Below are 72,089 nucleotides of genomic sequence, written 5' to 3'. Positions count from 1 at the left end.
AGTATACATCTAAAATGGATATTGACAATGCACAAATGTGGAGAGTGATAATTCTAAAAAGTGTCTGTAATTTTTAGGGATTGTAAACTCTTTTTAGTTTATATATATCAGATTTTACAATCGTCGGGAAAAGGGGGAGGTAGGGGATTTTTAACCGTGTGTTGACTTCCAATCCATAAGTCATTCCTTCCAAAAATATAGTCTGTCACGAATGATAAATCACTTTACAATCATCTATGATTGTTATGTCAACTTTTTTTATATGGGAAAAATAATTGCTAGTTTCACATAAGGTAAATATCCCACCACACGTTCACTTGAGAATTTAATGTTATTCTCTTTAAAAGGTTTGGATCCATAGGTCATTTACATCTTTAACATGTTTCAAGCATGCATTTCCATTTTTTAAAACATGTGTAGAAAAATCTCTTTCTTATAAAATTCTAAGCTATTAGGGTTAAACTAGTGAAATTTCACAAATTTTGATCACAAAACTTTTGTGTTCATTTGTGGCGTGTGAATAAATTTTCTTTACTTACATATGTTATTGTTTTAAATTTTTTCCATACATAAACCCTAAAATTTTCTTTTTGTTGTGATCTATTTGCCTTTTATCTCTTTTTTTGTTTAAGATATGAAGAGAAAGTGAAAACTCTAGTTTATATTTAAGAAAAAAAGTACATATGTAAAATGGAAATGCACATTGCACAAATGTAGAGAGTGATAATTCCAAAAAGTGTCTGTAATTTTTAGGAATAGTAAACTCTTTTTAGTTTTTATATATCAGTTTTTGCAATCGTTGGGAAGAGGAGGAAGGGAGGATTTTTAATCGAGTGATGACTCCCAATCCATAAGTCATTCCTTAAAAAAAATATAGCTCGTTACGGATGATAAATGGCTTTACAATCATCTATGATCGTTAGGTCAGGTTTTTGTAAATGGGCAAAAAAATGGCTTGTTTGACTCGGGTAAATATCCCGCTACAAGTTCACTTGATAATTTAATGTTAGTCTCTTTAAAAGGTTTAGATCCATAGGTGATTTGCATCTTTTACATGTTTCAAGCATGCATATCCATTTTTTAAAACATGAATAGAAAATTTTCTTTCTTATAAAATTCCGAGCTATTAGGTCTGAACAAGAGGAATTTCCCAAACTTGGATAAAAAAAGTTTTGATTTCATTTGTGGTGTGTGAATAAATTTTCTTTACTTACATTTGTTATTGCTTAAAATTTTTGCATACATAAAATCTTAAATTTTCATTTAGTTGTGATCTATTTGCCTTTTATGTCTTTCTTTGTTTACGAGATGAAGGGAAATTGAAAACTCAAGTTTAGAATTAAGAAAAAAAATTACACATCTTAAATGGAAATGCACAATGCACAAATGTATAGAGTGATAATTCCAAAAAGTGTCCGTACTTTCTAGGGATGGTAAACTCTTTTTTAGTTTTTTATATATATCAGGTTTTGCAATCGTCAGGAAAAGGGGGAGGTGGAGGATTTTTAACCGAGTGTTGACTCCCAATTCATTAGCCATTCCTTTAAAAAATATAGCCTGTTATGCATGATAAATCACTTTACAATCATCAATGATTGTTTTTTCAGCTATTAGTAAATGGCAAAATAATGTCTTGTTTGACACGGGTAAATATCCCACCGCATGTTCACTTAAGAATTTAATTTTATTCTCTTTAAAAGGTTTGGATCCATTGGTCATTTGCATCTTTAACATGTTTCAAGCATACATTTCCATTTTCTAAAACATGTTTAGAAAAATCTCTTTCTTATAAAATTCCAAGCTATGAGGGTTGAACTATTGGAATTTCCCAAACTTGGATAAAATTTTTTTTTTTGTTCAATTGTGGTGTGTAAATAAATTTTCTTTACTTACAATTTTTATTTCTTAAAATTTTTTCCCTACCTAAACTCTAAAATTTTCTTCTTGTTGTGATCTATTTGCCTTTTATCTTTTTTTTTTATTTGATGAAGGGAAAGTGAAAATTTAAGTTTTGATTTTAGATAAAAAAGTACACATCTAAAATGGAAATGCACAATGCACAAATGTAGAGAGTGATAATTCCAAAAAGTGTTTGTAATTTTTAGTTATTGTAAACTCTTTTCAGTTTTTATATATCATGTTTTGCAATCATCGGAAAACGGGGGAGGCGAGGGATTTTTAACCGAGTGTTGACTCCCAATCCATAAGTCATTCCTTACAAAAATATAGCCCGTTACGCATGATAAATCACTTTCAGTCATCTATGATCGTTAGGTCAGCTTTTTTTAAATGGGCAAAATAATGGCTTGTTTGACTCGAATAAATATCCACCGCACATTCACTTGAGAATTTAATGTTTTTCTCTTTAAATGGTTTGGATCCATTGGTCACTTGCATCTTTAACATGTTTCAAGAAAGCATTTCCATTTTTTAAAACATGTAGAGAAAAATCTCTTTCAAATAAAATTCCAAGCTAATGGGGTTGAACTCGTGGAATTTCCTTAACTTGGATAAAAAAAATTTTATGTTCATTTGTGGTGTGTTAATAAATTTTCTTTACTTACAGTTTTTATTGCTTCAAATTTTTTCCATTCATAAACTCTAAAATTTTCATTTTGTTGTGATCTATTTGCCTTTGATGTATTTTTTTGTTTACGAGGTGAAGGGAAAGAAAAAAATCAAGTGTTCATTTAAGAAAAAAAAGTACACAATTAAAGGGAAATGGACAATGCACAAATGTAGAGAGTGATAATTGCAAAAAGTTTTTGTACTTTTTAGGGATTGTAAACTCTTTTTTAGTTTTTATATATATCAGGTTTTGAAATCGTAGGGAAAAGGGGGAGGCAGGAGATTTTTAATCTTGTATTGAATCCCAATCCAAAAGTCATTCCTTACAAAAATATAGCCCATTACGCATGATAAATCACTTTCAGTCATCTATGATCGTTAGGTCAGCTTTTTGGAAATGGGCAAAATAATGGCTTGTTTGACTCGGATAAATATCCTCCGCACGTTCACTTGAGAATTTAATGTTTTTCTCTTTAAAAGGTTTGGATCCATAGGTCATTTGCATCTTTAACATGTTTCAAGCATGCAAATCCATTTTTTAAAACATTTGTAGACAAATCTCTTTCTTATAAAATTCCAAGCTATTAGGGTTGAACTAGTTGAATTTCCCAAACTTGGATAACAAACCTTTTGTTTTCATTTGTGGTGTGTGAATAAATTTTCTTTACTTACATTTTTTATTACTTTAAATTTTTTCCATACGTAAAGTTTAAAATTTTCATTTAGTAGTGATCTATTTGTCTTTTATCTCTTTTTTTGTTTACAAGATGAAGGGAAAGTGAAAACACAAGTTTTGATTTAAGAAAAAAATGTACACATCTAAAATGGAAATGCACAATGCACAAATGTAGAGAGTGATAATTCCAAAAAGTGTCTGTACTTTTTAGGGATTGTAAACTCTTTTAAGTTTTTACATATCAGGTTTTGCAATCGTCTGGAAAAGAGGGAGGCGGGGGATTTTTAACCAAGTGTTGACTCCCAATCCATAAGACATTCCTTTAGCCCGTTACGCATGATAAATCACTTGACAATCATCTATGATCGTTATGTCAGGTTTTTGTAAATGGGCAAAATAATGGCTTGTTTGACTCGGGTAAATATCCACCGCACGTTCACTTGAGAATTTAATGTTATTCTCTTTAAAAGGTTTGGATCCATTGGTCAATTGCATCTTTAACATGTTTCAAGCATGCATTTCCATTTTTTAAAAGATGTGTAAAAAAATCTCTGTCTTATAAAATTCCAAGCTATTAGGGTTGAACTAGTGGAATTTCGCAAACTTGGATAAAAAAATTTTATGTTCATTTTTGGTGTGTGAATAAATTTTATTTACTTACAATTGTTGTTGCTTTAAATTTTTTGCATACCTAAACTCTAAAATTTTCTTTTTGTTGTGATCTATTTGCCTTTTATCTCTTTTTTTGTTTATTTGATGAAGGGAAAGTGAAAATTTAAATTTTGATTTAAGAAAAAAAGTACACATCTTAAATGGAAATGCACAATGCACAAATGTAGAGAGTAATAATTCCAAAAAGTTTATGTACTCTTTAGGGATTGTAAACTCCTTTTTAGTTTTCATATATATAAGGTTTTGCAATCGTCGGGAAAAGGGGGAGGTGGGGGATTTTTAACTGAGAGTTAAATCCCAATCCATAAGTCATTCCTTACAAAAATATAGCCTATTACGCATGATAAATCACTTTAAAATCATCTATGATCGTTTGGTTAGCTTTTTCTAAATGGGCAAATTAATGGCTTATTTGACTCAAGTAAATATCCCACCGCACGTTCACTTGAGAATTTAATGTTATTCTCTTTAAAATGTTTGGATCCATAGGTCATTTGCATCTTTAACATGTTTCAAGCATGTATTTCCATTTTTTAAAACATGTGTAGAAAAATCTCTTTCTTATAAAACCCAAGCTATTAGGGTTGAACTAGTGGAATTTCCCAAACTTGGATAACAAAGCTTTTGTGTTCATTTGTGGTGTGTGAATAAATTTTCTTTACTTACATTTGTTATTACTTTAAATTTTTTCCATACATAAACTCTAAAATTTTCATTTACTAGTGATCTATTTGCCTTTTATCTCGTTTTTTGTTTTACATGATGAAGGGAAAGTGAAAACACAAGTTTTGATTTAAGAAAAAAAAGTACATATCTAAAATGGAAATGCACAATGCACGAATGTAAAGAGTGATAATTCTAAAAAAAGTGTCTGTAATTTTTAGGGATAGTAAACTCTTTTTAGTTTTTATATATCAGGCTTTGCAATTGTTAGGCAAAGGGGGAGGCGGGCATTTTTAACCGAGTGTTGACTCCCAATCCATAAGTCATTCCTTACAAAATAGAGCCCGTTATGCATGATAAATCACTTTATAATCATCTATGATCGTTAAGTCAACTTTTTGTAAATGGGCAAAATAATGGCTTGTTTGACTCGGGTAAATATCCCACCACACGTTCACTTGGGAATTTAATGTTATTCTCTTTAAAAGGTTAGGATCCATATGTATTTTGCATCTTTAACATGTTTCAAGTATGCATATCCAGTTTTTAAAAAATGAGTAGAAAAATCTCTATCTTATAAAATTCCAAGCTATTAGGGTTGAACAAGTGGAATTTCCCAAACTTGGAGAACAAAAATTTTGTGTGGAGTGTGAATAAATTTTATTTTCTTACATTTGTTATTTCTTGAAATTTTTTCCATACATAAACTCTAAAATTTTCAATTAGTTGTGATCTATTTTCCTTTTATCTCTTTTTTTGTTTTCGAGATGAAGGGAAAGTGAAAACTCAAGTTTATATTTAAGAAAAAAAGTATTTATGTAGAATGGAAATACACATTGCACAAATGTTGAGAGTGATAATTCCAAAAACTGTTTGTACTTTTTAGGGATTGTAAAGTCTTTTTAGTTTTTATATATCTGGTTCGGCAATCGTCGGGAAAAGGTGGAGGCGGGGGATTTTTAACCCAGTGTTGACTCCCAATCCATAAGTCATTCCTTACAAAAAAAATAGCCCGTTATGCATGATAAATCACTTTACAATCATCTAGGATCGTTAGGACAACTTTTTGTAAATAGGCACAATAATGGCTTGTTTGACTCGGGTAAATATCCTGCCAAACGTTTAGTCGAGAATTTAATGTTATTCTCTTTAAAAGGATTGGATCCTTAGTTATTTGCATCTTTAACATGTTTCAAGCATGCATTTCCATTTTTTAAAACATGTGTAGAAAAATCTATTTCTAATAAAATTCCAAGCTATTAGGGTTGAACTAGTGGAATTTCCCAAACTTGGATAACAAAACTTTTGTGTTCATTTGTGGTGTGTGAATAAATTTTCTTTACTTACATTTTTTTTTTGCTTTAAATTTTTTCCAAACATAAACTCTAAAATTTTCTTTTTGTCGTAATCTATTTGCATTTTATCTCTTTTTTGTTTATGAGAGGAAGGGAAAGGGAAAACACAAGTTTTGATTTAAGAAAAAAAGTACACATCTTAAATGGAAATGAACAATGCACAAAAGTAGGGAGTGATAATTCCAAAAAGTGTCTGTAATTTTTAGGGATTGTTAACTCTTTTTAATTTTTATATATCAGGTTTTGAAATCGTCGGAAAAAGGGGGTTGCAGGGGTTTTTGACCAAGTGTTGACTCCCAATCCATAAGTCCTTCCTTACAAAAATATAGCCCGTTACGCATGATAAATCACTTTACAATCATCTATGATCGTTAGGTCAGCTTTTTATAAATGGGCAAAATAATGGCTTGTTTGTCTCGGGTAAATAACCCACCGCACGTTACTTGAGAATTTAGTGTTATTCTCTTTGAAAGGTTTGAATCCATAGGTTAATTTGCATCTTTAACATGTTTTAAGCATGCATATCCATTTTTTAAAACATGCGTAGAAAAATCTTTTTCCTATAAAATTTATAGCTATTAGGGCTGACCTAGTGGAATTAACCAAACTAGGATAAAAAAACTTTTGTGTTAATTTTTCGTGTATCAATAAATTTTTTTACTTACATTTGTTATTGCTTTAAATTGTTTCCAAACATAAACTACAAAAGTTTCATTTTGTTCTGATATCTTTGCCTTTTATCTCTTTCTTTGTTTTCGAGATGAAGGGAAAGTGAAAACTCAAGTTTTGATTTAAGAAAAAAAAGTACACATGTAAAATGGAAATGCATAATGCACAAATGGAGAGAGTGATAATTCTAAAAAGTGCCTGTAATTTTGAGGGATTGAAAACTCTTTTTACTTTTTATATATTAGGTTCTGCAATCGTCGAGAAAAGGTGGAGGCGGGGGATTTTTAACCCAATGTTGACTCCCAGTCCAAAAGTCATTCCTTATAAAAAAAATAGCCCGTTATGCATGATAAATCACTTTACAATCATCTATGATCGTTAGGACAACTTTTTGTAAATGGGCAAAATAATGGGTTGTTTGACTCGGGTAAATTTCCCGCCAAATGTTCAGTTGAGAATTTAATGTTATTCTCATTAAAAGGATTGGATCTTTAGGTCATTTGCATCTTTAATATGTTTCAAGCATGCATTTCCATTTTTTAAAACATGTGTAGAAAAATCTCTTTCTAATAAAATTCCAAGCTATTAGGGTTGAACTAGTGGAATTTCCCAAACTTGGATAACAAAACTTTTGTGTTCATTTGTGGTGTGTGAATAAATTTTCTTTACTTACATTTTTTTTTGCTTTAAATTTTTTCCAAACATAAACTCTAAAATTTTCTTTTTGTCGTAATCTATTTGCCTTTTATCTCTTTTTTGTTTATGAGAGGAAGGGAAAGGGAAAACACAAGTTTTGATTTAAGAAAAAAAGTACACATCTTAAATGGAAATGCACAATGCACAAATGTAGAGAGTGATAATTCCAAAAAGTTTTTGTAATTTTTAGGGATTGTTAACTCTTTTTAATTTTTATATATCACGTTTTGAAATCATTGGAAAAAGGGGGTTGCAGGGGTTTTTAACCAAGTGTTGACTCCCAATCCATAAGTCCTTCCTTACAAAAATATAGCCCGTTACGCATGATAAATCACTTTACAATCATCTATGATCGTTAGGTCAGCTTTTTATAAATGGGCAAAATAATGGCTTGTTTGACTCGGGTAAATAACCCACCGCACGTTCACTTGAGAATTTAGTGTTATTCTCTTTGAAAGATTTGGATCCATAGGTTAATTTGCATCTTTAACATGTTTCAATCATGCATATCCATTTGTTAAAACATGTGTAGAAAAATCTTTTTCCTATAAAATTTATAGCTATTAGGGCTGACCTAGTGGAATTTCTCCAAACTAGGATAAAAAAAACTTTTGTGTTAATTTTCGTGTATCAATAAATTTTTTTACTTACATTTGTTATTGCTTTAAATTGTTTCCAAACATAAACTACAAAAGTTTCCTTTTTTTTGATATCTTTGCCTTTTATCTCTTTCTTTGTTTTCTAGATGAAGGGAAAGTGAAAACTCAAGTTTTGATTTAAGAAAAAAAAGTACACATGTAAAATGGAAATGCACAATGCACAAATGTAGAGAGTGATAATTCTAAAAAGTACCTGTAATTTTGAGGGATTGAAAACTCTTTTTAGTTTTTATATATTAGGTTCTGCAATCGTCGAGAAAAGGTGGAGGCGGAGGATTTTTAACCCAGTGTTGACTCCCAGTCCAAAAGTCATTCCTTATAAAAAAAAAAATAGCCCGTTATGCATGATAAATCACTTTACAATCATCTATGATCATTAGGACAACTTTTTGTAAATGGGCAAAATAATGGCTTGTTCGACTCGGGTAAATTTCCTGCCAAACGTTTAGTTGAGAATTTAATGTTATTCTCTTTAAAAGGATTGGATCTTTAGGTCTTTTGCATCTTTAACATGTTTCAAGCATGCATTTCCATTTTTTAAAACATGTGTAGAAAAATCTCTTTTTAATAAAATTCCAAGCTATTAGGGTTGAACTAGTGGAATTTCCAAAACTTGGATAACAAAACTTTTGTGTTCATTTGTTGTGTGTGAATAAATTTTCTTTACTTACTTTTGTTATTGCTTTAAATTTTTTCCAAACTTAAACTCTAAAATTTTCATTTTGTTGTGATCTATTTGCCTTTTATCTCTTTTTTTGTTTATGAGAGGAAGGAAAAGGGAAAACACAAGTTTTGATTTAAGAAAAAAAAGTACATATCTTAAATGCAAATGCACAATGCACAAATGTAGGAAGTGATAATTCCAAAAAGTGTTTGTAATTTTTAGGGATTGTAAACTCTTTTTAGTTTTTATATATGAGGTTTACCAATCGTTGGGAAAAGGGGGATGCAGGGGATCTTAACCAAGTGTTGACTCCCAATCCATAAGTCATTCCTTACAAAAATTTAGCCCGTTACACATGATAAATCACTTTACAATCATCTATGATCATTAGGTCAGCTTTTTGTAAATGGGCAAAATAATAGCTTGTTTTACTCGGGTAAATAACCCACCGCACGTTCACTTTAGAATTTAGTGTTATTCTCTTTAAAAGGTTTGGATCCGTAGGTCAATTTGCATCTTTAACATGTTTCAAGAATGCATATATATTTGTTAAAACATGTGTAGAAAAATCTCTTTCCTATAAATTCCTAGCTATTAGTTTTGACCAAGTGGAATTTACCAAACTAGGATAACAAAACTTTTGTGTTCATTTGTGGTGTGTGAATAAATTTTCTTTACTTATATTTGTTATTGCGTTAAATTGTTTCCAAACATAAACTACAAAAGTTTCATTTTGTTCTGATCTATTTGCCTTTTATCTCTTTCTTTGTTTTCGCGATGAAGGGAAAGTGAAAACTCAAGTTTTGATTTAAGAAAAAATAGTACACATCTAAAATGGAAATGCACAATGCACGAATGTAGACAGTGATAATTATAAAAAGTGCCTGTAATTTTTAGGGATTGTAAACTCTTTTTAGTTTTTATATATCAGGTTTTGCAATCGTCAGGAAAAGGGAGAGGCGGGGGATTTTTAACCGAGTGTTGAATCGCAATCCAGAAGTCATTCCTTAAAAAAATATAACCCGTTATGCATGATAAATCACTTATAATCATCTATGATCGTTAGGTCAACTTTTTATAAATGGGCAAAATAATGGCTTGTTTGACTCAGGTAAATATCCCACCGCACGTTCACTTGCGAATTTAATGTTATTCTCTTTAAAAGGTTAGGATCCATTGGTCTTTTGCATCTTTAACAAGTTTCAAGCATGCATATCCATTTTTTAAAACATGTGTAGAAAAATCTCTATCTTATAAAATTCCAAGCTATTAGGGTAGAACTAGTGGAATTTCCCAAACTTGTAGAACAAAACATTTGTGTGGAGTGTGAATAAATTTTATTTTCTTACATTTTTTATTTCTTTAAATTTTTTCCATACAGAAACTCTAAATTTTTCAATTAGTTGTGATCTATTTTCCTTTTATTTCTTTTTTTGTTTACGAGATGAAGGGAAAGTGAAAACTCAAGTTTATATTTAAGAAAAAAAAGTACACATGTAAAATGGAAATGCACATTGCACAAATGAAGAGAGTGATAATTCCTAAAAGTCTCTGTACTTTTTAGGGATTGTAAACTCTTTTTAGTTTTTATATATCAGGTTCTACAATCGTCTGGAAAAGGTGGAGGCAGGGGAATTTCACCCAGTGTTGACTCCCAATCCATAAGTCATTGCTTACAAAAACATTGCCCATTATGCATCATAAATCACTTTACAATCATCTATGATCGTTAAGACAACTGTTTGTAAATGGGTAAAATAATGGCTTGTTTGAATCGGGTAAATATCCCACCAAATGTTCGGATGAGAATTTAATGTTATTCTCTTTAAAAGGATTGGATCCTTAGGTCATTTGCATCTTTAACATGTTTCAAGCATGCATTTCCATTTTTTAAAACAAGTGTAGAAAAATATCTTTCTAATAAAATTCCAAGCTATTAGGGTTGAACTAGTGGAATTTCCCAAACTTGGGTAACAAAACTTTTGTGGTAATTGGTGGTGGGTTAATAAATTTGTTTACTTACATTTTTTTGTTTATGAGAGGAAGGGAAAGGGAAAACACAAGTTTTGATTTAAGAAAAAAAGTACACATCTTAAATGGAAAAGCACAATGCACAAATGTCGAGAGTGATAATTCACAAATGTGTCTGTAATTTTTAGGGATTGTAAACTCTTTTTTGTGTTTATATATCAAGTTTTGCAATCTTTGGGAAAAGGGGGATGCGGGGGTTTTTAACCAAGTGTTGAATCCCAATCCATAAGTCATTCCTTACAAAAAAGTAGCCCGTTACGCATGATAAATCACTTTACAATCATTTATGATCGTTAGGTCAGCTTTTTGTAAATGGGCAAAATAATGGCTTGTTTGACTTTGGTGAATAACCCACCGCACATTCACTTGAGAATTTAGTGTTATTCTCTTTAAAAGGTTTGGATCCGTAGGTCAATTTGCATCTTTAATATGTTTCAAGCACGCATATCCACTTGTTAAAACATGTGTAGAAAAATGTCTTTCCTATAAAATCCCAAGCTATTAGGGTTGACCTAGTGGAATTTACATAACTAGGAATACAAAACTTTTGTGTTCATTTGTGCTGTGTGAATAAATTTTCTTTACTTACATTTTTTATTGCTTTAAATTGTTTCCAAACATAAACTACAAAAGTTTCATTTTTTTCTGATCTATTTGCCTTTTATCTCTTTCTTTGTTTTCGAGATGAAGGGAAAGTGAAAACTCAAGTTTAAATTTAAGAAAAAGAAGTACACATCTAAAATAGAAATTCACAATGCACAAATGTAGAGAGTGATAATTCTAAAAAGTGCCTATAATTTTTAGGGATTGTAAACTCTTTTTAGTTTTTAAATATCAGGTTTATCAATCGTTAAGAAAATGGGGCGGCGGGGGATTTTAACTGAGTGTTGACTCGCAATCCATAAGTCATTCCTTATAAAAATATATCCCGTTATGCAAGATAAATCACTTTATAATCATCTATGATCGTTAGGTCAGCTTTTTGTTAATGGGCAAAATAATGGCTTGTTTGACTCGGGTAAATATTCCACCACATGTTCACATGCGAATTTAATGTTATTCTCTTTAAAAGTTTAGGATCCATAGGTCTTTTGAATCTTTAACATGTTTCAAGCATGCATATCCATTTTTTAAAACACGTGTAGAAAAATCTCTATCTTATAAAATTCCAAGCTATTGGGGTTGAACTAGTGAAATTTCCCAAACTTGGAGAACAAAACTTTTGTGTGGAGTGTGAATAAATTTTATTTTCTTACATTTGTTATTTATTTAAATTTTTTCCATACATAAAAACTAAAATTTTTAATTAATTGTGATCTATTTTCCTTTTATCTCTTTTTTTTGTTTACGAGATGAAGGGAAAGTGAAAACTCAAGTTTATATTTAGGAAAAAAATGTACACATGTAAAATGGAAATGCACATTGAAAAAATGTAGAGAGTGATAATTCCAAAAACTATCTGTAATTTTTAGGGATTGTAAACTCTTTTTAGTTTTTATATAACAGGTTCTGCAATCGTCGGGAAAAGGTGGAGGCGGGGGATTTTTAACCCAGTGTTGACTCCCAATCCATAAGTCATTTCTTACAAAACAAATATCCTGTTATGCATGATAAATCACTTTACAATCATCTATGATCGTTAGGGCAACTTTTTGTAAATGGGCAAAATAATGCCTTGGTTGACTCGGGTAAATATCCCGCCAAATGTTCAGTTGAGAATTTAATGTTATTCTCATTAAAAGGATTGGATCCTTAGGTCATTTGCGTCTTTAATATGTTTCAAGCATGCATTTCCATTTTTTAAAACATGTGTAGAAAAATCTCTTTCTAATAAAATTCCAAGCTATTAGGGTTGAACTAGTGGAATTTCCCAAACTTGGATAACAAAACTTTTGTGTTCATTTGTGGTGTGTGAATAAAATTTCTTTACTTACATTTTTTTTTTGCTTTAAATTTTTTCCAAACATAAACTCTAAAATTTTCTTTTTGTCGTAATCTATTTGCCTTTTATCTCTTTTTTGTTTATGAGAGGAAGGGAAAGGGAAAACACAAGTTTTGATTTAAGAAAAAAAGTACACATCTTAAATGGAAATGCACAATGCACAAATGTAGAGAGTGATAATTCCAAAAAGTTTTTGTAATTTTTAGGGATTGTTAACTCTTTTTAATTTTTATATATCAAATTTTGAAATCATTGGAAAAAAGGGGGTTGCAGGGGTTTTTGACCAAGTGTTGACTCCCAATCCATAAGTCCTTCCTTACAAAAATATAGCCCGTTACGCATGATAAATCACTTTACAATCATCTATGATCGTTAGGTCAGCTTTTTATAAATGGGCAAAATAATGGCTTGTTTTACTCGGGTAAATAACCCACCGCACGTTCACTTGAGAATTTAGTATTATTCTCTTTGAAAGGTTTGGATCCATAGGTTAATTTGCATCTTTAACATGTTTCAATCATGCATATCCATTTGTTAAAACATGTGTAGAAAAATCTTTTTCCTATAAAATTTATAGCTATTAGGGCTGACCTAGTGGAATTTACCAAACTAGGATAAAAAAACTTTTGTGTTAATTTTCGTGTATCAATAAAATTTTTTACTTAAATTTGTTATTGCTTTAAATTGTTTCCAAACATAAACTACAAAAGTTTCATTTTGTTCTGATATCTTTGCCTTTTATCTCTTTCTTTGTTTTCGAGATGAAGGGAAAGTGAAAACTCAAGTTTTGATTTAAGAAAAAAAAGTACACATCTAAAATGGAAATGCACAATGCACAAATGTAGAAAGTGATAATTCTAAAAAGTACCTGTAATTTTGAGGGATTGAAAACTCTTTTAAGTTTTTATATATTAGGTTCTGCAATCGTCGAGAAAAGGTTGAGGCGGAGAATTTTTAACCCAGTGTTGACTCCAAGTCCAAAATTCATTCCTTATAAAAAAAAATAGCCCGTTATGCATGATAAATCACTTTACAATCATCTATGATCATTAAGACAACTTTTTGTAAATGGGCAAAATAATGGCTTGTTTGACTCGGGTAAATTTCCTGCCAAACGTTTAGTTGAGAATTTAATGTTATTCTCTTTAAAAGGATTGGATCTTTAGGTCATTTGCATCTTTAACATGTTTCAAGCATGCATTTCCATTTTTTAAAACATGTGTTGAAAAATCTCTTTTTAATAAAATTCCAAGCTATTAGGGTTGAACTAGTGGAATTTCCAAAACTTGGATAACAAAACTTTTGTGTTCATTTGTTGTGTGTGAATAAATTTTCTTTACTTACTTTTGTTATTGCTTTAAATTTTTTCCAAACTTAAACTCTAAAATTTTCATTTTGTTGTGATCGATTTGCCTTTTATCTCTTTTTTTGTTTATGAGAGGAAGGGAAAGGGAAAACACAAGTTTTGATATAAGAAAAAAAGTACATATCTTAAATGCAAATGCACAATGCACAAATGTAGGAAGTGATAATTCCAAAAAGTGTTTGTAATTTTTAGGGATTGTAAACTCTTTTTTAGTTTTTATATATCGTTGGGAAAAGGGGGATGTAGGGGATCTTAACCAAGTGTTGACTCCCATTCCATAAGTCATTCCTAACAAAAATTTAGCCCGTTACACATGACAAATCACTTTAAAATCATCTATGATCATTAATTCAGCTTTTTGTAAATGGGCAAAATAATAGCTTGTTTTACTCGGGTAAATAACCCACCGCACGTTCACTTTAGAATTTAGTGTTATTCTCTTTAAAAGGTTTGGAACCGTAGGTCAATTTGCATCTTTAACATGTTTCAAGCATGCATATATATTTGTTAAAACATGTGTAGAAAAATCCCTTTCCTATAAATTCCTAGCTATTAGTTTTGACCAAGTGGAATTTACCAAACTAGGATAACAAAACTTTTGTGTTCATTTGTGGTGTGTGAATAAATTTTCTTTACTTATATTTGTTATTGCTTTAAATTGTTTCCAAACATAAACTACAAAAGTTTCATTTTGTTCTGATCTATTTGCCTTTTATCTCTTTCTTTGTTTTCGCGATGAAGGGAAAGTGAAAACTCAAGTTTTGATTTAAGAAAAAATAGTACACATCTAAAATGGAAAAGCACAATGCACGAATGTAGAGAGTGATAATTATAAAAAGTGCCTGTAATTTTTAGGGATTGTAAACTCTTTTTAGTTTTTATATATCAGGTTTTGCAATCGTCAGGAAAAGGGAGAGGCGGGGGATTTTTAACCGAGTGTTGAATCGCAATCCAGAAGTCATTCCTTAAAAAAATATAACCCGTTATGCATGATAAATCACTTATAATCATCTATGATCGTTAGGTCAGCTTTTTGTAAATGGGCAAAATAATGGCATGTTTGACTCAGGTAAATATCCCACCGCACGTTCACTTGCGAATTTAATGTTATTCTCTTTAAAAGGTTAGGATCCATTGGTCTTTTGCATCTTTAACAAGTTTCAAGCATGCGTATCCATTTTTTAAAACATGTGTAGAAAAATCTCTATCTTATAAAATTCCAAGCTATTAGGGTAGAACTAGTGGAATTTCCCAAACGTGGAGAACAAAACATTTGTGTGGAGTGTGAATAAATTTTATTTTCTTAAATTTGTTATTTCTTTAAATTTTTTCCATACAGAAACTCTAAAATTTTCAATTAGTTGTGATCTATTTTCCTTTTATTTCTTTTTTTGTTTACGAGATGAAGGGAAAGTGAAAACTCAAGTTTATATTTAAGAAAAAAAAGTACAGATGTAAAATGGAAATGCACATTGCACAAATGTAGAGAGTGATAATTCCTAAAAGTGTCTGTACTTTTTAGGGATTGTAAACTCTTTTTAGTTTTTATATATCAGGTTCTACAATCGTTTGGAAAAGGTGGAGGCAGGGGAATTTCACCCAGTGTTGACTCCCAATCAATCTTTAACATGTTTCAAGCATGCATATCCATTTTTTTAAAAATGTGTAGAAAAATCTCTTTCTTATAAAATTCCAAGCTATTAGGGTTGAACAAGTGGAGTTTCCCAAACTTGGATAACAAAACTTTTGTGTTCATTTATGGTAGGTGAATAAATTTTATTTACTTAAATTTGTTGTTGCTTTAAATTTTTTCCATACATAAACTCTAAAATTTTCATTTTGTTGTGATCTATTTTTTATCTCTTTTTTTGTATACGAGATGAAGGGAAAGTGAAAACTCAAGTTTTGATATAAAAAAAAAGTACACATCTAAAATAGAAATGTACAACGCACAAATGTAGAGAGTGATAATTCCAAAAAGTGTCCATAATTTTTAGTAATTGTAACTCCTTTTAGTTTTTTTGTATGAGGTTTTGCAATCATCGGGAAAAAGGGGAGGCGGGGGATTTTTAACCTAGTGTTGACTCCCAATCCATAAGTCATTTCTTAGAAAAATATAGCCCGTTACGCATGATCAATCACTTTACAATCATCTATGATCGTTTGGTCAGCTTTTTGTAAATGGGAAAAATATAACACGTTCACTTGAGAATTTAGTGTTATTCTCTATAAAAGGTTTGGATCCATAGGTAATTTGCATCTTTAACATGTTTCAAGCATGCATTTCCATTTTTTAAAACATGTGTAGAAAAATATTTATCTTACAAAATTCCGAGTTATTAGGGTTGAACTAGTGGAATTTCCCAAACTTGGATAACAAAACTTTTGTGTTCATTTGTGGTGTGTGAATAAATTTTCTTTACTTACAATTGTTATTGGTTTTAATTTTTTCCATAATAAAACTCTAAAATTTTCATTTTGTTATGATCCATTTGCCTTTTATATCTTTTTTCTATTACGAGATGATGGGAAAGTGAAAACTCATATTTTGATTTAAGAAAAAAAATTACAAATCTTAAGTGGAAATTCACAATGCCCAAAAGTAGAGAGTGATAATTCCAAAAAGTGTTTGTAATTTTTAGGTATTGTAAACTCATTTTAGGTCTTATATATCAGGTTTTGCAATCATCAGGAAAAGGGGGAGGCGGGGGATTTTCAACGTAGTGTTGACTCCCAATCCATAAGTCATTCCTTACAAAAATTTAGCCAGTTATGCATGATAAATCATTTTACAATCATCTATGATCGTTAGGTCAGCTTTTTATAACCAGGAAAAATAATAACTTGTTTGACTTAGGTAAATATCCCACCGCATGTTCACTTGAGAATTTATTGTTATTCTCTTTAAAATGTTTGGATCCATAGGTCATTTGCATCTTTAACATGTTTCAAGCATGCTTTTCCATTTTTTAAAACATGTGTAGAAAAATCTCTTTCTTATATAATTCCAAGCTATTAGGGATGAACTAGTAGAATTTCCAAAACTTGGATAACAAAACTTTTGTGTTCATTTGTGGTGTGTGAATAAATTTTCTTTTCTTGCATTTGTTATTGCTTTAAATTTTTTCCATACATAAACTCTAAAATTTTCATTTTGTTGAGATCTATTTACCTTTTATCTCTTTTTTTTATACGAGATGAAAGGAAAGTGAAAACTCAAGTTTTGATATAAAAAAAAGTACTCATCTAAAATAGAAATGCATAACGCACAAATGTAGAGAGTGATAATTAAAAAAAATTTATGTAATTTTTAGGGATTGTAAACTCTTTTTAGTTTTTATATATCTGGTTTTGCAATCGTTGGGAAAAGGGGCAGGTGGGGGAATTTTAACCGAGTGTTGACTCCCAATCCATAACTCATCCTTACAAAAATATAGCCCATTACGCATGATAAATCACTTTACAATCATCTATGATCATTTGGTCAGCTTCTTGCAAATGGGCAAAATAATGGCTTGTTTGACTCGAGTAATTATCCCACCACACGTTCACTAGAGAATTTAATTATATTCTTTTTAGAAGGTTTGGATCAATAGGTCATTTGCATCAGTAACATGTTTCTAGCATGCATATCCATTTTTTAAAACATGTGTACAAAAATCGCTTTCTTATAAAATTCCAAGCTAATAAGGTTGAACTAGAGGAATTTCCAAAACATGGATAACAAAAGTTTTGGGTTCATTTGTGGTGTGAGAATAAATTTTCGTAACTTACATTTTTTATAGCTTTAAATTTTTTCCATACATAAACTCTAAAATTTTCATTTCGTTTTGATCTAATTGCTTTTTATCTCTGTTATTGTTTACGAGATGATAGGAAAGTGAAAACTCAAGTTTTGATTTAAGAAAAAAAAGTACACCTCTAAAATGGAAATGCACAATGCACAAATATAGAGAGTGATAATTCCAAAAAGTGTCTGTAATTTTTTGGGATTGTAAACTCTTTTTAGTTTTTATATATCAGGTTCTGCAATCGACGGGAAAAGGGGGAGGCTGGGGATTTTTAACCGAGTGTTGACTCCCAATCCATAAGTCATTCCTTACAAAAATATAGCCCGTTACGCATGATAAATCACTTTATAATCATCTATGATTGTTAGGTCTGCTTTTTGTAAGTGGGCAAAATAAAGGCTTGTTTGACTCAGGTTAATATCCCACCACACGTTCAATTGAGAATTTAATGTTATTTTATTTAAAAGGTTTGGATCCAATAGTCATTTGCATCTAGAACTTGCTTCATGCATGCAGATCCATTTTTTAAAAACTTCTGCAAAAAAATCTCTTTCTTATAAAATTTTAAACTATTAGGTTTGAACTAGTTGAATTTCCCAAACTCGGATAACAAAAATTTTGTGTTCATTTGTGGTGTGTGAATAAATTTTCTTTACTTACATTTGTGATTGCTTTAAATTTTTTCCATACATAAACTCTTAAAATTTTCATTTTGTTGTGATCTATTTGCCTTTTATCTTTTTTTTTGTTTACGAGATGATGGGAAAGTGAAAACTCAAGTTGATTTAAGAAAAAAATGTACACATCTAAAATGGAAATTCCCAATGCACAAATATTGAGAGTGATAATTCCAAAAAGTTTCTATAATTTTTAGGGATTGTAAACTCTTTTTAGTTTTTATATATCAGGTTTTGCAATCGTCTGGAAAAGGGGGAGGCGGGGGATTTTTAACCAAGTGTTGACTCCCAATCCATAAGTCATTCCTTACAAAAATATAGCCTGTTAGGCTTGATTAATCAGTTTACAATCATCATTGTTCGTTAGGTCAGCTTTTTGTAAATGGGAAAAATAATGGCTTGTTTTACTCGGATAAAAATCCCACCGCACGTTCACTTGAGAATTGAAAGTTATTCTTTTTAAAAGGTTTAGATCCATAGGTCATTTGCAACTTGAACATGTTTCAAGCATTCATGTCCACTTTTTAAAACATTTGTAGAAAAATCACTTTCTTATAAAATTCAAAGCTATTAGGGTTGAATTAGTGGAATTTCCCAAACTAGGGTAACAAAACTTTTGTTCATTTGTGGTGTATGAAAAAATTTCCTTTACTAACATTTGTTAATACTTTAAATTTTTTCCATACTTAAACTTTAAAATTTTCATTTTGTTGTGATCAATTTGTCTTTTATCTCTTTTTTATTTAACGAGATAAAGGGAAAGTGAAAACACAAGTTTTGATTTAAGCAAAAAAAGTTCACATCTAAATTGGAAAAGCACAATGCACAAATGTAGAGTGATAATTCCAAAAAGTGTCTATAATTTTTAGGGATTGTAAACTCTTTTAGTTTTTATATATTAAGTTTCAAAATCGTTAGGAAACGGGGGAGGCGGGGGATTTTTAACCGTATGTTGACTTCCAATCCATAAGTCATTCCTTACAAAAATATAGCCCGTTATGTATGATAAATCACTTTACCATCATCTATGATCGTTAGGTCAGCTTTTTGTAAATGGGCAAAATAATGGCTTGTTTGACGCGGGTAAATATCCCACCTCACGTTCACGTGAGAATTTAATGTTATTCTCTTTAAAAGGTTTGGATCCATAGGTCATTTTCATCTTTAACATGTTTCAAGAATGCATATCCATTTTTTAAAACATGTGTAGAAAAATCTCTTTCTTATTAAATTCCAAGCTATTAGGGTTGAACTAGTGGAATTTCCCAAACTTGTATAACAAAATTTTTTGTTCATTTGTGTGTGTGAATAAAATTTCTTTACTTAAATTTGTTATTTCTTTTAATTTTTTCCATACCTGAACTCTAAAATTTTTATTTAGTTGTGATCTATTTGCCTTTTATCTCTTTTTTTGTGTACGACATGAAGGCAAAGTTAAAACCCAAGTTTTGATTTAAGAAAAAAAATTACACATCTAAAATGGAAATGCACAATGCAAAAATGAAGAGAGTGATAATTCCAAAAAGTGTCTGCCATTTTTAGGGATCGTAAACTCTTTTTATTTTTTATATATAATGTTTTGCAATCGTCGGGAAAAGGAGGAGGCGGGGGATTTCTAACCGATTGTTGACTTCCAATCCATAAGTCATTCCTTAAAAAAATATAGCCCGTTACACATGATAAATCACTTTACAATCATCTATAATCGTTAGGTCAGTTATTTGTAAATGGGCAAAATAATGGCTTGTTTGACACGGGTAAATATCCCTCCGCACGTTCACTTGAGAATTTAATGTTATTCTCTTTAAAAGGTTTGGATCCATAGGTCATTTTCATCTTTAACATGTTTCAAACATGCATACCCATTTTTTAAAACACGTGTAAAAAAATCTCTTTCTTTTAAAATTCCAAGCTATTAGGGTTCAACTAGTGGAATTTCCCAAACTCGGATAAAAGAACTTTTGTGTTCATTTGTGGTTTGTGAATAAATTTTGTTTACTTAAATTTGTGATATCTTTAAATTTTTTCCATACATAGACTCTAAAATTTTCATTTTGTTGTGATCTATTTGCATTATATCTCTTTTTTTGTTTACGAGATGAAGGGAAAGCGAAAACTCAAGTTTTTATTTTAAAAAAAAGTACAAATCTAAATTGGAAATGCACAATGCAAAAATGTAGAGAGTGATAATTCCAAAAAGTGTCTATAATCTTTAGGGATTGTAAACACTTTCCAGTTATTGTATATCAGGTTTTACAATTGTCGGGAATAGGGGGAGGTGGGGGATTTTAACCGAGTATTGACTCACACTCCATAAGTCATTCCTTACAAAAATATAACCGGTTATGCATGATAAATCACTTTATAATCATCGATGATCGTTAGGTCAGCTTTTTGTAAATGTGAAAAATAATGGCTTGTTTGACTCGGGTAAATATCCCACCGCACCTTCACTTGAGAATTTAATGTTATTCTCTTTAAAAGGTTTGGATCCATAGGTCATTTGCATCTTTAACATGTTTCAAGCATGCATATGCATTTTTTAAAACATGTGTACAAAAAACTCTTTATTCTAAAAGTCAAAACAATTAGGATTGAACAAGTGGACTTTCCCAAACTTGGATAAAAAAATTTTGTGTTCATTTGTGGTGTGTGTACAAATATTATTTAATTGCATTTGTGATTGCGTTAAATTTTTTCCCTACATAAACTCTGATATTTTCATTTTGTTGTGATCTATTTGCCTTTTATCTCTTTTTTATTTAACGAAATGAAGGGAAAGTTAAAACTCAACTTTTGATTTAAGAAAAAAGAGTACAGATCTAAAATGGAAATGCACAATGCACAAATGTAGACAGTGATAATTCCAAAAAGTGTCTATAACCTTTACGGATTGTAAACTCTTTTTAGTTTTTATATATCAAGTTTTACAATCGTCAGGAAAAGGGGGAGGCAAGGGATTTTTTACCGAGTGTTGACTCCAAATCCATAAGTCATTCCTTACAAAAATATAGACCGTTATGCATAATAAATCACTTTATAATCATTTATGATCGTTAGGTCAGCTTTTTGTAAATTAATGGCTTGTTTGACTTGGGTAAATATCCCGCCGCACATTTACTTGAGAATTTAATGTAATTCTTTCTAAAAGGTTTGGATCCATAGGTCATTTGCATCTTTAACATGTTTCAAGCATGCATATCCATTTTTTAAAACAAGTGTAGAAAAATCTCTTTCTTATAAAATTCCAAGTTATTAGGTTTGAACTAGTGGAATTTCCAACACTCCGGTAAAAAAACTTTTGAGTTCATTTGTGGAGTGTGAATAAATTTTTTGTACTTGCATTTGTGATTGCTTAAAAATTTTTCCATACATAGACTCTGAAATTTTCATTTTGTTGTGATCTATTTGCCTTTTATACCATTTTGTGTTTACGAGATCAAGGGAAAGTGAAAACTCAAGTTTTGATTTAAGAATTAAAAGGACACATCTAAAATGGAAATGAACAATGCACAAATTTAGTGAGTGATAATTCCGAACAAGTTTTGTAATTTTTAGGGATTGTGAACTCTTTTTAGTTTTTATATATCAAGTTTTGCAATCGTCAGCAAAAGGGGTAGGCAGGGGATTTTTAACCCAGTGTTGACTCCCAATCCATAAGTCATTCCTTACTAAAATATATCCCGTTACACGTTATAAATCACTTTACAATCATCTATGATCGTTAGGTCAGCTTTATGTAAATGGACAAAATAAAGGTTTGTTTGACTCGACTAAATATCCCACCGCATGTTCACTTGAAAATTTAATGTTACTCGCTTTAAATGGTATGGATTCATTGGTCATTTGCTTTTTTAACATGTTTCAAGCATCCATAACCATTTTTTAAAATATGTGTAGAAAAATCTCTTTCTTATAAAATTCCAAGCTATTAGGGTTGAACTAGTGGAATTTCCCAAACTCGGATAACAAAACTTTTGTGTTCATTTGTGGTGTGTGAATAAATTTTATTTACTCACATTTGTGATTGCTTTAAATTTTTTCCATACATAAACTCCAAAATTTTCATTTTGTTGCGATCTATTTGCCTTTGATCTCTTTTTTTGTTTACGAGATCAAAGGAAAGGGAAAACTCACGTTTTGATTTAAAAAAAAAATTACACATCTAAAATGGAAATGCACAAACCACAAATGTACAGAGTGATAGTTCCCAAAGTGTCTATAATTTTTATGGATTGTAAACTCTTTTTAGTTTTTAAATATCAGGTTTTACAATCGTCAGGAAAAGAGCGAGGAGGGGGATTTTTAACCGAGTATTGACACCCAATCCATAAGTCATTCCTTACAAAAATATAGCTAGTTATGCATGATAAATCATTTTACAATCATCTATGATCGTTAGGTAAGCTTTTTGTAAATGGGAAAAATAATGGCTTATTTGACTAGGTTAAATATCCCACAGCACGTTCACTTGAGAATTTAATGTTATTATCTTTAAAAGGTTTGGATCCATAGGTCATTTGCATCTTTAACAGGTTTCAAGCATGCATACCCATTTTTTAAAACAAGTGTAGAAAAATCTTTTTCTTATAAAATTCCAAGCTATTAAGGTTGAACTAGTGGAATTTCCCAAACTAGGATAACAAAACTTTTGCATTTATTTGTCGAATTTGAATAAATTTTCTTTACTTACATTTGTGATTGTTTTATATCTTTTCCATTAATAAACTCTAAAATTTTCATTTTGTTGTGAACTAGTTTACCTTTTTTTTTTTTTTTTTTACCAGATGAAGTAAAAGGAAAACTCAAGTTTTGATTTAAGAAAAAAATGTGCACATCTAAAATGGAAATCCACGATGCACAAATGTACAGAGTGATAATTCCAAAAAGTGTCTGTAATTTTTAGGGATTGTAAACTTTTTTTATTTTTTATATACTAGGTTTTACAATCGTTGACAAAAGGGGGAGGCGGGGGCTTTTTACCCGAGTGTCGACTCCCAATCCATAAGTCATTCCTTACAAAAATATAGCGCGTTACACATGAAAAATCACTTTACAATCATCTACGATCGTTAGGTGACCTTTTTGTAAATTGGCAAAATAATGGTTTGTTTGACTCGGGTAAATATCCCACCGCACATTCACTTGAGAATTTAATGTTATTTTCTTTAAAATGTTTGGATCCATAGGTCATTTGCATCTTTAACAGGTTTCAAGCATGCATACCCATTTTTTAAAACATGTGTAGAAAAATCTCTTTCTTCTAAAATTCTAAGCTATTAGGGTTGAACTACTGGAATTTCCCAAACTCGGATACCAAAACTTTTGTGTTCATTTGTGGTGTGCGAATAAATTTTCTTTACTTACATTTGTGATTACTTTAAATTTTTTTCATACATAAACTCAAAAATTTTCATTTTGTTGTGATCTATTTGCCTTTTATCTCTTTTTTTGTTTACGAGATGTAGGAAAAGTGAAAACTCAAGTTTTGATTTAAGAAAAAATAGTACACATCTAAAACTGAAATGCACAATGCATAAATGTAGAGAGTGATAATTCCAAAAAGGGTCTATAATATTTTGGGATTGTAAAATATTTTTAGTTTTTCAATATAAAGTTTTGCAATTGTCGGGAAAAGGGGGAGGCGGGGGATTTTTAAGTAGGTGTTGACTCTCAATCCATAAGTCATTCCTTACAAATATATAGCTTGTTCTGCATGATAAATCACTTTATAATCATCTATGATCATTAGGTCAGCTTTTTTTAAATGGACAAAATAAATGCTTGTTTGACTCGACTACATCCCACTGCACGTTCACTTGAAAATTTAATGTTATTCTCTTTAAATGGTATGGATCCATTGGTCAATTGAATTTTTAATATGTTTCAAGCATGCATAACCATTTTTAAAATATGTGTAGAAAAATCTCTTTCTTATAAAATTCCAAGCTATTAGGGTTGAACTAGTGGAATTTCCTAAAATAAGATAACAAAACATTTGTGTTCATTTGTGGTGTGTGAATAAATTTTCTTTACTTACATTTGTGATTACTTTTTTTCCATACATAAACTCTAAAATTTTCATTTTGTTGCGATCTATTTGTCTTTTATCTCTTTTTTTGTTTACGAGATGAAGGAAAAGGGAAAACTCAAGTTTTGATTTAAGAAAAAAAAGTACACATATAAAATGGAAATGCACAATGCTCAAATGTACAGAGTGATAATTCCAAAAGTGTCTATAATTTTTATGGATTGTAAACTCTTTTTAGTTTTTATATATCAGGTTTTCCAATCGTTGGGAAAAGGGGGAGGCGGGGGATTTTTAGCTGAATGTTGACTCCCAATCCATAAGTCATTCCTTACAATAATATAGCCTATTACGCATGATAAATCATTTTAAAATCATCTATGATCGGTAGGTAAGCTTTTTTTAATTGCGTAAAATAATGGCTTGTTTGACTTGGTTAAATATCCCACCGCACATTCAGTTGAGAATTTAATGTTATTCTCTTTATATGGTTTGGATGCATTGGTCATTTGCATCTTTAACATGTTTCAAGCATGCATATCCATTTTTTAAAACATATGTAGAAAAATCTCTTTCAAATAAAATTCCAAGCTATTAGGGATGGAACTACTGGAATATGCCAAACTGGTATAACAAAATTTTTGTGTTCATTTGTCAAGTGTGAATAAATTTTCTTTAATTTATTTTTTAATTTATTTAAATATTTTCCATATATAAACTCTAAAATATTAAATTTGTTGAGATCTTATGGCCTTTTATCTCATTTTTTTGTTTACGAGATGAAGGGAAAGTGAAAACTCAAGTTTTTATTTAAGAAGAAAAAGTACACATCTAAAATTGAAATGCAAAATGCACAAAGCAGAGAATGATAATTAAAAAAAATTTATGTAATTTTTAGGGATTGTAAACTCTTTTTAGTTTTTATATATCTGGTTTTGCAATCGTTGGGAAAAGGGGTAGGTGGGGGAATTTTAACCGAGTGTTGACTCCCAATCCATAATTCATTACAAAAATATAGTCCATTACGCATAATAAATCACTTTACAATCATCTATGATCGTTAGGTCACCTTTTTGTAAATGGGCAAAATAAAGGCTTGTTTGACTCGGAAAAATATCCCACCGCACGTTCACATGAGAATTTAATGTAATTCTCATTAAAAGGTTTGGATCCCTTGGTCATTTGCATCTTTAACATGTTTCAAGCATGCATATCCATTTTTTTAAAAGCAGTGTAGAAAAATCTCTTTCTTATAAAATTCCAAATTATTAGGTTTGAACTAGTGGAATTTCATAAACTAGGATAACAAAACTTTTGATTTATTTGTGGTGTGTGAATAAATTTTCTTCACTTACATTTGTGTTCGCTTTAAATTTTTTTCATTCATAAACTTTAAAATTTTCATTTTGTTGTGATCTATTTGCCTTTTATACCATTTTTTGTTTACGAGATCAAGGGAAAGTAAAAACTCAAGTTTTTATTTTAGAAAAAAAGGACACATCTAAAATGGAAATGCACAATGCATAAATGTAGTGAGTGATAATTCCAAACAATGTTTATAATTATTAGGGATTGTGAAGTCTTTTTAGTTTTTATATATCAGGTTTTGCAATCGTCGGGAAAAGGGGGAGGCGGGGGATTTTTAATCGAGTGTTGACTCCCAATCCAATAGTCATACCTTACGAAAAAATAGCTCGTTACACATTATAAATCACTTTACAATCATTTATGATCGTTAGGTCAGCTTTTTTGTAAATGGACAAGATAAAGGTTTGTTTGACTCGGCTAAATATCCCACCGCATGTTCACTTGAAAATTTAATGTTATTCTCTTTAAATGGTATGGATCCATTTGTCATTTGCATTTTTAACATGTTTCAAGCATGCAAAACCATTTTTTAAAATATGTGTAGAAAAATCTCTTTCTTATAAAATTCCAAGCAATTAGGGTTGAACTAGTGGAATTTCCGAAACTCGGATAACAAAAATTTTTTGTTCATTTGTGGTGTGTGAATAAATTTTATTTACTTACATTTGAGATTTATTTAAATTTTTTCCACACATAACTCTAAAATTTTCATTTTGTTGCGATCTATTTGCCTTTTATCTTTTTTCTTGTTTTCGAGATGAAAGGAAAGGGAAAACTCAAGTTTTGATTTAAGAAAAAAAAGTACACATCCAAAATGGAAATGCACAATGCACAAATGTACAGAGTGATAATTCCAAAAGTGTCTGTAATTTTGATGGATTGTAAACTTTTTTTGGTTTTTTATATCAGGTTTTACAATCGTGGGGAGAAAGGGAGGCCGGAGATTTTTAACCAAGTGTTGACTCCCAATCCATAAGTCATTCCTTAAAAAAATATAGCCTGTTACGCATGATAAATCATTTTACAATCATCTATGATCGTTAGGTAAGCTTTTTGTAAATGGGCAAAATAATGGCTTGTTTGACTCGGTTAAATATCCAACCGCACGTTCACTTCAGAATTTAATGTTATTCTCTTTAAAAGTTTTGGATCCATTGGTCATTTGCATCTTTAAAAAGCTTCAAGCATGCATAACCATTTTTTAAAACATGTGTAGAAAAATCTCTTTCAAATAAAATTCCAAGCTATTAGTGATGAACTACTGGAATTTTCTAAACTCATATAACAAAAATTTTGTGTTCATTTGTGGTGTGTGAATAAATTTTCTTTACTTTCTATTTGTTATTTATTTAAATATTTTTGATACATAAACTCTAAAGTTTTCATTTTGTTGTGATCTTTTTAACTTCGATCTCATTTTTTGTTTATGAGATTAGGGGAAGTGAAACCTCAAGTTTTGATTTAAGAAAAAAAAGTGCACATCTAAAATGGAAATGCATGATGCACAAATTTAGAGAGTGATAATTCAAAAAAGTGTTTGTAAATTTTAGGGATTGTAAACTCTTTTTAGTTTTTATATATCAGGTTTTGCAATCGTCGGGAAAAGTGGGAGGCGGGGGATTTTTAACCGAGTGTTGACTCCCAATCCATAAGTCATTCCTTACCAAAATATGGCCCGTTACGCATGATAAATCACTTTATAATCATCTATGATCGTTTGGTCACCTTTTTGTAAATGGGCAAAATAAAGGCTTGTTTGACTCAGGTAAATATCGCACTACACGTTCACTTGAGAATTTATTGTTATTCTCTTTAAATCGTTTGGATCCATTGGTCATTTGTATCTTTACATGTATCAAACATGCATATCCATATTTTAAAACATGTGTTGAAAAATCTCTTACTTATAAAATTCCAAGCTATTAGAGTTGAACTTGTGGAATTTCCAAAACTCGGATAACAAAACTTTTTTGTTCATTTATGGTGTGTGAATAAATTTTCTTTACTTACATTTGTGAATGTTTTAAATTTTTTCCATACATAAACTCAAAAATTTTCATTTTGTTGTGATCTATTTTCCTTTTATCTCTTTTTTTTGTTTACGAGATCAAGGGAAAGTGAAAACTCAAGTTTTAATTTAAAAAAAAAAATTACAAATCTAAAATGGAAATGCACCATGCACAAATGCAGAGAGTGATAATTCCAAAAAGTGTCTTTAATTTTTAGCGATTGTAAACTATTTTTTGTTTTTATATATCAAGTTTTGCAATCGTCGGGAAGATGGGGAGGCGGCGGATTTATAACCGAGTGTTGACTCCCAATCCATAAGTCTTTCCTTACAAAATATAGCCCGTTATGCATGATAAATCACTTTACAGTCATCTATGATGTTAAGTCAATATTTTGTAAATTGGCAAAATAAGGGCTTGTTTGACTAGGGTGAATATCCCACCGCACATTCACTTGAGAATTTAATGTTATTCTCTTTAAAAGGTTTGGATCCATAGGTCATTTGCATCTCTAATATGTTTCAAACATGCATATCCAATTTTTAAAACATGTGTAGAAAAATCTCTTTCTTATAAAATTTCAAGCTATTAGGGTTGAAATAGTGGAATTTCCCAAACTGGGATAACAAAACTTTTGCGTTCATTTGTTGTGTTTGAATAAATTTTGTTTACTTTAATTTTGTGATTGCTTTATATCTTTTCCATAAATAAACTCTAAAATTTTCATTTTGATGTGATCTATTTTCCTTTTATCTCTTTTTTTGTTTACTAGATGAAGTGAAAGTAAAAACTAAAGTTTTGATTTAAGAAAAAAAAGTACATATCTGAAATGGAAATGCATGATGCACAATTGTACATAGTGATAATTCAAAAAAGTGTCTGTAATTTTTAGGGATTGTAAACTCTTTTTAGTTTTTATATATCAGGTTTTACAATTGTCGGCAAAAGGGGGAGGCGGAGGATTTTTAACCGAGTGTTGACTCCAAATCCATAAGTCATTCCTTACAATAATATAGCCCGTTACGCATGATAAATCATTTTACAATCATCTATGATCGGTAGGTAAGCTTTTTGAAAATGGGCAAAATAATGGCTTGTTTGACTCGGTTAAAAATCCCACCGCTCATTCACTTGAGAATTTAACGTTATTCTCTTTAAAAGGTTTGCATCCATTGGTCATTTGCATCTTTAACATGTTTCAAGCATGCATATCCATTTTTTAAAACATGTGTAGAAAAATTTCTTTCAAATAAAATTCCAAGCTATAAGGGATGAACTACGGGAATTTGCCAAACTCGTATAACAAAAATTTTGTGTTCATTTGTGGTGTGTGAATAAATTTTCTTTCCTTTCTTTCATTATTTCTTTAAATAGTTTCCATACATAAACTCTAAAATTTTCATTTTGTTGTGATCTTTTTGCCTTTTATCTCATTTTTTGTTTACGAGATGAAGGGAAAGTGAAAACTCAAGTTTTTGATTTAAGTAGAAAAAGTACACATCTAAAATGGAAATGCACAATGCACAAAGTAGAGATTGATAATTGAAAAAAGTGTTTGTAAATTTAAGGGATTGTAAACTCTTTTTAGTTTTGATATATCTGGTTTTGCAATCGTCGGGAAAAGGCGGAGGCGGGGGATTTTTATCCGAGTGTTGACTCCCAATCCATAAGTCATTCCTTACAAAAATATAGTCCGTTACACATGATAAATCACTTTACAATCATATATGATCGTTAGGCCACCTTTTTGTAAATGGGCAAAATAAAGCCTTGTTTGAGTCGGGTAAATATCCAACTGCACGTTCACTTGAGAATTTAATGTAATTCTCTCTAAAAGGTTTGGATCCATAGGTCATTTGCATCTTTAACATGTTTCAAGCATGCATATCCATCTTTTAAAACAAGTGTAGAAAAATCTCTTTCTTATAAAATTCCAAGTTATTAGGTTTAAACTAGTGGAATTTCCAAAACTCGGATAACTAAACTTTTGAGTTCATTTCTGGTGTGTGAATAAATTTTCTTCACTTACATTTGTGATTGCTTTAAATTTTTTCCTTACATAAACTCTAAAATTTTCATTTTGTTGTGATCTGTTTGCCTTTTATACCATTTTCTGTTTACGAGATCAAGGGAAAGTGAAAACTCAAGTTTTGATTTAAGAAAAAAAATGACACTTCTAAAATGGGAATGCACAATGCACAAATGTAGTGAGTGATAATTCCAAACAGTTTTTGTAATTTTTAGGGATTGAGAACTCTTTTTAGATTTTATATATCAGGTTTTGCAATCGTCAGGAAAAGGGGGAGGCGGGGGATTTTTAACCGAGTGTTGACTCCCAATCCATAAGTCATTCCTTACAAAAAAATATAGCCCATTAAGCGTTAAAATCACTTTACAATCATCTATGATTGTTAGGTCAGCTTTTTGTAAATGGACAAAATAAAGGTTTGTTTGACTCGACTAAATATCCCACCACACGTGCACTTGAAAATTTAATTTTTTTCTCTTTAAATGGTATGGATCCATTGGTGATTTGCATTTTTAACATGTTTCAAGCTTGCATAAACATTTTTTAAAATATGTGTAGAAAAATCTCTTTCTTATAAAATTTCAAGCTAATAGGGTTGAACTAGTGGAATTTCCCAAACTTGGATAACAAAACTTGTATTCATTTGTGGTGTGTGAATAAATTTTATTTACTTACATTTGTGATTGCTTTAAATTTTTTCCACACATAAACTCTAAAATTTTCAATTTGTTGCAATCTATTTGCCCTTTATCTCTTTTCTTGTTTACAAGATGAAAGGAAAGGGAAAACTCAAGTTTTCATTTTAAAAAAAAAGTACACATCTAAAATGGAAATGCACAATGAAAAAATGTATAGAGTGATAATTCCAAAAGTGTCTATAATTTTTATGAATTGTAAACTCTTTTTAGTTTTTATATATCAGGTTTTACAATCGTCGGGAAAAGGGGGAGGCGGGGGATTTTTAACCAAGTGTTGACTCCCAATCCATAAGTCATTCCTTAAAAAATATAGCCCATTATGCATGATAAATCATTTTACAATCATCTATGATCGTTAGGTAAGATTTTTGTAAATGGGCAAAATAATGGTTTGTTTGACTCGGTTCAATATCCCACCGCACGTTCACTTCAGAATTTAATGTTATTCTCTTTAAAAGGTTTGGATCCATTGGAATTTGCAACTTTAAAATGTTTCAAGCATGCATATCCATTTTTTAAGACATGTGTAGAAAAATCTCTTTCAAATAAAATTCCAAGCTATTAGGGATGAACTACTGGAATTTGTCGAACTCGTATAACAAAAATTTTGTGTTCATTTGTGCTGTGTGAATAAATTTTCTTCACTTTCTTTTGTTATTTATTTTAGTATTTTCCATAAATAAACTCTAAAATTTTCATTTTGTTGTGATCTTTTTAACTTTTATCCCTTTTTTTTTACGAGATGAAGGGAAAGTGAAAACTCAAGTTTTGATTTAAGAAAAAAAAGTACAAATCTAAAATAGAAATGCACAATGCACAAATGTAGAGAGTGATAATTCAAAAAATTATTTATAAATTTTAGGGATTGTAAACTCTTTTTAGTTTTTATATATCAGGTTTTGCAATCTTCGGGAAAAGGAAGAGGCGGGGGATTTTTAACCGAGTGTTGACTCCCAATCCGTAAGTCATTCCTTACAAAAATATAGCCCGTTATGCATGATAAATCACTTTACAATCATCTATGGTCGTTAGGTCACCTTTTTGTAAATGGGCAAAATAAAGGCTTGTTTGACTCGGGTAAATATCCCACCGCACGTTCACTTGAGAATTTATTGTTATTCTCTTTAAAACGTTTGGATCCATTGCTCATTTGCATCTTTAACATGTTTCATGCTTGCATATCCATTTTTTAAAACATGTGTAGAAAAATCTCTTTCTTATAAAATTCCAAGCTATTAAGGTTGAACTAGTGGAATTTCCCAAACTGGGATAACAATACTTTTGCGTTCATTTGTTGTGTTTGAATAAATTTTCTTTACTTACATTTGTGATTGCTTTATATCTTTTCCATACATAAACTCTAAAATTTTCATTTTGTTGTGTTCTATTTGCCTTTTATCTCTTTTTTTTTTATTAGATGAAGTGAAAGTAAAAACTCAAGTTTTGATTTAAGAAAAAAAAGTAAAAATCTAAAATGGAAATGCATAATGTACAAATAAAGAGAGTGATAATTCCAAAAAGTGACTTTAATTTTTAGTGATTGTAAACTATTTTTAGTTTTTATATATCTAGTTTTGCAGTCATTGGGAAAATGGGGAGGCGGGGGATTTATAACCGAGTGTTGACTCCCAATCCATAAGTCTTTCCTTACAAAAATATTGCCCCTTACGCTTGATAAATCACTTTACAATCATCTATGATCGTTAGGTCAGCATTTTGTAAATTGGCAAAATAAAGGTTTGTTTGACTCAGGTAAATATCCCACCGCACGTTCAGTTGAGAATTTAATGTTATTCTCTTTAAAAGGTTTGGATCCATAGGTCATTTGCATCTTTAACATGTTTCAAGCATGCATATCCATTTTTTAAAACATGTGTAGAAAAATCTCTTTCTTATAAAATTCCAAGCTATTATGGTTGAACTAGTCGAATTTCCCAAACTGGGATAACAATACTTTTGCGTTCATTTGTTGTGTTTGAATAAATTTTCTTTACTTACATTTGTGATTGCTTTATATCTTTTCCATACATAAACTCTAAAATTTTCATTTTGTTGTGTTCTATTTGCCTTTTATCTCTTTTTTTGATTATTAGATGAAGTGAAAGTACAAAATCAAGTTTTGATTTAAGAAGAAAAAGTACACATCTGAAATTGAAATGCACGATGCACAAATGTACATTGTGATAATTCCAAAACGTGTCTGTAATTTTTAGGGATTGTAAAATTTTATATATCAGGTTTTACAATTGTCGGCAAAAGGGGGAGGCGGGGGCTTTTTAACCGAGTGTTAACTCCCAATCCATAAATCTTTCCTTACAAAAATATAGCTCGTTACGCATGATAAATCAGTTTACAATCATCTATGATCGTTAGGTCACCTTTTTGTAAATGGGCAAAATAATGGTTTGTTTAACTCGGGTAAATATCCCACCGCACATTCACTTGAGAATTTAATATTATTCTCTTTAAAAGGTTTGGATCCATAGGTCATTTGCATCTTTAACAGGTTTCAAGCATGCATATCCACTTTTTAAAACATGTGTAGAAAATTCTCTTTCTTATAAAATTCTATGCTATTAGGGTTGAACTAGTGGAATTTCCCAAACTCGGATAACAAAACTTTTGTGTTCATTTGTGCTGGGCAAATAAATTTTTTTTACTTAAATTTGTGATTGCTTTAAATTTATTCCATAAAACTCTAAAAATTTTATTTTGTTGAGATCTATTTGCCTTTTATCTCTTTTTTTGTTTAAGAGATGAAGGGAAAGTGAAAACTCAAGTTTTGATTTAAGAAAAAATAGTACACATCTAAAATGGAAATGCACAATGCATGAATGTAGAGAGTGATAATTCCAAAAATAGTGTAATTTTTAGGGATTGTAAACTCTTTTTAGTTTTTCTATATCAAGTTTTGCAATCGTCGGGAAAAGGGGGAGGCGGGGGATTTTTAACTGAGTGTTGACTCCCAATCTATAAGTCAATCCTTGCAAAAATATAGCCTGCTATGCATGATAAATCACTTTATTATCATCTATGATCATTAGGTCAGCTTTTTTTAAATGGACAAAATAAATGCTTGTTTGACTCAGCTAAATATCTCACTGCACGTTCACTTAAAAATTTAACGTTATTCTCTTTAAATTGTATGTATGCATTTTTAACATGTTTCAAGCATGCATAACCATTTTTTAAAATATGTGTAGAAAAATCTCTTTCTTATAAAATTCCAAGCTATTAGAGTTGAACTAGTGGAATTTCCCAAACTAAGATAATGAAACTTTTGTGTTCATTTGTGGTGTGAGAATAAATTTTCTTTACTTAAATTTGTGATTGCTTTAAATTTTTTCCATACATAAACTCTAAAATTTTCATTTTGTTGCGATCTATTTGTCTTTTATCTCTTTTTTTGTTGATGAGATGAAGGGAAAGGGAAAACTCAAGTTTTGATTTAAGAAAAAAAGTACACATATAAAATGGAAAAGTGTCTGTAATTTTTATGGATTGTAAACTCTTTTTAGTTTTTATATATCAGGTTTTTCAATTGTCGAGAAAGGGGGAGGCGGGAGATTCATAAGTCATTCCTTACAAAAATCTAGCCCGTTATGCATGATAAATCACTTTACAATCATCTATGATCGATAGGTAAGCTTTTTGTAAATGGGCAAAATAATGGTTTGTTTGACTCGGTTAAATATCCCACCGCACATTCACTTGAGAATTTAATGTTATTCTCTTTAAAATGTTTGTATCCATTGGTCATTTACATCTTTAACATGTTTCAAGCATGCATATCAATTTTTTAAAACATGTGAAGAAAAATCTCTTTCAAATAAAATTCCAAGCTGTTAGGGATGAACTACTGGAATTTGCCAACTCGTATAACAAAATTTTTGTTTTCATTTGTGGTGTTTCAATATATTTTATTTACTTTATTTTGTTATTTCTTTAAATATTTTCCATACATTAACTCTAAAATTTTCATTTTGTTGTGATTTTATTGCCTTTTATCTCTTTTTTTGTTGACTAGATGAAGGGTGAGTGAAAACTCAAGTTTTTATTTAAGAAGAAAAAGTACACATCTATAATAGAAATGCACAACGCACAAATGTAGAGAGTGATAATTAAAATAACTGTTCATAAATTTTAGGGATTGTAAACTCTTTTTAGTTTTTATGTATCAGGATTTACAATCTTGGGGAAAGGGGGAGGGGGAGGGCTTTTAACCGAGTGTTGACTCCCAATCCACTTCTTACTTAAATATAGCCCGTTACGCATGATAAATCATTTTACAATCATCTATGATTGTTAGGTAAGCTTTTTGTAAATGGGAAAAATAATGGCTTATTTGACTCGGTTAAATATCCCACCGCACGTTCACCTGAGAATTTAATGTTATTCTCTTTAAAAGGATTGGATCCATTGGTCATGTGCAACTTTAACATGCTTCAAGCATGCATATCCATTTTTTAAAACATGTTTTGAAAAATCTCTTACTTATAAAATTCTTTGCTATTAGAGTTGAACTAGTGGAATTTTCCAACCTCGGATAACTAAAATTTTGTGTTCATTTGTATGTGAATAATTTTTTTTACTTACATTTGTGATTGTTTTAAATTTTTTCCATACATTAACTCAAAAAGTTTCATTTTGTTGTGATCTATTTGCCTTTTATGTCTTTTTTTGTTCACGAGATCAAGGGAAAATGAAAACTCAAGTTTTAATTTAAGAAAAAAAAGTAAAAATCTAAAATGAAAATGCACAAAACTTTTATGTTCATTCATGGTGTGTGAATAAATTTTCTTTACTTACATTTGTTATTTCTTTAAAAAAAATTTCATACATAAAGTCAAAATTTTTCATTTAGTTGTCATCTATTTGCCTTTTGTCTCTTTTTTTATTTAGGAGAAGAAGGGAAAGTGAAAACTCAAGTTTTGATTTAAAAAAAAAAATTAAATATTGGAAAAGGAAATGCAAAATGAAAAAATGTAGAGAGTGTTAATTCCAAAAAGTGTCAGTAATTTTAGGGATTATAAACTATTTTAATTTTTATAAATCAGGTTTTGCAATCATCGGGAAAAAGAGGAGGCAGGGGATTTTCAACCGAGTGTTGACTCCCAATCCTTAAGTGATTCCTTACAAAAATGTAGTCCATTACGCAGGATAAATCACTTTACAATCATCTATGATCGTTAGGTCAGATTTTTGTAAATGGGCAAAATATAGGCTTGCTTGACTCGGGTAAATATCCCAACGCACGTTCACTTGAGAATTTAGTGTCATTCTCTTTAAAAAGTTTGGATCCATTGGTTATTTGCATCTTGAACAAGTTTCAATCTTGCATATCCATTTTTTAAAACATGTGCTGAAAAATCTCTTTCTAATAAAATTCCAAGCTATTAGGGATGAACTAGTGGAATTTTTGAAACTCGGATAACAAAACTTTTTAGTTCATTTGTGGTGTGTGAATAAATTTTCTTTACTTATATTTGTTATTTCTTTAAATTTTTTCCATACATAAACTCTAAAATTTTCATTTTGTTGTGATCTATTTGCCTTTTATCTCTTTTTTTGTTTATGAGATGAAGGGAAAGTGAAAACTCAAGTTTTGATTTAAGAAAAAAAAAGTACACATAAAAAATGGAAATGCACAATGCACAAATGTAGAGAGTGATAATTCCAAAAAGTGTCTGTAATTTTTAGGGTTTTTAAACTATTTTTAGTTTTAAAATATCAGATTTTGCAATAGTCGGGAATAAGGGGAGGCGGGGGATTTTTAACTAAGTGTTGACTCCCAATCCATAAATTATTCCTTACAAAAATATAACCCATTAAACATGAGAAATCACTTTACAATCATCTATGATCGTTAGGTCAGCTTTTTGTAAATGGGCATAATAATGGCTTGTTTGACTCGAGAAAATATCCCACCACACGTTCACTTAAGAATTTAATGTTATTCTCTTTAAAACGTTTGGATCCATTGGTCATTTGAATCTTTAACATATTTCAAGCATGCAAATCGATTTTTTAAAACATGTATTGAAAAAACTCTTTCAAATAAAATTCCAAGCTATTAGGGATGAACTAGTGGAATTTGCCAAACTTAGATAACAAAAAATTTGTGTTCATTTGTGGTGTGTGAAAATTTTTTTTTTACTTTCTTTTGTTATTTCTTTAAATATTTTCATACATAAACTCTAAAATTTTCATTTTGTTGTGATCTATTTGCCTTTTATCTCTTTTTTTGTTTACGAGATGAAGGGAAAGTGAAAACTCAAGTTTTGTTTTAAGAAAAAAAAGTACACATCTAAAATGGAAATGTACAATGCACAAATGTAGAGACAAATAATTCAAAAAACAGCCTGTAATTTATTGGGATTGTAAACTATTTTTAGTTTTTCTATATCAAGTTTTGCACACGTTGGGAAAAGGGGGAGGGTGGGGGGATTTTTAACCGAGTGTTGACTCCCAATCCATAAGTCATTCCTTACAAAAATATAACCCGTTACGTATGATAAATCACTTTACAATCATCTAGGATCATTAGGTCATCTTTTTGTAAAAGGGCAAAATAAAGGCTTGTTTGACTTGGGTAAATATCCCACCGCACGTTCACTTGAGAATTTAATGTTATCCTCTTTAAAAGGTTTGGATCCATTGGTCATTTACATCTTTAACATGTTTCAAGAATGCATATCCACTTTTTAAAACATGTGTAGAAAAATCTCTTACAAATAAAATTCCAAGCTGTTAGGGATGAAGTAGTGGAATTTGCCAAACTCAGATAACAAAACTTTTGTGTTCATTTGAGGTGTGTGAATAAATTTTATTTACTTACATTTTTTATTACTTAAAATTTTTTCCATACATATACTCTAAAATTTTCATTTTGTTGTGATCTATTTGCGTTTTAACTCTTTTTTCTTTACGAGATCAAGGGAAAGTGAAAACTCAAATTTTCATTTAAGAAAAAAAAATACTCATCTAAAATGGAAATGCACAATGCAAAAATGTAGATAGTGATAATTCCAAAAAGTTTCTGTAATTTTTAGGCATTGCTCTTTTTAGTTTTTATATATCAGGTTTTACGATCGTCGAAAAAGGGGGAGGGGTGGGGGGATTTTTTACTGAGTGTTGACTCCCAATCCATAAGTCATTCCTTACAAAAATATAGCCCGTTATGCATGATAAATAACTTTACAATCATCTATGATCGTTAGGTCCGCTTTTGTAAATGGGCAAAATAATGGCTTGTTTGACTTGGGAAAATATCCCACCGCAAGTTCACTTGAGAATTTAATGTTATTCTCTTTAAATGGTTTGGATCCATAGGTCATTTTAATCTTGAACATGCTTCAAGCATGCATATTCATTTTTTAAAACATTTTTTAAATTCCGAGCTATTAGGGTTGAACTAGTGGAATTTCACAAAGTTGGATAACAAAAATTGTGTTCATTTGTGGTGTGTGAATAAATTTTCTTTACTTACATTTGTTATTTCTTTATATTTTTCCGTACATAAACTCTAAAATTTTCATCTTGTTGCGATCTATTTAACTTTTATCTCTTTTTTTTGTTTACGAGATGAAGGGAAAGTGAAAACTCAATTTTTGATTTAAGAAAAAAAATTACACATCTAAAATGGAATTGCACAATGCACAAATGTACAGAGTGATAATTCCAAAAAGTGTTTGTAATTTTTATGGATTGTAAACTCTTTTTAGTTTTTATATATCAGGTTTTGCAATCGTCGGGAAAAGGGGGAGGCTGGGGAGTTTTAACCGAGTGTTGAATCCCAATCCATAAGTCATTCCTCACAAAAATATAGCCCGTTACGCATGATAAATCATTTTATAATCATCTATGATTGTTAGGTAAGCCTTTTTTAAATAGGAAAAATAATGGCTTGTTCGACTCGGTTAAATATCCCATCGCATGTTCATTTGAGAATTTAATGTTATTCTTTTTAAAAGGCTTGGATCCATTGGTCATTTGCATCTTTAACATGTTTCAAGCATGCATATCCATTTTTTAAAACATGTGTAGAAAAGCTCTTTCTTATAAAATTCAAAGTTATTAGGGTTGAACTAGTGGAATTTCCTAAACTTGGATATCAAACCTTTTGTGTTCATTTCAGGTGTGTGAATAAATTTTCTTTGCTTACATTTTTCCTTGCTTTAAATTTTTTCCATACATAAACTCTAAAATTTTCATTTTGTTGTGATCTATTTGCCTTTTATCTCTTTTTTTGTTTACAAGAAAAAGGGAAAGTGAAAACTCAAGTTTTGATTTAAGAAAAAAAGTACACATCTAAAATGGAAATGCACAATGTACAAATGTACAGAGTGGTAATTCCAAAAAGTGTCTGTAATCTTTAGGGATTGTAAACTCATTTTAGTATTTATATATCTGGTTTTAAAATCATTGGGAAAAGGGGGAGGCGGGGGATTTTTAACCGAGTGTTGACTCCCAATGCATAGGAAATTCCTTACAAAAATATAGCCCATTACGCATGATAATTCACTTTACAATCATCTATGATTGTTAGGTCAGCTTTTTGTAAAAGGACAAAATAAAAGCTTGTTTCACTCGGGTAAATATCCCACCGCCCGTTCACTTGGGAATTTAACGTTATTCTCTTTAAAAGGTTTGGATCCATTCGTCATTTACATCTTTAACATATTTCAAGCATGCATAACCATTTTTTCAAACATGTGTAGAAAATCTCTTTCAAATAAAATTCCAAGATATTAGGGTTGAACTAGTGGAATTTGCCAAACTCGGATAACAAGACATTTGTGTTCATTTGTGGTGTGTGAATAAAGTTTCTTTACTTTCTTTTGTTATTTCTTTAAATATTTTCCATACATAAACTCCAAATAGTATCTTTAATTTTTAGGGATTGTAAACTCTTTTTAGTTTTTATATATCAGGTTTTACAATCGTCGAGAAAAGGAGGAGGCGGGGGATTTATAACCGAGTGTTGACTCCCAATCCATAAGTCATTCCTTACAAAAATAGAGCCCGTTATGCATGATAAATAACTTTACAATCATCGATGATCGTTAGGATAGCTTTTTGTAAATGGGCAAAATAATGGCTTGTTTGACTCAGGTAAATATCCCATCGCAAGTTCACTTGAGAATTTAATGTTATTCTTTTTAAAAGGATTGGAACTATAGGTCATTTGCATCTTGAACATGTTTCAAGCATGCAAATCCATTTTTTAAAACATGTGTAGAAAATCTCTTTCTTATAAATTCCAAGCTATTAGGGTTGAACTAGTGGAATTTCCCAAACTTGGATAACAAAAGTTTTTTGTTCATATGTGGTGTGTGAATAAATTTTCTTTACTTACATTTGTTATTTCTTTAAATTTTTTCCCTACATAAACTAAAATAATTTCATTTTGATGCGATCTATTTGCCTTTTATCTCTTTTTTTTGTTTACGAGATGAAGGGAAAGTGAAAACTTAAGTTTTGCTTTAAGAAAAAAATGTACACATCTAAAATGGAAATGCACAATGCACAAATGTACAAAGTGATAATTCCAAAACGTGTTTGTAATTTTTATGGATTGTAAACTCTTTTAAGTTTTTATATATCCAGTTTTGAAATAGTCTGGAAAAGGGGGAGGCAGGGGATTTTTAACCGATTGTTGGATCTCAATCCTTAAGTTATTCTTCCCATAAATATAGCCCGTTATGCATGATAAATCATTTTATAATCATCTATGATCGTTAGGTAAGCTTTTTTTAAATGGGCAAAATAATGGCTTGTTTGACTCGGTTAAATATCCCACCGCACGTTTACTTGAGAATTTAATGTTATTCTTTTTAAAAGGTTTGGATCCATAGGTCATTTGAATCTTTAACATGTTTCAAGCATCCATATCAATTTTTTAAAGCATATGTAGGACAACGCTTTCTTATAAAATTCAAAGTTATTAGGGTTGAACTAGTGGAATTTCCCAGAATTGGATAACAAACCTTTTGTGTTCATTTGAGGTGTGTGAAAAATTTTATTTTCTTACATTTTTTCTTTCTTTTTAATCTTTCTATACCTAAACTCTAAAATTTTCATTTTGTTGTGATCTATTTGCCTTTTATCTCTTTTTTTGTTTACGAGATGAAAGGTGAGAGAAAACTCAAGTTTTGATTTAAGCAAAAAAAGTACACATCTAAAACGGAAATTCACAATGCACAAATGTAGAGAGTGATATTTCCAAAAAGTGTCTGTAATTTTTAGGGATAGTAAACTCCTTTTAGTTTTTTAATATCAGGTTTTGCAAACATAGGGAAAAGGGGGAGGCGGGGGATTTTTATTCGAGTGTTGACTTCCAATCCATAGTCATTCCTTAAAAAAATATAGCCCGTTACGCATGATAAATCACTTTACAATCATCTATGATTGTTAGGTCAGATTTTTGTAAATGGGCAAAAATAGGCTTGTTTGACTCGGGTAAATATCCCACCGCACGTTCACTTGAAAATTTAATGTTATTCACTTTAAAAGGTTTGGATCCACTGGTCATTTGCATCTTTAACATGTTTCAAGCATGCATATCCATTTTTTAAAACAAGTGTAGAAAAATCTCTTTCTAATAAAATTCCTAGCTATTAGGGATGAACTAGTCGAATTTTCCAAACTCGGATAACAAAAATTTTGTGTTCATTTGTGGTGTGTGAATAAATTTTCCTTACTTACATTTGTGATTGCCTGAAATTTTTTCCATACATAAACTCTAAAATTTTCATTTTGTTGTGATCTATTTGCCTTTTATCTCTTTTTTTTGTTTACGAGATCAAGGGAAAGTGAAAACTCAAGTTTTAATTTAAGAAAAAAAAGTACACATCTAAAATGGAAATGCACAATGCAAAAATGTAGAGAGTGATAATTCCAAAAAGTGTCTGTAATTTTTAGGGATTGTTAACTATTTTTAGTTTTTATATATAAAGTTTTGCAAACGTCGGGAAAAAGGGAGGCGAGCGATTTTTACTTACAATAATATAGACCATTACGCATGATAAATCACTGTAAAATCGTCTATGATCGTTAGGTTAGCTTTTTGTAAATGGACAAAATAAAGGCTTGTATGACTCGGGTAAATATCCCAACGCACGTTCACTTGAGAATTTAATGTTATTCTCTTTAAAAGGTTTGGATTCATAGGTCATTTGCATCTTTAACAAGTTTCAAGCATGCATATCCATTTTTTAAAACATGTGTAGAAAAATCTCTTTCTTATAAAATTCCAAGCTATTAGGGTTGAACTTGTGGAATTTCCCAAACTCGGATAACAAAACTTTTTTGTTCATTTGTGGTGAGTGAATAAATTTTCTTTACTTACTTTTGTGATTTCTTTTTATCTTTTCCATACATAAACTCTAAAATTTTCATTTTACTGTGATCTCTTTGCCTTTTATCTCTTTTTTTGTTTACTAGATGAAGGGAAAGTGAAAACTCAAGTTTTTATTGAAGAAAAAAATACACATCTAAAATGGAAATGCACAATGCACAAATGTAGAAAGTGATAATTCCAAAAAGTGTCTGTAATTTTTAGGGATTGTAAACTCTTTTTAGTTTTTATATATCAGGTTTTACATTTGTCAAGAAAAGGGGGAGGCGGGGGATTTTTAACCGAGTGTTGACTCCCAATCCATAAGTCATTCCTTACAAAAATATAGGCCGTTATGTGTGATAAATAACATTACAATCATTTATGATCGTTAGGTCAGCTTTTTGTAAGTGGGAAAAATAATGGCTTGTTTGACTTGGGCAAATTTCCCACCGCACATTCACTTTAGATTTTAATGTTATTCTCTATAAAAGGATTGGACCCGTAGGTCATTTTCATTTTTAACATGTTTCAAGCATGCATATTCATTTTTTAAAACATGTGTAGAAAAATCTCTTTCTTATAAAATTCCAAGCAATTAGGTTTGAACTACTAGAATTTTCCAAACTCGGATAACAAAATTTTGTGTTCATTTGTGGTGTGTGAATAAATTTTCTTAACTAACATTTGTGATTGCTTTAAATTTTTTTCCATACATAAACTCTAAAATTTTCATTTTGTTGTGATCTTATTTGCCTTTTATCTCTTTTTTTGTTTACGAGATGAAGGGAAAGTAAAAACTCAAGTTTTGATTTAAGAAAAAAAATTTCACATATAAAATTGAAATGTGATAGATGCCAGATTCTGACATGAGAACCAGGTTAATTATAATTGAATAACCCTTATAATTGTGTTATAGGTGGTTATTTATCGGTTTTCACTTGAAACGTGCATTTATTGAATTTGACAGTAATCATTGCTTATATTGCATATTTTTATCTCCTGAATGATATTTCATTCCTTTTAAGGTTTATTTCTTCTTGAAATTATTTTTATGGATTTAATTATGGAGTTTCAGGAGAATTTTGGTGGAGAAGGAAATATTTACCAAAATACCCTTAGTGAAAGGGAGGTGATTTTTTAGGGAAAATCGTATTAAAACGAGAGCCCGTCGACGGAAACAGGGGAGGCCCGAGAAAAGGGAGTGTCGATCGAAACAGAGTACTGGCAACCGTTCGGAGGGAAGACCCGAGAGGGCTCCCTCCGAGCGCCGTTCGTCACCGTCGTCCACCACCATCCAGCAACCGAGAACAGTCCCGTGGAGAGCTCAAGAGAGTCTCCGTCGTGGCGAGTTCGACGCTGCCATTCTCTACTCCCCAGGCCAAGAGGTGACCCGAGAGGGCTCCTCTGGCGCCGATTTCGCATTCCGACCATCCTCCGGCGTCTATTACATATTTCTGACCATTCCCGGAGCTATTCCGACTCCGACCAAGACCCGAGAGAGCCGGTTAGAGAACTTCAGCTTTGTTTCATTCTTCGCTGGACATTACCTCCATCCGTTGGCTTCTAACCTTCATCACCGGCGTCGTCTCTACCATCGGCCACTCACTCTTGCTACCCGAAGCCATTAATTTCGGGAAATTGCAGCACCCCGTGAGAACGAGTTGCTGCCCAAGCGAGAGGAAGGAGAAGGGGAGTAATTTATCATTTTTGAATTTAATTTTTTTATATAGTTTGAACTTAGGTTTTGAATGTTTATTAAATGTGATTTGATAATTAATGTTTATTGAATATTTGTTTTCCGGATATTTTATTAAATTGGCTAGTTAGGGTAGGATTATAATTTAGGTTGGATTTTGGTATTTTAATCCAATTTCTGTCTTTCACTCTATGCACCCGAGAGGGGCTAGACGCAAGGATTGAGAAATCGGATTCGTGATTACGTGGCGCTCGAGAGAGGTACGAATCACGGTAAAATCCAGAGTTGATAATTTTAGCATCATCACAATAGGAAATTGATTCTTTGCATTCTATTGTAATCCGCTCTTTGTCATTAACTCTAGGCACCCGAGAGGGGCTAGACGCAAGGATTGAGAATCCAGATTCGTGGTTACGTGGCGCTCGAGAGAGGCACGAATCACGATTAAATCCAAAGTTGACGTTTCCTATTGTGCAAGTAGTTAATTAGATTATTGCTTGATAATTTAGGATATAATTATTGTTTAGTTCAGATTAATTCATCATATTTGGTTAGGCTAGTTGACTGAAGAATACACAAAATTCAATCCTCCCTGTGGATATGACCCTCGCTTACTGCTAGATTACATGAACGATTCGTACGCTTGCGAGGTATAAAAGTCGATGCAATTAAATTCTGCATCAAGTTTTTGGCGCCGTTGCCGGGGAGGCATGTATTAAGTGTTTTTCTTTGTTCTCCATGGTCTTAGGTTAGGATAAAAATAAAAAATAAATAATAATAATAATAATAATAATAAATAAATAAATAAATAAAAAAATGGCCTTAAGACTCCTATTGGGATGTCTCCATTTTGCCTAGTGTTCGGCAAAGCATGTCATCTACCTGTTGAGCTTGAGCATAGAGCTTATTGGGCCATTAAGGTTTTGAATATTGATTTGGCTCAAACGGGTGAGGAGAGGAAATTGCAATTGAATGAGTTGGAGGAGATACGTCATGATGCTTATGAGAATGCCAAATTGTACAAGGAGCGAACAAAGCTTTACATGATAAATCTATTTTTCGCAAGTCTTTTACTGTTGGGCAAAATATTTTACTTTATAACTCACGATTGCATTTGTTTCCAGGGAAGCTGAGATCTAGGTGGTCCGGTCCATTTGAGGTTACACAGGTGTTTCCTCATGGCGCTGTTGAGATCCGCAATCACGGGGATGGGTCGGCCTTCAAAGTTAATGGTCAAAGGCTCAAACCGTATCTTGAGAATGTTCCCACACCGGAGGAGGTGATGGTGATTTTCCTGGAGGAACCTGTCCATTCATCTTGACTGCGTCAGAGTCTTGCTTACGACTATAAACCTAGCACATTGTGGGCAATCCCCACGTTTCTATCCTTTTGTACATTACAGTTTTTATTTTTTGTTTATTCATTCTTATTGGGATAACCTTTGGTGTACTCTGGTCTTGATTGATTGGAGGTCCCCCGATGAAGCCAGCCCCGTCATGGACTCAGGGTACTCTCTTGCCGGCTGAGAGCATAAATGGCTCTGATAGTTGATGACCAGACTTTTGGTCCCTAGTTTGAGAGGTCTGTACTCAAACAACCGTTCTGGGAATGACCAGTTCGATCTTGAAGTATTGAATGAGAACCTTATGGTGAGTAACTCAAGGACTTGTGTTCAGCGCGTGATTCCTACTGCCTTCAGTGGCTAGTCACACGGAGATTTCTTCAAAGTGTGATGTGGGATAGCGGTTTCATCTACGGATGATTACCTACGGGTACGGCTGATACGAGTAAACCTTCTTCGAGGGAGACTATGTATCATTCCTGGGGGTCTTTATTGACTCTTCGGTATTATTGTTGATGACCAAACACATATGGTCCCACCTATGGATTTAGGAGCCCTGAGGGAGCTTAACCCTTTCTTTTTGTAGTTGTTCTAGTGTTTTAACTTTTCCCCATTGAGGACAATGTCAGGTTTAGGTTTGGGGGGGGGGGGGGGGGGGCGGCTCTTTTATATCTTAACAATGGTTTTCTTTTGATTTTTGTTCGTGGTTTTCAAATTACTCCTCTTAGTATGTGGTTAATGTTAGTAGAGTTAAAATAAGTTACTCAAATGTGTTTCAAAACTTTTTGTAAAACTGTGTAGAATATGCTTATTAAAAATCTGATATCATTTGTTGTGATCCATGAGAATTCAGTGGGATAACTTACTATTCCATTAGACTTGGAACTTAGTTGCGAAAGAGAACATGTAAATCTAGTGTTGATCTATGTTAGTCTGAATAGTCTTGTATGCCTGTTTGAACTCATTCCTTTTTATACCTCAGTGAAATTCCTTGTTGTAATGTATGAATGTAAATGGAAATGCTCTTGCTTGCAAAAGACAAATAACTTCAGAAACAGCCTGGGCTAACCCAAGGACATGCACCGAAACAGTCGATTACTTAAAAATAAGTGCATGTGTAGTGAAGACGAATACAAAATGGTGGTAATACCAAAAGTATTCAGTGAAACAAAAATTATGCTGGTAATAGCAAAAGTGCGCTGGTAATAGCTTAAAATGGGTTTAAATCTGGAAGCAATGAGTTTTCTTAACTTTGATGATGAATTGTAATTTGAAAGAAGTTGTAAGTCAAAATTAAAATTGGTATATTTCTTTTGTGAGATTGTCAGACAACAGGCTTACTCTACTATTTTCTCTTAATTGTGATATGACTAGGATTTTATTGTTATTTGTTGCCTCTTTGTTCTTTTGAAGTAATTGCTTATGGGTCACATTGATTCAGGTGGAGTAACAATGAGTGTATTTGGATTGATAATGTGTTATATTTTACACAGGTTTTCAAATTGAGCAGGATTTTATATGATTTTCAGATATTTTACGACACTAAGTATTAGTCATATGCTAATGAGGAGTAAATTTTCTTCAATTTTCTTTTTATATTGTTGATTTAGATGAATTTTTTGGGTAAATTCCATGCAAAACCTCACGAGATACAACTCGTCCACTACTGTAAAGTAAGGGTTTAACGGCTTGTTGCATGCGCTAAATGCAATCGTGTTCCCTACGAAAGTGACATTTTGTTTTCCTAGGCTTAATTTTTTTTATGTTGTTGTTTTGCTAGGGACTAGCAAAGACTTAGGTTTGGGGGTGTGATAGATGTCAGATTCTGACATGAGAACTAGTTTAATTATAATTGAATAACCCTTATAATTGTGTTATAGGTGGTTATTTATCGGTTTTCACTTGAAACGTGCATTTATTGAATTTGACATTAATCATTGCTTATATTGCATATTTTTCTCTCCTGATTGATATTTCATTCCTTTTAGGGTTTATTTCTTCTTGAAAAAATTTTTATGGATTTAATTATGGAATTTCAGGAGAATTTTGGTGGATAAGGAAATATTTACCAAAATACCCTTAGTGAAAGGGAGGTGATTTTTTAGGGCAAATCGTATTAAAATGAGAGTCCGTTGACGGAAACAGGGGAGGCCCGAGAAAAGGGAGTGTCGACCAAAACAGAGCACCGTCGACCGTTCAGAGGGAAGACCTGAGAGGGCTCCCTCCGAGCGCCGTTCGTCACCGTCGTCCACCACCATCCGGCAACCGAGAACAGACCCGAGTAGAGCTCGAGAGAGTCTCCGTCGCGGCGAGTTTGACGCTGCCATTCTCTGCTCGCCAGGCCGAGAGGTGACTCGAGAGGGCTCCTCCAGTGCTGATTCCACATTCCGACCATCCTCCGGCGTCTATTACATATTTCTGACCATTCCCGGAGCTATTCCGACTCCAACCGAGACTCGAGAGAGCCTGTTAGAGAACTTCAGCTCTGTTTCGTTCTTCGTCGGACGTTACCTCTGTCCGTTGGCTTCTAACCTTCATCGCCGGCATCGTCTCTACCTCCGGCCACTCACTCTTGCTACCCGAAGCCATTAATTTTGGGAAATTGCAGCACCCCGTGAGTTGCTGCCCAAGCGAGAGGAAGGAGAAGGGGAGTAATTCGTCATTTTGGAATTTAATTTTTTTATATAGTTTGAACTTAGGTTTTGAATGTTTATTAAATGTGATTTGATAATTAATGTTTATTGAGTATTTTTTTTCCGGATATTTTATTAAATTGGCTAGTTAGGGTAGGATTATAATTTAGGTTGGATTTTGGTATTTTAATCCGATTTCTGTCTTTCACTCTATGCGCCCGAGAGGGGCTAGACGCAAGGATTGAGAAATCGGATTCGTGATTACGTGGCGCTCGAGTGAGGCACAAAACACGATAAAATCCAGAGTTGATAATTTTAGCATCATCACAATAGGAAATTGATTCTCTGCATTCTATTGTAATCCGCTCTTTGTCATTAACTCTAGGCTCCCGAGAGGGGCTAGATGCAAGGATTGAGAATCCGGATTCGTGGTTACGTGGCGCTCGAGAGAGGCACAAATCACGATAAAATCCAGAGTTGACGTTTCCTGTTGTGCAAGTAGTTAATTAGATTATTGCTTGATAATTTAGGATATAATTAGTGTTTAGTTCAGATTAATTCATCATATTTGGTTAGGCTAGTTGACTAAAAAATACACAAAATTCAATCCTCCCTGTGGATATGACCCTCGCTTACTGCTAGATTACATGAACGATTCGTACGCTTGCGAGGTATAAAAGTCGATGTAATTAAATGGGCAAAATAATGGCTTATTTGACTCGGTTAAATATCCCACCGCATGTTCACTTGAGAATTTAATGTTATCCTCTTTCAAACGTTTGGATCCATTGGTCATTTGCATCTTTAACATGTTTCAAGCATGCATATCCATTTTTTAAAACATGTGTAGAAAACTCTTTCTTATAAAATTCCAAGCTATTAGGGTTGCACTAGTGGAATTTCCCAAACTTGGATCACAATACTTTTGTTTTCTTTTGTGGTGTGTTAATAAATTTTCTTTTCTTACATTTTTTATTGCTTTAAATTTTTTCCATACATAAACTCTAAAAGTTTCATTTTGTTGTGATCTATTTGCCTTATATCTCTTTTTTTTGTTTATGAGATGAAAGGTAAGTGAAAACACATGTTTTGAATTAAGCAAAAAAAGTACACATCTAAAATGGAAATACACAATGCACAAATATAGAGAGTGATGATTCCAAAAAGTGTCGATAATTTTTAGGGATTGTAAACTCTTTTTAGTTTTTATATATCAAGTTCTGCAATCATAGGGAAAAGGGGCAGGTGGGGGATTTTTAATCGAGTGTTGATGTTACGGTCCCGGATCTGACACGTGGATTATTTGGGAGGATCTGGGGTCTGCCACGGGTTATGGGTCTTCCAAGCATTACCGTAGTGGTACTAGGAAGACATGGGGAAGACAAAAATGAAGATCAAGCCTAAGGGAAGCTTGAAAACCCTAGAGCTCGTTGAGGAGAACTCTAAGCCTCTTTACGCTAAAATTAACCTAATTCTTAATACTTCAATGCTTCCTTTTCTCTTTACTCTTACCCCTTAAATAGCGTTCACCCTGTTAGGGTTTAATAAAATATTACAAAAATATCCCTATGAATAAAATATTCCAAGAATATCCCTATTAATAAATAATTCCAAAAATACCCCTGTGACCTAAAATTGAAATAAAATAAAGTAAATTAAAGAAAACACTAAAATAATAATGTTATTGCGTGCATAACATTACACCCCCCTAGGAAGATGAGCTTGTCCTCAAGCTCGGAAGTAGTGTCTGTATGTCGACGTCTTCACAGGTGCTGAAGTAGCATCCGCGATAGCTATGATGCCCCCTCTGTTTGCCCACTTTTTTTTTTTTGGGGCCGGTCTGAGTTAACCTGGGCTGACTCGGTTCAGGAACCTGGTCCGGCGTGCGACTCAGCGCACCGGGCCGATTAAATTTTCCTAAGTTAGGAAAATTTAATCGGGAGTCGTCTTCTTCCTTCGACACTCCGGAACTGCGGCCGGTGGATCCTTTCCTCATGGCACCGACAAAGTCCGGCGATGGATGTCTCCTTCCTCTCTCCCGGCACCGACGGAATCGCCTGATTATCCGGTGATGAAGAGCAGCCCGTTGGGGCTTCGCTTCGTCGATGGGAGAGTTGTCGAGACAGAGAGCGCTTGGAATATCGCCGACGGTTCTGTTGGAATGTCGCCGACGGGTCTTCTGCTGAATTGTCGCCAACGGTCTTCTGCGGAAATGTCGCCGATGATCTTCTGCTGGAATGTCGACGGTTCTACTATTGGAATGTTGCCGAACAGGGCGGAATTATCGCCGACGGAGTCTCGTGCTGCTCCTGCGGTGACTAGCAGCCCTTGGAGGCTTCGCCAATTGGAATTTTGCTGAGACAGACTCTCGAAAATATTTCCCGGTCGGAATGGCCGGGAAATTTATCCCCTCCCGTGCGGAATGGAAAATTTTCCCTTCCCGTGCGGAACAGACTATTGCTGCGTGCATGACATTGGCTTGCATCGAGCAGGGGAGGACTGATTTCTGTTGCTTTTTTGCGTCCGCCTCTCGAGACGAAATTTTTGATTTTTTCGGCCCTGGGCAGTTCTGCCCGTCCGAGATAGAGATTTGAGGTCGTATGACCTATTTTGCTACAACAACGAGTTTCTCCCTTCCATAATGTTCAATGGAAGCATCTAACCGTGCTCGTATTTCCTCCAATTCCTTTCCCATAACAATCCATCTTTCTTGGGATATAGAATAACCCATTGTGTTCCCGCTCTGATACCAGTTGTTATGTTCCCATATCTGACACGTGGATTCTTTGGGAGGATCTGGGGTCTGCCACGGGTTACGGGTCTTCCAAGCACTACCGTAGGGGTAGTAGGAAGGCATGGGGAAGACAAAAATGAAGATCAAGCCTAAGGGAAGCTTGAAAACCCTAAAGCTCGTTGAGGAGAACTCTAAGCCTCTTTACGCTAAAATTAACCTAATTCTTAATACTTCAATGCTTCCTTTTCTCTGTACTCTTACCCCTTAAATAGGGTTCACCTGTTAGGGTTTAATAAAATATTACAAAAATATCCCTATGAATAAAATATTCCAAGAATATCCCTATTAATAAATAATTCCAAAAATACCCATGTGACCTAAAACTAAAATAAAATAAAGTAAATTAAAGAAAACACTAAAATAATAATGTTATTGCGTGCATAACAGTTGACTCCCAATCCATTAGTCATTCCTTACAAAAATATAGACCGTTACACATGATAAATCACTTTATAATCGTTTATGACCGTTAGGTCGGCCTTTTGTAAATGAGCAAAATAAAGGCTTCTTTGACTCGGGTAAATATCCCACTGCACGTTCACTTGAGAATTTAATATTATTCTCTTTAAAAGGTTTGGATTCAATGGTCATTTGCATCTTTAACATGTTTCAAGCATGCTTATCCTTTTTTTAAAACATGTGTTGCAAAATCTCTCTCTAATAAAATTCCAAGCTATTAGGGATGAACTTATGGAATTTCCCAAACTCTGGTAACAAAACTTTTTTGTTCATTTGTGGTGTGTGAATAAATTTTTTTTACTTACATTTGTTATTTCTTTAATTTTTTTCCATACATAAACTCTAAAATTTTCATTTTGTTGTGATCTATTTGCCTTTTATCTCTTTTTTTGTTTATGAGATCAAGGGAAAGTGAAAACTCAAGTTTGGATTTAAGAAAAAGAAGTACACATAAAAAATGGAAATACACAATGCACAAATGTAGAGAGTGGTAATTCCAAAAAGTGTCTGTAATTTTTAGGGATTGTAAACTCTTTTTAACTTTTATATATAAGGTTTTGTAATCGTCGAGAAAAGGGGGAGGCGGGGGATTTTTAACTAAGTGTTGACTCCATATCCATAAGTTATTCGTTAAAAAAATATAACCCATTAACCATGATAAATCACTTTTCAATAATTTATGATCGTTAGGTTAGTTTTTTGTAAATGGGCAAAATAATGGCTTGTTTGTGTCTGGTAAATATCCCACCACACGTTCACTTGAAAATTTAATGTTATTCTCTTTCATACGTTTGGATCCATTGGTCATTGGCATCTTTAACATGTTTCAAGCATGCATATCCATTTTTTAAAACATTTGTAGAAAAATCTTTCTAATAAAATTCCAAGCTATTAGGGAGGAACTAGTGGAATTTGCCAAACTCGGATAACAAAACTTTTGTGTTCATTTGTGGCATTTGAATAAATTTTCTTTACATAAATTAGTGATTGCATTAAATTTTTTCCGTACATAAACTCTAAAATTTTCATTTTTTTGCGATTTATTTGCCTCGTATCTCTTTTCTTGTTTACGAGATGAAGGGAAATTGAAAACTCAAGTTTTGATTTAAGAAAACAAAGTACATATCTAAAATAGAAATGCACAATGCACAAATGTAGAGAGTGATAATTCCAAAAAGTGTCTGAAATGTTTAGGCATTGTAAACTTTTTTTGTTTTTTTATATCAAGTTTTGCAAACGTCGGGAAAAGGGGGAGGTGGGGGGTCTTTTAACCGATTGTTGACTAACAATCCATAAGTCCTTCCTTAAAAAAATATAGCCCGTTACGCATAATTAATCACTTTACAATCATTTATGATCGTTAGGTCAACTTTTTGTAAATGGGCAAAATAAAGGCTTGTTTGACTCGGGTAAATGTCCCACCGCATGTTCACTTGAGCATTTAATGTTATTCTCTTTAAAAGGTTTGGATCCATTGGTCATTTGCATCTTTAAAATGTTTCAAGCATGCATATCCCTTTTTTAAGACATGTGTAGAAAAATCTCTTTCAAATAAAATTCCAAGCTATTAGGGATGAACTAGTTGAATTTTGCCAAACCTGAATAACAAAACTTTTGTGTTCCTTTGTGGTGTGTGAATAATTTTTCTTTACTTTCTTTTGTTATTTCTTTAATTTTTTTCCCATACTTAAACTCTAAAATTTTCATTTTGTTGTGATCTATTTACCTTTTATTTGTTTTTTTTTTTTACGAGATGAAGGGAAAGTGAAAACTCAAGTTTTTATTTAAGAAAAAAAAGTACACATCTAAAATGGAAATGCACAATGCTCAAATGTAGAGTGTGATAATTCCAAAAATTATCTGTAATTTTTAGGGATTGTAAACTCTTTTTAGTTTTTCTATACCAAGTTTTGCAATCGTCGGGAAAAGGCGACGGCGGGGAATTTTTAACCGAGTGTTGTCTCCCAATCCATAAGTCATTCCTTACAAAAATATAGCCCGTTATGATGATAAATCACTTTACAATCATCTATGATCGTTAGGTCAGTTTTTTTTAAATGGGCAAAGTAAAGGCTTGTTTGACTCGGGTAAATATCCCACCACACTTTCATTTGAGAATTTAATGTTATTCTCTTTAAAAGGTTTGGATCCATAGGTCATTTGCATCTTTAACATGTTTCCAGCATGCATATCCATTTTTTAAAACATGGGTAGAAAAATCTATTTCTTATAAATTCCAAGCTATTAGCGTTGAACTAGCGGAATTTCCCAAACTCGGATAACAAAAACATTGTGTTCATTTGTGGTGTGTGAATAAATTTTCTTTACTTACATTTGTGATTGCTTTAAATTTTTTCTATACATAAACTCTAAAATTTTCATTTGGTTGTGATATATTTGCCTTTTATCTCTTCTTTTGTTGATGAGATCAAGGGAAAGTGAAAACTCAAATTTTGATTTAAGAAAAAAAAGTATACATCTAAAATGCAAATTCAAATTGCAAAAATATAGAGAGTGATAATTCCTAAAAGTCCCTATAATTTTTAGGGATTGTAAACTTTTTTTAGTTTTTATCTATCAAGTTTTGCAATAGTTGGAAAAAGGGGGAGGCGGGGTATTTTTAACCGAGTGTTGACTCCCAATCCATTCGCCTTTCCTTACAAAAATATAGCCCGTTACGCATGATAAATCACTTTACAATCAAGTATGATCGTTAGGCCAGCTATTTTTAAAAGGGAACAATAAAGGCATGTTTGACTCAGGTAAATATCCCACCACACGTTCACTTGAGAATTTAATGTTATTCTCTTTGAAAGGATTGGTTCCATAGGTCATTTGCATCTTTAACTTGGTTCAAGCATGCATATACATTTTTTAAAGCATGTGTAGAAAAATCTCTTGCTTATAAAATTCCAAGCTATTAGGGTTGAACTAGTGGAATTTCCCAAACTCGGATAACAAAAATTTTCTATTCATTTGTTGAGTGTGAATAAATTTTCTTTACTTACATTTGTGATTGTTTTATATTTTTTCCATATATAAACTCTAAAATTTTCATTTTGTTCTGATCTATTTTCCTTTTATCTCTTTTCTTGTTTACAAGATGAAGGGAAAGTGAATACTCAAGTTTTGATTTACAAAAAAAAGTACACTTCTAAAAAGAAAATGCACAATGCACAAATGTTGATAGTTATAATTCCAAAAAGTTCCTGTAATGTTTAGGGATTGTAATCTCTTTTTAGTTTTATATATCAGGTTTTATGATCGTCGGGAACAAGGGGTGGCGGGAGATTTTTAAATGAGTGTTGACTCCTAATCCATAAGTCATTCCTTACAAAAATATAGCCCGTTACGCATGATAAATCACTTTACAATCATCTATGATCGTTAAGTCAGCTTTTTGTAAATGGGCAAAATAATGGCTTGTTTGACTTGGGTAAATATCCCACCACACATTCACTTGAGATTTTAATGTCATTATCTTTAAAAATTTTAGATCCATAGGTCATTTGCATCTTTAACATGTTTCAACTAGGCATATCCATATTTTAAAACATGTGTAGAAAAATCTCTTTCTTATAAAATTCCATGCTCTTAGGGTTGAACTAGTGGAATTTCCCAAACTTGTTCAACTAAACTTTTATGTTCATTTGTGGTGTGTGAATAAATTTTATTTTCTTACATTTGTTATTGCATTAAATTCTTTTCATACATAAACTCTAAAACTTTCATTTGTTCTGATCTCTTTCCCTTTTATCTCTTTTTTTTTTTATGAGATAAAGGCAAAGTGAAAACTCAAGTTTTGATTGAAGCAAAAAAAGTACACATCTAAAATGGAAATGCACAATCCACAGATGTAGAGAGTGATAATTCCAAAAAGTGTCTGTAATTTTTAGGGATTGTAAAGTGTTTTTAGTTTTTATATACCAGGTTTTGCAATCGTGGGGAAAAGGGGGAGGCGAGGGATTTTTAATCGAGTGTTGACTCCCAATCCATAACTCATTCCTTACAAAAATATAGCCTTTTATGCATGATAATTCACTTTACAATCATCTATGATTGTTAAGTCAGCTTTTGGTAAATGGGCAAAATAAAGGCTTGTTTGACTCAGTAAATATCCCACCGCAAGTTCACTTGAGAATTTAATGTTATTCTCTTTAAAAGGTTTCAATCCATTGGTCAATTGCATCTTTAACATGTTTTAAGCATGCATATCCATTTTTTAAAACATGTGTAGAAAAATCTTTCTTATAAAATTCCAAGCTATTAGGGATGAACTAGTGGAATTTCCAAAACTTGGATAACAAAATTTTTGTGTTCATTTGTGGTGTGTGAACACATTTTCTTTATTTACATTTATTATTGCTTTAAGTTTTTTCCATACATAAACTCTAAAATTTTCATTTTTTTGTGATCTATTTGCCTTTTATCTCTTTTTTTATTTACAAAATGAAGGGAAAGTGAATACTCAAGTTTGGATTTAAGAAAAAAAGTAAACATCTAAAATAGAAATGCACAATGAAATAATGTTGAGAGTGATAATTCCAAAATGTCTTTGTAATTTTAAGGGATTGTAAACTCTTTTTAGTTTTTATATGTCAGCTTTTACGAGCGTCGGCAAAAGGGGGAGGCAGGGGATTTTTAACCGAGTGTTGATTCCAAATCCATAACTCATTCCTTACAAAAATATAGCCCGTTACACATGATAAATCACTTTACAATCATCTATGGCCGTTAGGTCAGCTTTTTTTAAATGGGCAAAATAATGGCTTGTTTGACTCGGGTAAATATCCCACCATAATTTCACTTGAGAATTTAATGTTATTCTCTTTAAAAGGTTATGATTTATAGGTCATTTGCATCTTTAACATGTTTCAAGCATTCATATCCATTTTTTAAAAAATGTGTAGAAAAATTTCTTTCTTATAAAATTCCATGCTATTAGGGTTGCACTAGTGGAATTTCCCAAACTTGGATCACAATACTTTTGTTTTCATTTGTGGTGTGTGAATAAATTTTCTTTACTTACATTTTTTATTTCTTTAAATTTTTTACATACATAAACTCTAAAATTTTCATTTTTTTTGTGATCTATATGCCTTTTATCTCTTTTTTTGTTTACGAGATAAAGGGAAAGAGAAAACTCAAGTTCTGATTTAAGCAAAAAAAGTATACATGTAAATGGAAATGCTCAATGCACAAATGTAGAGAGAGATAATTCCAAAAAGTACATGTAATTTTTAGGGATTGTAAACTCTTTTTAGTTTTTATATATCAGGTTTTGCAGTCGTGGGGAAAAGGGGGAGGCGGGGGATTTTTAACCGAGTGTTGACTCCCAATCCATAAGTCCTTCCTTAAAAAAATATAACCCATTGTGCATGATAAATCACTTTACAATCATTTATGATCGCTAGGTCAGCTTTTTATAAATGGGCAAAATAAAGGCTTGTTTGACTCGGGTAAATATCCCACATCACGTTCACTTGAGAATTTATTGTATTCTCTTTAAAAGGTTTGGATCCATTGGTCATTTGCATCTTTAACATGTTTTAAGCATGCATATCCATTTTTTAAAACATGTGTAGAAAAATCTCTTTCTTATAAAAGTAAAAGCTATTAGTGAAGAACTAGTGGAATTTCCAAAACTCGGATAACAAAATTTTTGTGTTCATTTGTGGCGTGTGAATAAATTTATTTACTTACATTTGTGATTGCTTTAAATTTTTTCCTTTCACAAACTCTAAAATTTTCATTTTGATGCGATCTATTTGCCTTTTATCTCATTTTTTTGTTTACGAGATGAAAGGAAAGTGAAAACTCAAATTTTGATTTAAGAAAAAAAAGTACACATATAAAATGGAAATGCACAGTTCACAAATGTAGAGAGTCATTCTTCCAAAAAGTGTCAGCAATTTTTAGGGATTGTAAACTATTTTTAGTTTTTAAAAATCAGGTTTTGCAATCGTCGGGATAAGGGAGGCGGGGGATTTTTAACTGAGTGTAGACTCCCCATCCATAAGTCATTCATTATAAAAATATATCCCGTTACGCATGATAAATCACTTTACAATCATCTATGATCGTTAGGTCAGCTTTTTGTAAATGTGCAGAATAATGGCTTGTTCGACTCGGTTAAATATCCCACTGCACATTCACTTGAGAATTTAATGTTATTCCCTTTAAAAGGTTTGGATCCTTATTTCATTTGCATCTTTAAAATGTTTCAAGAATACATATCCATTTTTTAAAACATGTGTAGAAAAATCTCTTTCTTATAAAATTCCAAGCTATTAGTGTTGAACTAGTGGAATTTCTCATACTTGGATAACAAAACTTTTATGTTCATTCGTGGTGTGTGAATAAATTTTCTTTACTTACATTTTTTATTTCTTTAAATTTTTTCCATACATAAACTCAAAAATTTTCATTTAGTTGTGATCTATTTGCCTTTTATCTCTTTTTTTATTTAGGAGATGAAGGGAAAGTGAAAACTCAAGTTTTGATTTATGAAAAAAGAGTACACATCTGAAATGGAAATGCACAATGAACAAATATAGAGAGTGATAATTCCAAAAAGTGTCTGTAATTTTTAGGGATTGTAAACTATTTTTAATTTTTATATATCAGGTTTCGCAATCGTCAAGAAAAAGGGGAGGCGGGGGATTTTTAACCGAGTGTTGACTCCCAATCCATAAGCCATTCCTTTCAAAAGTATTTCCCTTACGCATGATAAACCACTTTACAAACATCTATGATTGTTAGATCAACTTTTTTAAATGGGTAAAATAAAGGCTAGTTTCACTCGGGTAAATATCCCACCGCACGTTCACTTGGGAATTGGATGTTATTCTCTTTAATTCGCACAGATCCATTGGTCATTTCCATCTTTAATATGTTTCAAGCATGCATATTAATTTTTTGAAACATGTGTATAAAAAATTCTTTCTTATAAAATTCAAAGTTATTAGGGTTGAACTAGTGGAATTTCCCAAACTTGGATAACAAAATTTTTTTGTTCATTTGTGGTGTGTGATTAAATTTTCTTTACTTACGTTTATTATTGACATAAATTTTTTCCATACATAAACTCTAAAATTTTCATTTTGTTGTGATCTATTTGACTTTTATCTCTTTTTTTGTTTACGAGATGAAGGGAAAGTGAAAACTCAAGATTTGATTGAAGAAAAAAAAGTACACATTTAAAATGGAAATGCACAATGCACAAATGTACAGAGGGATAATTGGAAAAAAGTGTCTGTAGTTTTTAGGGATTGTAAACTCTTTTTAGTTTTTATATATCAGGTTTTGCAACAATGGGGAATAGGGGGAGGCGGGGAATTTTTAACCGAGTGTTGACTCTCAATCCATAAGTCATTCCTTTAAAAAATATGGCCCATTACGGATGACAAATGACTTTAAAATTATCTATGATCGTTAGGTCAACTTTTTGTAATTGGGCAGAATAAAGTCTAGTTTTACTCATCTAAATATCCCACCGCACGTTCACTTGAGAGTTTAATGTTATTCTCTTTAAAAGGTTTGGATCCATAGGTCATTTTCATCTTTAACATGTTTCAACCATGCATATCCATTTTTTAAAACATGTGTAGAAAATTCTCTTTCTCCTAAAATTTCAAGCTATTAGGGTTGAACTAGTGGTATTTCCCAAACTCGGATAACAAAACTTTTGTGTTCATTTGTGGTGTGTAAATAAATTTTCTTTACATACATTTGAGATTGCCTTAAATTTTTTCCATACATAAACTCTAAAATTTTCATTTTGTAGTGATCTATTTGTTTTTTATCTCTTTTTTTGTTAACGAGATGAAAGAAAAGTGAAAACTCAAATTTTGATTGAAGAAAAAAAAGTACACATCTAAAATAGAAATGCATAATGCACAAATGTAGAGAGTGATTCTTCCAAAAAGTGCTTATAATTTGTAGGGATTGTAAACTCTTTATAGTTTTTATATATCTGGTTTTACAATCATCCGAAAAAGGGCGAGACGGGGGATTTTTAACCGAGTATTGACTCCCAATCCTTAAGTCATTCCTTACAAAAATATAGCCCGTTACGCATCATAAATCACTTTACAATCATCTATGATCGTTAGGTCAGCTTTTTGTAAATGGGCAAAATAATGGCTTGTTTGAGTCGGGTAAATATCCCACGCAAAGTTCATTTGAAAATTTAATGAAATTCTCTTTAAAAGGTTTGGATCCATAGGTCATTTGCATCTTTAATATGTTCCAAGCATTGATATCCATTTTTAAAAAATGGTGTAGGAAAATCTCTTTCTTATAAAATTCCAAGCTATTAGGGTTGAACTAGTGGAATTTTCCAAACTCGGATAACAAAAATTTTGTGTTCATTTGTGGTGTGTGAATAATTTTATTTACATTTTTTATTGCATTAAATTTTTTCCATACATAAACTTTAAAATTTTCATTTTGGTGTGATCTATTTGCCTTTTATCTCTTTTTTGGTTTATGAGATGAAGGGACAGTGAAAACTCAAGTTTTGATTTAAGAAAAAAAAGTAAACATCTAAAATGAAAATGCACAATGCACAAATGTTGAGAGAAATAATTCCAAAAAGTGTGTTTAATTTTTAGGGATTGTAAACTGTTTTTAGTTTTTATATATCATGTTTTGCAATCATCGGGAACAGGGGGAGGCGGGGGATTTTTAACCTTGTGTTGACTGCCAATCCGTAAGTCATTCCTTACAAAAATATAGCCCTTTACACATGATAAATCACTTTACAATCAACCATGGTCGGTAGGTCAGCTTTTTGAAAATGGGCAAAATAATGGCTTGTTTGACTCTGGTAAATATCCCATCGCACCTTCACTTGAAAAATTAATGTTATTCTCTTTAAAAGGTTTGGATCCATAGGTCATTTGCATCTTTAAGATGTTTAAACATACATATCCATTTTTAAAACATGTGAAGAAAAATCTCTTTCTTATAAAATTCCAAGCTATAAGGGTTGAACTAGTGGAATTTCCCAAACTTGGATAACAAAACTTTTGTGTTCATTCATGGTGTGAGAATAAATTTTCTTTACTTACATTTGTTATTTCTTTAATTTTTTTTCCATACATATACTCTAAAATTTTCATTTAGTTGTGATCTATTTCCCCTTTTTCTCTTTTTTTATTTACGAGATGAAAGGAAAGTGAAAACTCAAGGTTTGATTTAAGAAAAAAAAGTATATATCTAAAATGGAAATTCACAATGGAAAAATGTTGAGAGTGGTAATTCCAAAAAGTGTCTATAATTTTTAGGGATTTTAAACTCTTTTTAATTTTTATATATTTTAAGGTTTTGCAATAGTCGGGAAATGGGGGAGGCGGGGGATTTTTAACTGAGGGTTGACTCCCAATCCATAAGTCATTCCTTACAAAAATATATCCTTTTACGCATGATAAATCACTTTACAATCATTTGTGATCGTTAGGTCAACTTTTTGTAAATGGGCAAAATAACGGCTTGTTTGACTCGGGTAAATATCCCACCGCATGTTCACTTGAGAATTTAATGTTATTCTCTTTAAAAGGTTTGGATCCATAGGTCATTTGCATCTTTAACATGTTTTAATTATGCATATCAAATTTTTAAAACATGTGTAGAAAAATATCTTTCTTATAAAATTCCAAGTTATTAGGGTTGAACTAGTGCAATTTCAAAAACTTGGATAACAAAACTTTTGGGTTCATTTGTGGTGTGCGAATAAATTTTCTTTACTTACATTTGTTATTGCTTTAAATTTTTTCCAAACATAAACTCTAAAATATTCATTTTTTTGTGATCTATTTGCCTTTTATCTCATTTTTTGTTTACGAGATGAAGGGAAAGTGAAAACTCAAGTTTTGATTTAAGCAAAAAAGTACACATCTAAAATAGAAATGCACAATGCATAAATGTAGAGAGTGATAATTCACAAAAGTGTCGGTAATTTTTTGGGATTGTAAACTCTTTTTATCTTTTATATTTTAGGTTTTACAATCATGGGTAAAAGGGGGAGGCGAGAGATTTTTAACCGAGTGGTTACTCCCAATCCATAAGTCATTCCTTACAAAATATAGCCCGTTACGCATGATAAACCACTTTACAATCATCTATGATCGTTAGGTCAGCTTTTTGTAAATGGGCAGAATAATGGCTTGTTTGACACAGGTAAATATCCCACCGCACATTCACTTGAAAATTAATGAGATTCTCTTTAAAAGGTTTGGATCCATAGGTCCTTTGCATCTTTAATAAGTTTCAAGCATGCATCTCAATTTTTTAAAACATGAGAAGAAAAATCTCTTTCTTATAAAATTTCAAGCTATTAGAGAGTGAACAAGTGGAATTTCAAAAACTTGGATAACAAAACTTTTGTGTTCATTTGTGGGTGTGAAGAAATTTTATTTACTTACATTTCTTATTGCTTAAAATTTTTTCCATACATAAACTCAAAAATTTTCATTTTGTTGTGATCTATTTGCCTTTTATCTCTTTTTTCGTTTTCGAGATGAAGGGAAAGTGAAAACTCAAGTTTTGATTGAAGAAGAAAAAGTCCACATCTAAAATGGAAATGCACAATGCACAAATGTAGAGAGTGTTTCTTCCAAAAAGTGTCTATAATTTTATGGATTGCAAACTCTTTTTAGTGTTTATATGTCTGGTTTTACAATCGTCGGGAAAAGGGGGAGGCGGGGGATTTTTAACCGAGTGTTGACTCCCAATCCAAACGTCATTCCTTAAAAAAATATATCCCGTTACGCATGATAAATCACTTTACAATCATCTATGATCGTTATGTCAGCTATTTTTAAATGGGCAAAATAATGGGTTATTTGACTCGGGTAAATATCGTACCTCAATTTCACTTGAGAATTTAATGTAATTCTCTTTAAAAGGTTTGGATCCTTAGATCATTTGAATATTTAACATGTTTCAACCATGCTTATCCATTATTTAATACATGTGTGGAAAAATCTCTTTCCTATAAAATCCGAGCGTTGAACTAGTGGAATTTCCCAAACTTGGATAACAAAACTTTTGTGCTCATTTGTGGTGTGTGAATAAACTTTCTTTATTTAAATTTGTTATTGCTTTAAATATTTTCCATACATAAACTCTAAAATTTTCATTTAGTTGAGATCTATTTGCCTTTTATCTCTTTTTTTTTTTTGTTTGCAAGATAAAGGGAAAGCGAAAACTCAAGTTTGGATTTAAGGAAAAAGTGTACATCTAAAATGCAAATGCACAATGCACAATTTTAGAGAGAGATAATTCCAAAAAGTGTCCATAATTTTTAGGGATTGAAAACTCTTTTTAGTTTTTACATATGAGGTTTTGCAATCGTCAGGAAAAGGGGGAGGCAGGTGATTTTTAACCGAGTGTTGACTCCCAATCCATAAGTCATTCCTTACAAATATATAGCCCGTTACGCACGATAAATCATTTTACAATCATCTATGATCGTTAGGTCAACTTTTAGTAAGTGGTCAAAATAATGGCTTGTTTGTTTCGGGTAAATATCCCACAGCACGTTCACTTGAGAATTTAATGTTATTCTCTTTTTAAAGGTTTGGATTCATAGGTCATTTGCATCTTTAACATGTTTCAAGCATTCATATCCATTTTTTATAACATGTGTAGAAAAATCTCTTTCTTATAAAATTCCGAGCTATTAGGGTTGAACTAGTGGAATTTCCCAATCTTGGATAACAAACTTTTGTATTCATTTGTGGTGTGCGAATAAATTTTCTTTACTAACATTTGTTATTGCTTTAAATTTTTTCCATACATAAACTCTAAAATTTTCATTTTGTTGAGATCTATTTGCCTTTTATCTCTTTTTTTGTTTACGAGATGAAGGGAAAGTGAATACTCAAGTTTTGATTTAATAAAAAAGTACGCTTGTAAAATCAAAATGCACAATGCACAAATGTAGGGGGAGAAAATTCCAAAAAGTGTTTGTAATTTTTAGGGATTGAAAACTCTTTTTAGTTTTTATATATAAGGTTTTGCAATTGTCGGGAAAGGGGGAGGTAGGGGATTTTTAAAGGAGTGTAGACTACAATTCCATAAGTCATTCCTTAAAAAAATATAGCCCGTTATTCATGATAAATGACTTTCCAATCATCTACGATTGTAAGGTCAACTTTTTGTAAATGGGCAAAATAATGGTTTGTTTGACTCGGATAAATATCCCACCGCACATTCACTTAAGAATTTAATGTTATTCTCTTTAAAAGGTTTGGATCCCTAGGTCATTTCCATCTTTAACTTGTTTCAAGCAAGCATATCCATTTTTTAAAACATGTGCAGAAAAATCTCTTTCTTATAAAATTTCCAAGCTATTAGGGTTGAACTAGTGGAATTTCCAAAACTTGGATAACACAATTTTTGTGCTCATTTGTGGTGTGTGAATAAATTTTCATTACTTACATTTGTAATTGGTTTAAATTTTTTCCATACATAAACTCTAAAATTTTCATTTTGTTGTGATCTATTTGCCTTTTATCTCTTTTTAAGTTTATGATATGATGAGAAAGTGAAAACTCAAGTTTTTGATTTAAGAAAAAGAATACATCTAAAATGGAAATGCACAATGCACAAATGTAGAGAGAGATAATTCGAAAATGTGGTAGTTATTTTTAGGGATTGTAAACTCTTTTTAGTTTTTACATATCAGGTTTTGCAATCGTCGAGAAAAGGGGAAGGCGAGGAATTATTTAGTGAGTGTAGACTCCCAATCCATAAGTCATTCCTCACAAAAATGTAGCCTGTTATGCATGATAAATCATTTTACAATCATCTACGATCATCAGGTCGGCTTTTTTTAAATGGGAAAAATAATGGCTGGTTTGACTCGGGTAAATATGCCACCACACATTCATTTAAGAAATTAATGTTATTCTCTTTAAAAGGTTTGGATCCATACGTCAATTGCATCTTTAACATGTTTCAAGCATGCATATCCATTTTTTAAAACATGTGTAGAAAAATTTGTTTCTTATAAAATTCCGTGCAATTAAGGTTGAACCAGTGAAATTTCCCAAACTTGGATAACAAAACTTTTGTGTTCATTTGTGGTGTGTGAATAAATTTTCTTTACTTACATTTGTTATTGCTTAAAAATTTTTCCATACATAAACTCTAAAATTTTCATTTTGTTGTGATCTATTTGCCTTTTATCTCTTTTTTGGTTTATGTGATGAAGGGAAAGTGAAAACTCAAGTTTTGATTTAAAAAATGAAAGTGTACATCTAAAATGGAAATGCACAATGCACAAATGTAGAGAGAGATAATTCCACAAAAGTGTGTGTAATTTTTAGGGATTGTAAACTCTATTTACTTTTTATATATCAGGTTTTCCAATCGTGAGGAAAAGGGGGAGCCGAGAGATTTTTAACTAAGTGTTGACTCCCAATCCATAAGTCATTCCATACAAAAATATGGCCCGTTATGCATGATAAATCACTTTACATTCATCTATGATTGTTAGGCGAACTTTTTATAAATAGGCAAAATCATGGCTTGTTTGACTCAGATAAATATCCCACCGCACGTTCACTTTGAGAATTTAATATTATTCTCTTTTTACAGGTTTGGATGCATAGGCCATTTGCATCTTTAACATGTTTCAAGCATGCATATCCATTTTTTAAAACATGAGTAGAAAAATCTTTTTCTTATAAAATTCCGAACAATTAGGGTGGAACAAGTGGAATTTCCCAATCTTGGATAACAAAACTTTTGTGTTCATTTGTGGTGTGTGAATAAATTTTGTTTACTTACATTAGTTATTGCTTTAAATTTTTTCTATACCTAAACTCTAAAATTTTCATTTTGTTGTGATCTTTTTGCCTTTTATTTCTTTTTTTGTTTACAAGATGAAAGGAAAGTGAAAACTCAAGTTTTGATTTAAGAAAAAAGTATACATCTATAATGGAAATGCACAATGAACAAATGTAAAGAAAGTTTCTTAATTTTTGGGGACTGTAAACTCTTTAAGTTTTTATATTTCAGGTTTTGCAACCGTCTCGCAAAGGGGGAGGCAGGGGATTTTTAACTGAGTGTTAACTCCCAATCCATAAGGCATTCCGTACATAAATATAGCCCATTGTGCATGATAAATCACTTTACAATCATCTATGATCGTTAGGTCGGCTTTTTTTAATTGGCCCAAATAATGGTTTTTTTGACTCGGGTAAATATCCCACTGCATGTTCACTTGAGAATTTAATGTTATTCGCTTTAAAAGGTTTGGATCCATAGCACATTTGCATCTTTAACATATTTCCTGCATGCGCATCCATTTTTCAATCATGTGGAGAAAAATCACTTTCTTATAAAACTCCGAGCTATTAGGGTTGAACAAATGGAATTTCCCAAACTTGGATAACAAAGCTTTTGTGTTCATTTGTGGTGTGTGAATAAATTTTCTTTATTTATATTTGTTATTGCTTTAAAGTTTTTTCCATGCATAAACTCTAAAATTTTCATTTTGTTGTGATCTTTTTGGCTTTTATCTCTTTTTATGTTTACGAGGTGAAGGGAAAGTGAAAACTCAAGTGTTGATTTAAGAAAAAAGAATACATATAAAATTGAAATGCACATTGCACAAATGTTGAGAGAGATAACTCAAAAAAGTGGTTGTAATTTTAAGGGATTGTAAACTCTTTTTAGTTTTTATATATCAGGTTTTGCAATCGTCCGGAAAAGGGGGAGGCGGGGGATTTTTAACTGAGTGTAGACTCCCAATCCATAAGTCATTCCTTACAAAAATATAGCCCGTTACACATGATAAATTACTTTACAATCATCTACGGTCGCTATGTCAGCTTGTTTGACTCGGGTAAATATCCCATCGCACACTCTCTTAAGAATTTAATGTTATTCTCTTTAAAAGGTTTGGATCCATTGGTCATTTGCATCTTTAACATGTTTCAAGCATGCATATCCATTTTTTAAAAATGTGTGGAAAAATCTCTTTCTTATAAAATTCCGAGCTATTAGGGCAGAACTAGTGGAATTTCCCAAACTTGGATCACAAAACTTTTGTGTTCATTTGTGGTGTGTGAAAAAATTTTATTTACTTACATTTGTTATTGCTTTATGTTTTTTACATACATAAACTCTAAAATTTTCATTTTGTTGTGATCTATTTGTCTTTTATCTCTTTTTATGTTTACGAGATGAAGGGAAAGTGAAAATTCAAGTTTTGATTTAATAAAAAAGTATACATCTAAAATAGAAATGTACAATGCACAAATGTAGAGAGATAATTCCAAAAACTATCTGTAATTTTTTGTGATTGTTAACTCTTTTTATTTTTGATATATCAGGTTTTGTAATCGTCGAGAAAAGGGGGAGGCGGGGGATTTTTATCTGAGTGTAGAATCCCAATCCATAGGTCAATCCTTTCAAAAATATAGCCTATTACACTTGATAACTCACTTTACAATCATCTACAATCGCTATGTCAGCTTTTTGTAAATGGGCAAATTAATGGATTGTTTGACCTGGGTAAATATCCCACCGCAAATTCTCTTAAGAATTTAATGTTATTCTCATTAAAAGGTTTGGATCCATAGGTGATTTGCATCTTCAACATGTTACAGGCATGCATATCCATTTTTCAAAAAATGTGTGGAAAAAACTCTTTCTTATTAAATTCCGAGCTATTAGGGCTGAACTAGTGGAATTTCCCAAACTTGGATAACAATACTTTTGTCTTGATTTGTGGTGTGTGAATTAATTTTCTTTACTTACATTTGTTATTGCTTTAAATTTTTTCCATACATAAACTCTAAAATTTTCATTTTGTTGTAATCTATTTGCCTTTTATAACTGTGTTTGTTTACGAGATGAAGGGAAAGTGAAAACTCAAGTTTTGAATTAAGAAAATAGTATACATCGAAAATGGAATTGCACAATGCATAAATGTAGAGAGAGATAATTTCAAAAGTGTCTGTAAGTTTTAGGGACTGTAAACTCTTTTAAGTTTTTATATATCAGGTTTTGCAATCTTCGGGAAAAGGGGGAGGCGAGGAATTTTTAACTGATTGTTGACTCCCAATCCATAAGTCATTCCTTACAAAAATATAACCCGTTATGCTTGATAAATCACTTTACAATCATCTATGATCATTAGGTCACCTTTTTTTTAAATAGCCAAAAAAATGGCTTGTTTGACTCAGGTAAATATTCCACCGCATGTTCACTTGAGAATTTAATGTTATTCTCTATAAAAAGTTTGGATCCAGAGGTCATTTGCATCTTTAACATGTTACATGCATGCATATCCATTTTTTAAACCATGTGGAGAAAAATCTCTTTCTTATAAAACTCTGAGCTATTAAGGTTGAACTAGTGGAATTTCCTAAACTTGGATAACAAAACTTTTGTGTTCTGTTGTGGTGTGTAAATAAATATTCTTTACTTACATTTGTTAATACATTAAATTTTTTCCATACATTAACTCTAAAATTTTCATTTTGTTGTTATCTATATGCCTTTTATCTCTTTTTATGTCTACGAGATGATGGGAAAGTGAAAACTCAATTTTTGATTTAATAAAAAATCATCCATCTAAAATGGAAATGCACAATGCACAAATGTACAAAGTGATCATTCCAAAAAGTGGTTGTAATTTTTAGGGATTGTAAACTCTTTTTAGTTTTTATATATCAGGATTTGCAATCGTCGGGAAACGGGGGAGGTAGGGGATTATTAACTGAGTGTAGAATCCCAATCAATAAGTCATTCCTTACGAAAATATAGCCTGTTACACATGATAAATCACTTTACAATCATCTACGATTGTTATGTCATCTTTTTGCAAATGGGCAAAGTAATGGCTTGTTTGACGCGGGTAAATCTCCCACTACACATTCACTTTAAGATTTTTAATTGAGTGTTGACTCCAAAACCATAAGTCATTCATTAAAAAATATAGCCCGTTATGGATGATAAATAACTTTACAATCATCTATGACCGTTAGGTTAGCTTTTTGTAAATGCGCAAAATAATAGCTTGTTTGACTCTGGTAAATATCCCACCTCAAGTTCACTTGAGAATTGAATGTTATTCTCTTTAAAATGTTTGGATCCATAGGTCATTTGCATCTTTAACATTTTTCAAACATGCATATCAATTTTTTAAAACATGTGTAGAAAAATTTCTTTCTTATAAAATTCCGAGCTATTAAGGTTGAACTAGAGGAATTTCCTAAAGTTGGATAACAAAACTTTTGTGTTCATTTGAGGTGTGGGAATAAATTTTCTTTACTTAAATTTGTTATTGCTTCAATTTTTTCCATACATAGAGTCTAAAATTTTCATTTTGCTGTGATCTATTTGCCTTTTATCTCTTTTTTTGTTTAAGAGATGAAGGGAAAGTGAAAACTCAAGTTTTGATTTAAGTAAAAAGTATACATCTAAAATGGAAATGCACAATGCACAAATATAGAGAGAGATAATTCCAAAAAAAGTCTGTAATTTTTCAGGATTGTAAAATCTTTTTAGTTTTTATATATAAGGTTTTGCAATCATCGAGAAAAGAGGGGGGCGGGGGATTTTTAACTGAGTGTTGACTCCCAATCCGTCAGTTCATTCCTTAAAAAAATATAGTCCGCTATGCATGATAAATCACTTTACAATCATCTATGATATTTAGGTCAACTTATTGCAAATCGGCAAAATAATGGCTTGTTTGACTCGGGTAAATATCCCACCGCACGTTCACTTGAGAATTTAATGTTATTCCCTTTAAAAGGTTTGGATCCATAGGTCATTTCCATCTTCAACATGTTTCAAGCATGCATATCCATTTTTTAAACCATGTGTAGAAAAATCTGTTTCTTATAAAATTCCAAGCTATTAGGGTTGAACTAGTTAAATTTCCCAAACTTGGATAACAAACTTTTGTGTTCTTCTGTGGTGTGTAAATAAATTTTCTCTACTTACATTTGTTATTGCTTTAAATTTTTTCCACACATAAACTCTAAAATTTTCATTTTGTTGTGATCTATTTTCCTTTTATCTCTGTTTTCGTTTACAAGATGAAGGGAAAGTGAAAACTCAAGTTTTGATTGAGGAAAAAAGTATACATCTAAAATGGAAATGAACAATGCACAAATGTTGAGAAAGATAATTCCAAAAAGTGTTTGTAATTTTTAGAGATTGTAAACTCTTTTTAGTTTTTATATATCAGGTTTTGCAATCGTTGGGAATTGGGGGAGGCCGGGAATTTTTAACTGATTGTAGACTCCCAATCCATAAGTCATTCCTTACAAAAATATAGCCCATTACGCATGATCAGTCACTTTCCAATCATCGACGATACTTAGGTCAACCTTTTGTAAATGGGAAAAATAATGGCTTATTTGACACAGGTAAATATCCCACCGCACGTTCACTTGAGAATTTACTGGTATTCGCTTTAAAAGGTTTGGATCCATAAGTCAATTGCATCTTGAACATATTTCAATCATGCATTTCCATTTTTTAAAACATGTGTAGAAAACTTTATTTCTTATGAAATTCCGAGCTATTAGGGTTGAACAAGTGGAATTTCCAAAACTTTTGTTTTTTCTTTAAATTGTTTTCATACATAAATTCTAAAATTTTAATTTTGTTGTGATCTGTTTGCAATTTATCTCTTTTTTGTTTACGAAATTAAGGGAAAGTGAAAATTCAAGTTTTGATTTAAGAAAAAAGTATACATCTAAAAAGGAAATGCACAATGGACAAATGTAGAGAGAGATAATTCCAAAAAGTGTCTGTAACTTTTAGGGATTGTAAACTCTTTTTAGTTTTTATATATTAGGTTTTGCAATCGTCGAGAAAAGTGAGAGGCGGGGGATTTTTAACTGAGTGTAGAATCCCAATCCATAAGTCATTCCTTTCAAAAATGTATTCTTTTACGCCTGATATATAACTTTACAATCATCTACGATCGTTAGGTCAGCTTTTTGTAAAGGGAGAAAATAATGGCTTGTTTGAATCGGGTAAATATCCCACGTCACATTCAGTTCAGAATTTCTTGTTATTCTCTTTAAAAGGTTTGGATCTATTTGTCATTTGCATCTTTAAGATGTTTGAAGCATGCATATCCATTTTTTAAACATGTGTAGAAAAGTCTCTTTCCTCTAAAATTACAAGCTATAAGGATTGAACTAGTGGAATTGCCCAAACTGGGATAACAAAACTTTTGTGTTCATTTGTGGTCTGTGAATAAATTTTCTTTACTTACATTTGTCATTGCTAAATTTTTTTTCGATAAATAAACTCTTAAATTTTCATTTTGTTGTGATCTATTTGCCTTTTATCTCTTTTTTTGTTTACGAGATGAAGGGAAAGTGAAAACTCAAGTTTTGATGTAAATAAAAAGTATACTTCAAAAATGGAAATGCACAATGCACTAATGTAGAGAGAGATAATTCCAAAAAGTGTCTGTAATTTTTAGGGATTGTAATCTTTTTTTACTTTTTATATATGAGGTGTTGCAATCATCAAGAAAAGGGGAAGGCGGGGGATTTTTAATTGAGTGTTGACTCCCAAACCCTAAGTCATTCCTTAGAAAAATATAGCCCATTACGCATGATAAATCACTTTACAATCATTTATGATCGTTAGGTCAGCTTTTTTTAAATGGCCAAAATAATGGCTAGTTTGACTCAGGTAAATACCCCACCCAATGTTACTTGAGAATTTAATGTTATTCTCTTTAAAAAGTTTGGATCCATAGGTCATTTGCATCTTTAACATGTTTCATGCATGCATATGCATTTTTTAAAACATGTGGAGAAAAATCTCTTTCTTACCAAACTCCGATCTATTAGGGTTGAACTAGTGGAATTTCCCAAACTTGGATAACAAAACTTTTGTGTTCATTTGTGGTGTGTGAATAAATTTTCTTTACTGACATTTGTTATTGCTTTAAATTTTTTCCATACATAAACTCTAAAATTTTCATTTTGTTGTGATCTTTTTGCCTTTTATCTCTTTTTAAGTTTACGAAATGATGGGAAAGTGAAAACACAAGTTTTTATTTAATAAAAAGAATACATCTAAAATGGAAATGCACAATGCACAAATGCAGAGAGTGATAATTCCAAAAAGTGGTTGTAATTTTAAGGGACTGTAAACTCTTTTTAGTTTTTATATATCAAGTTTTGCAATCGTCGAGGAAAGGGGGAGGCGGGGGATTTTTTAGTGAGTGTAGACTTCCAATCCATAAGTCATTCCTTTCAAAAATGTAGCCCATTATGCATGATGAATCACTTTATAATCATCTACGATCGTCAGGTCAGCTTATTGTAAATGGGCAAAATAATGGCTTGTTTGACTCGGGTAAATATCCCACCGCACATTCACTTCAGAAATTAATGTTATTCTCTTTAAAAAGTTTGGATCCATCGGTCATTTCCATCTTTAACATGTTTCAAGCATGCATATCCTTTTTTTTGACATGTGTAGAAAAATCTCTTTCTTATAAAATTCTGTGCTATTAGGGTTGAACTAGTGGAATTTCGAGAACTTGGATAACAAAACTTTTGTGTTCATTTGTGGTGTGTAAATAAATTTTCTTTTACTTACATTTATTATTTATTTAAATTTTTTCCATACATAAACTAAAAAATTTTTGTTTGGTAGTGATCTATTTGCCTTTTATCTCTTTTTTGGTTTATAAGATAAAGAGAAAATGAAAACAAAAGTTTTGATTTAAAAAAAAAGGTATACATCTAAAATGGAAATGCTCAATGCACAAATGTGGAGAGAGATAATTCCAAAAAGTGTTTGTAATGTTTAGGGATTGTAAACTCTTTTTACTTTTTATATATCAGGTTTTCCAATCGTCAGGAAAAGGGGGAGCCGAGGGATTTTTAACTGAGTGTTGACTCCCAATCCACAAGTCATTCCATAGAAAAATATAGCCCGTTATGCATGATAAATCACTTTACAATAATCTATGATCGTTAGGTGACCTTTTTGTAAATGGGCAAAATCATGGCTTGTTTGACTCAGATTAATATCCCACCGCACGTTCACTTGAGAATTTAATATTATTCTCTTTTCAAAGGTTTGGATCCATAGGTCATTTGCATCTTTACCATGTTTCAAGCATGGATATCCATTTTTTAAAACATGTGTAGAAAAATCTCTTTCTTATAAAATTCCAAGCTATTAGGGATGAACTAGTGGAATTTCCAAAACTTGGATAACAAATTTTTTGTGTTAATTTGTGGTGTGTG

Source organism: Aristolochia californica, unplaced genomic scaffold (genome assembly GCF_029961685.1).
Source record: "Aristolochia californica isolate CCGP_79_NKW_82.1479 unplaced genomic scaffold, dmAriCali1.0.hap1 SCAF_4, whole genome shotgun sequence".
Classification (NCBI taxonomy): Eukaryota; Viridiplantae; Streptophyta; class Magnoliopsida; order Piperales; family Aristolochiaceae; genus Aristolochia; species Aristolochia californica.
Note: the sequence above shows the minus strand (reverse complement) of the source record.